The sequence below is a fragment of the Phragmites australis genome, chromosome 16 (assembly GCF_958298935.1).
Source record: "Phragmites australis chromosome 16, lpPhrAust1.1, whole genome shotgun sequence".
NCBI classification, from domain to species: domain Eukaryota; kingdom Viridiplantae; phylum Streptophyta; class Magnoliopsida; order Poales; family Poaceae; genus Phragmites; species Phragmites australis.
In genome coordinates, this window is record NC_084936.1 from 27,830,812 (window position 1) to 27,902,146 (window position 71,335).

Below are 71,335 nucleotides of genomic sequence, written 5' to 3' on the forward strand. Positions count from 1 at the left end.
ATGTTGCTTACTCCTAGCCAAGCTAGCATCTAGCAAGGGCTTGGTTCCTATCAACGACCCGTTGATCGATCCATGTCAAATCCTTGGATTAATAATGTAGGAGCCTTGACCTGTTGCTGTGTAAATATCCTGATCTGTTCGACCGTTCGTGTGTGTGTTTTCCATGAATTGCTAGCTTCCATTTCAGTCAAGAAATGCATTTGAAATGCGAATGCGCCACGGCCCATGCAGTCTGAGTCAAGAAACGCTCGCCACGATGAAACGTGGAGTAACAATAGTGAGAGAGAAGAAAAATACTAGCGGTAGTACCAGCCGAGCTCCAGCTCTTCGAGTTTCGAAGCAACAGGAGACGGCCATCGGGCATTCTGATTCATATTAAAATCATCCAGAAGGGATTCCTGTTAGGGGTTAAATCCTCTTTACAAACAGATTTTCGTTTTTTTTAATATTTTAACGATTTATCTTCATAGTTCTCGTCACGAAGTAATATCTAAGTTAATTCACTTTGAAATGGGATTCTCTTATTTCTTTTCGCGAATCCTTTAAAAAAAATTATTAAAGATAAAAAAATAAAGATAATAGAAACGGGAAATGAAAGAAATATGAACGATGATCTAAGAATTCGCGCAACAGTTTGGCCCTGTAGAATGCAGTGCCGAGCTTCAGAGCGACGCGACAAAGCTGGCCCCAGCCACTTTGATTGCGAAGGCTCGCGTCGCGGCAAGCACAACCGCCTTTTCACGCCGAGTTCGATCAGTTTCGTGGCAAGAAAAATTCGCATCTCGGGTGATGGGCTCTCAGGCGACACAAAGGTACGACCTCCCTGCCGCGTCCTTTTCGTGTACATCGCCGCCAATCCGCCATAGCTCGACCCTCTAAAAACCCAGATCGAGATGGCTGGAGCACTAGTAATATATGTGACTCCATCAGTGATGCTTCCAAGCTCGATTGGGCGAAGGGGTTTCATGGTTCGCACCACCGTTAAGTAAAGACGCGCCCGGCAGCGGTGATAGAACTTTTCACGAGGAAAGCAGCAGACCAGCAGTAGCCTGCACGATTTTGTGCCAGACATATTACGATCCAGAGGATAGAAAGTTGATCCTTCCATGAAAACAGCTACACATGTGCTGCACAACGTGGTCTCTCTCTCTCTCGCTCTCTCTCTCTCTCAGCAGCGGCAGAGTGCGTAGCTGTAAAGACCAAACACAAGAATGTAGAACAAAAGTTACAGTGGGAATAACTTCTTTTCTCAAGACATTGTGACTTTGTGAGTCTGTGGCGAGGTAACATGGCACTACTTAATAAATAATTAACAAACATAAGATTGCAAGATTGTATATTTGTGTCATAAATCAGATACATATGATTTGACTACTTATCGTGCTTAAACATGTGGAAAAGAACTTGGGAACGAAGTTCTTGAGTAGGCCTCCGGACTCTATATCCCGATAGTACGAAGAAGATAATCATGACAACGATATATCATTTCATAGCAACGAGTATACCATCAACCATATATTTGGAGATCTACCACCTACAAATCTAAGTGGTAGTATAAGTGTATCAAACGGGAGATCAATGTCATAATTTCTTCAGTGCCAAAGGTCCTCAAGTGGTTAGACGTCCTGATTATGTTCGACAAGAATGATTGTCCTGCTCGATTAGCCACCTCGGTTGTTATTTGATCATGGTTGAGCTCACCATCAATAATTACAAGGTAAATCAAGTTATTGTCGATAGTGAAAATTATCTAAATATCTTATTTCTGGATACTTTAGATACTATGCATGTGCTAGAACAAGGATTGATCCATTGAAGCATGCCTTCTACGGCGTAATCTCGAGCTCTCACTACATGAAAAAATGTCTTAAGTGACAGGTCATAACCGTCATTAGTGAGGGGTACCTAGAACAAGGATTGATCCACCGAAGCATGCCTTCTACGGTGTAATCTCAGGCTCTAACTACATAAACAATGTCTTAAGTGACGGGTCATAACCATCATTAGTGACAGATCTTAAGTGACAAATATGATATTTTATCATTTTAACCTTCTATGCCAAATGTCATAGGTGACAGGTCATAACAGTGACATATCTATTGATGACTTATTAGTGACGGATCAGAATTGTGACCTGTCACTACTAACTGAGTATTAGTGACGGGTCGTACTCTTGACCCATCACTAATAACTGATTTTGCCAAATATCGCAATTTGATAGGTGACTCGGAGTTCCTTCGATAAAACAGATATAACTTTTCCATATGAACTCTGATTTTGATATTTTTTTGACTCTACGGATATCTATAGAAAAAGTTTTATCCATTTTTTCTTGACTTTGTCAGATTCGGTAGTTTTTTCGAGATCAAATTTGGTCTAGAAGATTGAATTCTCGCCCGCTGAAGTTTCTGCACTATTTTTAGAACACATGTTTATGTCCATAGCCGTCACCCCTTATATCAAACTTGAGCAAAAATATACAATAGTTATTATTCTAGTGCTACTGAGGTAAGAAACAAATAAGAGAAAAATAAAAGAAATATTAAAAAATATTCTGTTTTGGTTCTCTCTTCTCAGCTGCATATTCAACTTGGTATTAACATCAAGGTTTTAGTTTGTTTACATCAACTCCAACTTCCAAAAGGCATCTAACTGTAATAGATGAATACTATTACCAATTATGAAAACACCTTTATGGTGATGATTCAACTACCATATCCATAACATACTTGCATTTCTTCTATGTCCACGAAACCAATATAATATCAATTACAACGAAACCAATATATTACTAAAGATATGTGAAGCATGAGTCTACTGATTACATCTTTTATACATTAAGTACTGTTGTTGAGGTGAGAAAAATAAGAGAAAAAAAATTGTAAAAAGGTCATTAGTGACGGGTCATAATTTGACCTGTCACTAATGACTGACTTAGGATAACCCATCACTGATGAGTTGTTCATTAATGATAGATCAAAATTTTACCGTCACTAATGATTGGCCTAGGATGACCCATCACTGATGAGTCATTATTAGTGATGAGCGAAAACTTGATACATCACTAATGATCGGCTAGGATGACTCGTTACTGATAAGTCATCATTAGTGACGGGTCACAACTATGATCCATCACTATTATAATTAGTGACGGGTCATATTATGACCCGTCACTAATTTTGTGTCTCTTTTATTTATTTTTCATGTAGTATCTTTGGTCGCGCCTATCAGACAAGTCTCGCATGCGGTCACTTTCAAGATGCCCAAGATTTTTTTAACAAAGGAATTTCTATTTGGCATGGCAGACTTTGAGATGGCATATAGTGGTATTATCAGTCAACCATTCTAGCCAAGTTCATGGCTGGTGCCCACTATGCGTACAAATGTGTGAAGTTGCCAGAGCCATAAGGAGTCATTACAGTGTGCAAAGATAAGTATTTGGTTCTTAAGTGCGATAAGAAAAATCTTGAGCTGGCCAAGCAAATGGCATTGTATGATATTAATTCTGTACAGAAGCAACCTAAGTACTTCAGCCCTAAGATATCTCCTAATCCCAATGATGACATTAAGACTATTCATTGGACACGACAGAGCCATCCAAGTGTCTCCAGATAGGCTCAGATCATAAATAAGAACTCGAGCTCTTCACCTTTCTTCGGGCTAACACATATGTGCTCGTGTGGAAGCTATCTGATATGCTTGAAATCCCCTATGAAGTGATCGAGCACATGCTAGCTATTCAACCTAGATAAGCAAACTCTAAGGTACGCTTTATACGAGAAGTCATTTAGCCCGAGTGGTTGGCCAATCCTGTGATAATGAAGAAGGCCAACAATAAGTGGAGAAGTTTGTGGACTTCACCGACTTAAGTAAGGCATGCTCAAATGATCCTTTTTCACTCTTGATGGTCGACCAATTGGTTGCCTCAACTTACATGTCTGAGTTGCTTAGTTTCCTAGATACATATTTGGGTTGTCACCAGAATAACATGTGTAAGGAAGATGAGAAAACTTCGTTTATCATGCCTTTTAGAGTTTGTTTCTATGTAAAAAGCTTGTTGGTTCAAATAGTGTTGATGCTACTTACCAAAGTTATGTTCAGATTACTTTTGATGATCAAATAGGAAAGAATCTTGAGGTATACATTGACGATGTAGTTGTTAAGAGCAAGATCATAGAGGATTTACTCGTTGATTTATAAGAAACCTTCAACAACCTCAAGAAACATCGAATGATGTTAAATCCTAAGAAAGCCTATCGTTGGAGTTTCTTTAGGAAGCCTACTTGGGTTCTTAGTGTCTAATCAAGGCATTGAAACAAACCCTAAGAAAATAAAAACTATAGAGGATATGCAACATCCAAACACAACAAAGAAAGTTTAAAGACTAACCGTATGCATGACAACACTGTTATTTTATTTCTCGATTAGAGGGGAATACCATTTTCAAGCTTCTAAGAAACCATGAAGGTTTCAAGTTCACCGAGCAAGAAGAGTCAACATTCCATGACCTCAAGAGGAATCTTTCTCATCCTCCAATTTTAACCTCACCTGATGTAGGGGGAGAGCTATTCCTATACATCGTAGCCATCCATAATCCGTTAGTGCAGCTCTGGTTCGGAGGCCAATGTACTACATGAGTGACCTTTTGTATGGACCCAAGGTGTGTTATCCTTAGTTAAAGGAACTTCTCTATATGGTCCTTATGACTTCCTATAAGCTTCAATATTATTTTCAATCACATAACATTACTATTGCAGGGTCTTCTCTCTTGACCAGGGGTGAAGCTATGATCTCGAGAATATCAACCCCCGGCTGACATTTGCAAAGCGTGAGACCCGTCTGGTAGGACACCCCTTTGCTTGTTGCACCAACAGCCAAATTACATTAAATACAGTCCACTCAAGGTCGTTTCCTCCCCCAAGCATCTCATTTCAGCGTGCATAGTCATAGGCTAACACAGATAGGACTACGATGTGCTCATCGTCTACGGAATTCTCGTTGGGTTCCGGTGATCTCCAGATAGACGCTTTCTTCAAGCTGCGTGTAGGTGTAGGACTAGCATGTACGTGCGTTAGGTGTGTGGGGGGTTGCGTGCGTGCGTGTGTGGGGTGAGTTCACGCGTTCATGTTCAGATAATACAGCTGTATTCAGTGGTGAAGAATAAAAAAAAAACACAAAGTTAGAGTAACATTTCCGTAGCAAAAAATGTAAACAATATTTGTTTCATAGCCGACAGATTCACCCACCCACTCACAGACTACAAACAATTTTGAGTCTCATAATCATAACGTTTCTCACTACAAAATATACCCCTTACGTACGTACACAGGGCCAGAGTATGTGCTCTCTACTAACCAAGTACAAAGTCAACGCACGTTGCTTTTCCCGAACCAAGGACCAGTCATCGGGGACTGACCATGGGTGCGTACCAGCCTTGCGTAAGCAACAGTGGTCGTAAGAACGACCAGCAACAGGGGTAAAGAGTGAACGAGCCATGCGTCACGTACATGGCCATCACGCTGTCCTTGCGGCACGATGAAACGCAAGCAATGATTGTGCTGTGCATGGCCATCATGGATTATTGGGCTCATCTGAATTCAGGGTGAAGTCAGATGAGCACGGTAGCGTGACTTCGCCCCCACTGTGAGCTGTCCGATCTGATTTCTATGACCCAGATTCCCTGGTACAATTTTTGTGCAGAGCGAAACAAATAGATTATTCTATATGAACAATCATGTCACAATAAAATCGGACCGTAGCTCTCCTCACAGATAACTGTGCGTATCTGACTTCCACTTCCCTAGCCCAACTGCAGAGGATCCTCGTCCGGCCATCATTGGCCACGTAGATTCCTGGGCCCCACAGTACCCAGCAGCCAATCTCGAGCGGCGGAAATTCTTTTATGTAACTTTTTTCTGAATTTTTTTCCAAAACTCTTCTCTTTATTTTTTCTAAAAAATTTTAAACCAAACTTTTGAAAATTCTTTTAAGTAACTTTTTCCTGATTTTTTCCAAAACTCTTTTCGTTATTTTTTTCTAAAAACTTTTAAACCAAACTTTTCTCGTGTAATTTTTTTAAAAAAATTTGAGCTAAAGTTTTCTTATACAAATCTTTTTTAAAAAAAGATAAGAAGAAAAAAATTCTAAAAAATAAAAGAGCAAGAGACTGTATGATCATGCGCGAAATAGCAGGCTCGAGATCAATGGCTCCTTATCTGTCTCCTTGCCACCCATCTATTGGGAGCCCTCTCGCGCGCCCGCGAACGCGCACACCACACGTGCCTCCGCGAGAAGCCACACGGAAGCGTGATACCGACACGACCTGGAAGAAAAGAGAAAGGGTGCTCCAGAATCACCGAGGAGAAGGGCGGCTCCATGACAAGCCGCACACGTTTGCCGATCGTAAGGTGGCAGCCAAGTACTGGCACGGAGTAATGGTGTAACCTGCCGGAAATTTATAGGGAGAGACACGCATGGTACCAGGAAGTGACGCTATGCACCGAGCACGTCACACCGAAGTCGACCAACTTTGCTTCGCAGGGGACCACCAAATGACTATCATGCAATGTTAGAACTTGGGGGTTGTTTGATCTTCGTCTCCAAAAAAGCTAAAAAATTTGACCATGTCAAAATTAGTATCACGTTAAATAGTATTTGGTTTAAAGTTAAATTAAAATTTTAGCCAGTTAAAAATTACAGTGGCTATTTTGTTAGAAGCAACTAAATTTTAGCTTGTTTTCTCAGAGGAAAGAACCAAACAACGGCCAGAAGCTTGGAGTTTAACTATTCTTCGTTCGCGAGGATACTTCAAAGTTAACTTTGAAACGGTCAGAAGCTTAAGCCCCTCTGCTAGCACGGTTTTTTTTTTGTGTGTGTGTAAGAATCCAACATTTCTTTGGGATAGCACCACATACTGAATTACTACTATCCAACAATTCTTTGGGATAGCACCACATACTGAATTACTACTACTCGTACGTGTAAAAAGTAGTGGTATACTTGCCGTGTGGCTCCAAAAAAAGTTGGATCGCAATCCTGTACCGTATCCCTGGTGACTGCTGTTGCATCAACCCTATTTCTCCCATCCATCCATCCATCCATCTATCCATGATCGATCCATCTGAACCCTGAAAGGCAAAGCCTGGGTTTGCCTGACAGGCGCGGCATCCGGCACGCCCATACCTGGAGTGGTACCAACCCCGGCACGCGCCTCTGCCGAATCGTATCGTATATATTCGCCTGCACGACCGTACCGGCGCCATGCCATCTCACCCAACCCCACCCCACCCGACCCCAACCCCGCCGCGCGCCGGGCGGGCGCAGCACGGCAGACGGCGCGCCGGCGGTCACTCTCGTCCCCGCGCTGGGGCTCGCCCGCCCCAGCCGAAGATCGAATCTATCCAGGGGCGGTGGTCCGTCCGTTCGTCCGTCTCCGCGGAACGGGACCCCCCGCGGCCGCGCTGCCCGATACGGATCCGAGATCGCTACCCCCCGCCCCCACCCCGGGGCCCGGTCACGTGCGACCCCGACCCGCCCCCCGCGCGAGCAGCGACTTGGCTAGTTGGCTGTGCGCTGTTTCGGCGGTGGGGGCGCGGGGGGACACGTAGGGGAGGCCGCGCGGGCGGCCTCGGAACGGAAGACCACACGTCCCTCGTCAGGAGTCTACAGTGGGCGCACGAGTTGTTTGGGTCGACACGGGGGGCCGTTAGACTGCTCTAGAGCTGGGTGCGTGCACGTACTAGCCGAGCAGCATGATATACCGTGTGTGTTTGGGTGTCTGAATTTTCTGTAGTATGGTTTGATGAATACGTATAATTTTTAAAAAAATATTTGTTTGTTTATATCTATTGTTACCATCTAGTACGGTGAATATAAATATATGATCTTATTTTACTCGAGAGTGAAACCTGTAGCCTGTTTGGTGGATGCAGCTTTACGTTCGTTTTACGCAGGTGTATGTATTTGTCAGTGTTACAAGTGATCACACGAATTTAGATTCAATTAAATAAATAAAAACTCAAATCAAACTATCCAGACAAGTACAACAAATCAAATACTATCTTTTTAATAAATATATTTTAAATTAATATATTTTTAATCTATTTATACGATACAGTTCTATAAAACTTACCAAACCCGCTCCATGTGTGCCAATGAAGTACACTTGATGCGTTCTACTGCGTTTGGAATCACAGTCACATAGATAATCCCTTAGGGAAAAAATCGCATAGATAATCATGTGTGCGCACTGCGCGGTGCAGAGGGTAGGAGGGAAAGCTGAACCCATGTGCCCGTCACGTGATAGCACGGCCGTTACATGCCGGCTCCATTACACCAGTTTTTTGGGTCAAGATTAGTATCAGATGAAGTGAGGTGACTCGTTAAAAAATGCAAGTGTGTGCAGAGCGGTCACGTTACATCGGATCCCCATTCATTCATGATACTTTAGCGCGAGCGTGTAAATTTTAGAAATTCGCATTTAGGTCTTTGTAGTTTTGCTAGGTGCACCAAGATAGGTCCAAAAAACAGCTTCGTTAGCAAGTATTTATAGCACGCTTTCCAATGTTTTGGGAGCTACCTAGTCTTTTGCTGCATCAAAAGTGTGAAAATAACCGCTGCTCCACGTCTGTTCGATTTGCTACATGTAAGTGTTACTTTTAAGTCTATTTAGCAGAGCTATCAAACCAATTTTTAGAGTAAAATTAGTGAAAGATTTGTCAAATGGTAGTTTGCACTTTTCAGTTATGAGTGATTCTGTATAAATGATTTTTTAAATAAAATAGATATTAAGAGCTGAAAGAAAATTAAATTTCACTAACTCACTTCCTCTATAGAATTGTTTTTTATAGAATTTATTTTAGATAATTACTTTTAACTACAAAATAATTTTTTAACTAAAGTTATTTCTCCCAAAAAATTAGATCACGAGAAACTCGGCCAAACAAGCCTTTAAGCTTCACAGTTGTACCACATGGACGGAATAATGCTGCATCTGCATTGGATGAGCTACGTGCCGTACCTTTGCTGTCGCAAACACGTCCGAGAATCGATTCTGGCCACTGACCCTAGTATCGTCATATCGACGAGGTACTTACTGATCCGGCCGTCTTGATTCTTGAAACAACCGAGCATGTGTAAAGTCATTTGGCATCTGTAAAAAGCCTGCGAATCCTTCCAAACTGCACACCCCTGACCTCTCGGAAGACCAGGCACAAATATTGACAAGTGCAGACAGCCACAGCCCACAGTGACTCACTCGGCAGGAATCCGATCCACACAACTCAGAAGAAGAAAGTATTTGAAAATTGAAGAAAATATATATCTTTTCAGAGGCGCACATGATCGACTGTTCCGCCTCTGGTGCTGGCCTAGCCATGGTTCAGGCCATGCACCAGTCAACAGACTGTTGCGAACCAAAAACCAAAAGAAACTGATCTCGAGGCAGCAGCTAGGAACGAAACCCGGTTTCCGACGAGGGCAGGTAGAAACAAGAAGGCAACACACACGCTGCTCAAGGAGCCAACGCCGCTTTAGCACCGATCGAATCGATTGGCCTGGATCCTCTCGTTTTTAACGGAATTTCTCCTCCCTTTTGATTCCCCCCATTGGGACTGCCATCGCTCATCGTCAGCGCGGGACCGTCTCGGCGACCGATGCGAACGGGTTGGTCCCTCCTCTCCTATCCTCTCGTCGCCGAGTTCAGCTTCCCCGGCCGGCCGGCCGGCATGTGATTTGCGATCAACCGCCGACGACAAAAGTGTCCACAGAAAGGTGACTGATTACAGGTTGGAGCAGCAACTTGTCTCTGCCGGCATCCGTCAGCGATTTCTCTCTCTCGCGTGTCCTGTTGTCCGGGTTAAAGATTTGCAGATTCACTTTGGAAATGCAATTCCTACTTCTACTTCTACTTCTACATTTGGGTGACTCGTTGTTTCTACAAGAAGCTTTGCTCACATTCGAGTTTTTCAGATGGACAAAAGGTTACTGTATGCATGCAGCAGTTAGACAATACAAGTAGGTAGATGCGGCACCATGATTGCTCCAGTGTAGATCTTACCAAGCTTCAATTATATCATGTTTCAGAGTGACAAACACGTGGGTTTAAGAACATCTTATGATCTGTCTGCGCTGGCATAGATAGCTTCAGCTGCACACAAAGAGAGTCTTAGGCTGGGGGCAACCTTCTCCTCTCTAGAGATCTGTACTGTGACCAAAAAAGCTTTGCATGGACGAGATGCTTTGGCGCCAAGTTAGCAAGGGCATGTTTGTGTTGGTGTCTAATCTTTTCACGTTTAAATTTAGTTATATCATAGATTTTAAGTAATTATTTGGTTGATTGTTGTAAACAAGACAATCTAATTTTGTTAGTTACTTGACTCACACGTCGTACACTCAGTTTTTTAACTTACTTCGCTACATTTATGCCTAAGAATTTATTCACCACACTTTTTTGACAAACCACGTTCCACTAAGGTTAATCGTTTAACTAAAGTTAATCGTAATAAGATTAGGCATGAACCAGACCTGCTGTCGGTTACTACCCCTGCACATGAGGAGAGCAGCGATCCAGACACAAGTCACGTCAAGTTGGGAGGCGGAAGGTGTGGCCCGCTTGGCCCATCGACCGGGAGATGAGACGGGGAACCCGTGGGCTCCAGCCGAGATATGGACGGCCCGGCCCTGCTCTGTCGCGGTAGTCCCGACGAGCAGCCGCACTGTCCGCATGCCTCGAGTTTCTTTTTTCTTTGCAAACACACATGTATCAAATTTATTTATTTTTTGAGAAAACTTGGTACAATACACTCGCACGCGCACATTCACACTATCACATATACATATTTACACAGTGATTACTAAAGACTAGAGATGTAAAATTTAAAAATTAACGAAGTTACCATAAGTGTCTCGCTATGAGTACATCATTTATTATTAGAAGAAAATTTTGACTTAACGAGATACACAAGAAGTAAATCTAAAGTTTAATCCATAGTGGGTAGGGATACAAAGCTCCACTGACCACCCAAGAAAATGCTTGGTTCTCACACATGTATAAAATTTCAACGATAGTTTAGGACAAAACACATGTTATTCTCTCTTTTTTTTCATCCCTATTTTGTTGGCATTCCACAGCAGAAATATCATTTTTTCCCCAAAGCCAGAATAATTTCATGAAGAGATTGAGATTATCCAGCTAGAGCCAAGTTGCAAGGGAGAAATGTCTTTTTGTAGCGAGGAAAAGACGGAGGAGGTCCAATTCTAGGGTGTGCCAAAAGCAAAAAAATCCCTTGGATTCCAATTCTAGGATGTGCCAAAAGCAAAAAATCCCTTGGATTCGGTAGGCGACACACAACGAGATTTCAGTCACGGAAGGTATCGCCAATGTTTCACAAATTATGGGATTCGGCTGGCTGTCTTGTTTCATTCGGTGCCACTTGCGCTCGGCTTATGCGCCAGAGTGACCAGACAGCATCGATGGAACGAACCGAAAAAGGAAAATTCGCAATCCTATGCACTGTGATTTTGTATGTTCCAATTCCATCATGGGCTGGATTCCGGCCCGTTTTATTAGATAAAACGTTTACTTTTTTTTGTCCAGCATCTGCGCAGAAGGCAAACATCTAAAACATTTCATGCTGCACTATGCTTTGAGGATTCTTATAACTAGGCACTGAATTTTTGTGGAGCGATACCGCACACAAACAGTCCTTGCAGTTGACAGAACCTGAGACGCAAGGGAAAAGATCTTGGTATTCAGAACACCAAAGATCTTCTGAATATCTGAAGATCTTGGTTGACATTCAGAGTAGAGAGGTGGCCGATGCAACTGCGACATGATGCGATCCTGTAAGAAAATCTCAGTGGCTTGATTAGAACCCGCAGTGGCAGCGATTATGGTGCAATCTCGGTGGATATTTTCAGTGTCGCACTCCTGAATGATACGGACTAAACACACGTAGATCACGAGTTCTTGATGTGAACGATGGAATGGAGCATCGCGCGGCACCATTAGCTGCTGCCGTGTCGACGTCAGACGAAGCCTCACCCGCAGAGATCCACTTCCTTTTCTTTTCATGATTTATTTTCAAAAGGGGATGAACATATGCTGATATCTTCACATCCTTTGGATGTGGATTCGACGGACGACATTTGCCGTTTGCATGTTTGCACCAAAGATTTTGCCTGCTTCTGTAAGGAATCACAGATGATCTTATTTGGCACCGACGTCTAAGCTTTCTTCCTATCTTTCGTGAGCTAGATTAATACTGCATCTTGCCAGCGAAATTCTGTTATCCTCAGCTCGCAACAAAGGCTCTGGATGCTGACAAATATTCAGGTCAGCTTGTCTAGTTGACGTTCTGCGCGCGACACAACGAACATTATATTGCGAGATCATCACATGGCAGATGACACACGTTCACGATTCGATCGACGGGTATAAACAGCTAACAACTCGATCCTGCAGATAGAAAGAACATTGCAAAGAACATTCCCTTGAACTTTGGGAGCCGGTGCTCGCTCCAAAACAAAAGGAGCGAATATGATATCTCATGATCTAGTGGTAGTACTCGACTTGCACTAAGGAAATGCTGCCCATCTTTGCTTGCTAAATTATTCTAATTCTCAGAATAACAGGTTTTAATTCTGATTCTCCTTCACATGGTGAACCTGTCTGTAATCAGCTTCCTCTTTTCCTGGAGTTGCTGAATGATTCGGTCTGCATTGGTCAGGAATCATCACCCAAGCTGGCGAAATTGCGTTGGCGCCGCAAGGATGCATCGATTCTATTCTTCGTGGTCTAGATTATTGCCACCATCGAAAAGCTTGCATTTCACTTGGGCATAATAATACATGACTGTTAATCATCTGGCTAACCATAAAGAATAGTGACTTACGCATATGCTCTAGCCACCAAACAAAGCGATAGCGCATGTAAATTACTGCCTCTTGACAGTTGACTCCATACAATGAGCGATCGATGGATGCTGCTTGCACAAGTTCCAGCTGAGATATTGTCCTATTTCTCCAATGTTCTGAAGTTGCAAAAAAAACTCGATCCCGTCATCATCATCGAAGATCTTTGGGACTAAGAGGATACTGTACTTGGCAATATTCTTCTAAGCAGCAGCAGCAGAAGCAGGCCCCGCGGTACTAACGGTCTGTTCGGAAGAGTTCAGCACTAAGAATTTTTTAAACCGCTAATTCTAACTTTAGAAATTCATGAATTTAAAATGATAGGTACACTAAGGGTGTTTAGATAAGATGTTTTATTTTTATTTTAGTCTAAAAAATAAAAACTTAAACTATTTTATCTTAACATATAAATATAAGATTTGATGTAAAGCTGGGAGCTAGAGTTAGTATAAATGCAACTCGCTGTCCAAGAACAAGTCGGCCTTGCCTTCTCTTCCACGAAATTCTCTCGCATCCGCAAGCAGTTGAAAGACCTCTCTCTCGTGCAGCCCAGTGGATTTCCGAGAGGAGGACAATATCTGATTTGCCGTAAGCTCGAAAGGCACGAGCTTTCACTTTGTCTTCCCTTTTCTCAGGCACTGCGATCAGAGCTAGAACGGCCGGGCATATCAGAAACTGAAGCAGTTCAGATCTTTGCAAAGATTTTCTCGAGTCAGACGGACATTGGTCCTCGTGTGCAAAGATAGAAAGAGGCTTGACTGCAAGACTCACCGTCAACCAGAGACGAAATCTATAGAAGTAACAGAGGCGTGCAAAGTTTTTCTCGGCCAGATGGATATTGATCCTTGAGTGCAAAGACAGAAGGTAGCCTGATTGCAAGACTCATCCGTCGAGGAGAGAGAAAAGTCGGTCTTAATGATCTGATGGGGCCGAGTGAAAGGGTCATAGCTCAATGGATAAAAGTTAATCTAATTTAAATTCAGATGTCCGATTCAACAAAAAAAAAATAGACACGTGAAATATAAATTTAAACTCAACATCTCAAATTTGGGATGTCAGTTTCAGTAAAAAAATTAGACAGTTCATGTAACACTGAAAAAACATTGACCCTGTTTAAATCATCTTGTGAAATTCTTGTGAAACGGATGGTCCTGCGTTTAATGTCTCATCTCAATCCGTAGCATGATATCTGATGAGAACTCAGTAGAATCGAAAGGTGGATATTGTGGATTCAGAAATAGGCACTCTACTGAAGAAGTAACTCAACGTTCTTTTCGGTCACCAACTGAAACGGATAAACTTGACCCCACACGCGTGCGGGCCCCTTCCGGGGTGGGGAGCGGCGACGTGGCCCAACCCTGCACCCTCGCGCCATTCCGGATGAACCGTCGCGTGACGTGGCTCCGGCGACTCTCCACGTCGCAGCAGCAGCAACAGCAACAGGCCACCAACTCGCTAGCTGCTGCCACGTGAGGAAAAGGCTGGCGCTGATCGTGACGTGGCATGCGATGATCTCTGCGGTGCCGGTGGACCGGCTCGTCGGGAACGGCCGAATGGATGGCTTCTAGCCGCCACGCGACGGACGACGTGGACCCTGCCATGTGAGAGGATGACTGTATGGTGGAGTCTCCTAATCAGCACGATGTGCCAACGCATGGACTCCCCAAGTTGAGGAACTCGTATACTTTTCTTTGTTTTTTAAAAATCAACTAGGCAAGCACAAGAAGTCCATCTGAGTATTAGTATTTATCTTTTCACCTCGTCCAGATAGGCTAAGCTAGAGATTCGAAGAACCGAGTACATATTTTAATATATGTAGGTTTAGATGATGTAGATATTTAAGATTAGATAATACATAAAAGGGAAAATTAAATCGCTAATAATCAGGAATTTATTTTTTCCATGGTGCTGATGCACTGAGCTGTGCTACTGTAGCTTCGCGCCCTGCGCCCCTGTGTATCACCTCATGACTAGTGTGACATCCTGAGTATTCAACTTTTTTAAGTACAAGTTAGACTTATATATGCACTCACGCACACTATATTCATCCATATACTGACTCACGTGGTTATATTCTTAGCACACATTTAAATAAGATTGAAGGCATAACCTCACGTAATATGAATATGTATTTTGACCAATAAACATATCTAGGTGTACATAAACTATTCCTCTCGAGATTTAATCATAAGAAAAAACAAGCAACAGTGTTGGGTCTAAAATTTAAACTCAAATGAATGGGTTCCACCCCAAGGACCTAACAAATTGAGCTCTTAGAATTCATCCTTCATCATGCACACTTGTCTATTTGTGCCATTGGTACGGTCTTTTGCACACTTGTCTATTTGTGCTATTTGACTCGTTGTTGATTCACCACCACTCTCTCACCATCGCCTCTCCCCTCTCATGTTCAACCTAACTTGCCACTTTTGTTGTCGACCTAACTCATCATTGGATACTATCTCTTGCCACACTACTCTCGATTACAGTCAATTAGTTGCTGTTACTATTGCATCTTCTTAGCCTAATTATTTTATGACTAAGTATAGTAAATTTGTCAACTGAAAAGCAAAATTACAGTAAAACAAGATCATATCGTGCTGCCATCCAGAGATTTCAATTTTTCGTTTACATGCGAAAAGACCGAAATTTGTGAAATTTTGTTAAAATTTCGGTCATTTTTTTCCTCCGCTCTGTGAGTCCCACACGCCAATGAAAAAAAATACAGAATTAAATCCCTCCGAAATTCCCAAAAAATCATCAAAATTTTGGTGAAATTTTAATCCCTGCTGCCATCAACCGTGCCCGTTTATAAACCGCAGCTCGTGGAGGAAGACCAGGCCGGCCAAGGCAACTGCCAACTGGGCGCCTTTACTCCGCCCGCGCGAGTCTCTCGCTCCCCTGTTTGCGCCCTCAGTCACCGGCGCGGCTGTTAATGGAAACGGCGCGGCGTTTCCTTCTGCCCCGCCCCCTCCGCTCCTCCTCTTCCTCTCACGTGGCCTCGTCTTTCCTCCGCTTTGCTGCCTCGCCGCTCGTCTCCTTCCCACACAGATAAAAGATCGAGCAACGTACCTAGCTGGCAGAGCCGCCTCGCGCCGCTCTTCTCCTTCGCCTCGCTCGGCGTGTTCTTGCGTTGCCATGGCGAGGTGCCGCGAGGTGGTGGAGGACGACGACGAAGACGAGTACGCCAAGTTGGTCAGGAGGATGAACCCGCCGAGGTACACGCAGTACTAGTATATACGTAGTAGTGTACGAGTACGTCGTCTGAATTTGTTTACAGTTTATGTTTTGGTGCATCCTTTTGTTTTCTTTTGGGTGATTAGTTATCTTTCAAGTCTGTGATTGTGTTGATGTTCTTTGTTTTCCTGCATGGATTTGTGAGCGCAAAGTTTCCTTACGCTCTTTGTTTTCCTTTGTCAATTTCTGCAAATTGCTATGGAAGTTGAGAGCAATGCTTCGCAGTAGCAGCAGCATGGACTGGAGTTCCATTTGGATTGGTCTATTATCATTAATTTTTCAAAAGTAATTACTAATATCAGAATCGTCATCTGCGTTGGTTTCTCTCAGCAATTTTAATTTGCACTTAAATATCTCTTGCTCTGTTCATGGAACCCATCTGTGTGAATTCTCAATCACTTTTAGGATTCGATTGGATTATTCAATCACTCCTAGGATTCGACTGGATTTTTCTCAATCATGCACGTAGGATTCGACTAGATAATGTGTGCTGCATAGTTTACTTGTGTATCCAACTAATGTAATTCTCAAATCAAATAACAGTAACGCAAACCGCTCTAATATGTGTAACGTATTGAAACCTCACCAAACTTCCCGTTCATATTTTTCATTTCGAGGAACAAATTATAGTTCATATTGCTCCGTACATGGCTGCCTTCATCTCCTTTATTCTTTGCCTTATTCCTACCACCACTGTCATGTTTTCCAAAGACAAGGAGTCCTTTTTTTAGGTTCCCTTGTCCTTTTGGCAAAGGCTTCATGGAATACTTGATTCCTATGCTGCCTATTGAATATGCTTTACTACACAACTGTCCTTCCAATCAACTTGGAAACTTGACTGTTTGCTAGTAATTGGTTCCAAAATATCTCCACTATTACTTGTTGCCAAATGCTCATCACCTACTGTGCTGTTTCTTGCAGAGTGGTGATAGACAATGACTCGTGCGACAAAGCGACCGTCATCCGGGTGAGATTGAACTTCACTTTCATGAGGACCATGCTTCTGACTGAATATTAGTAGCATCTAACTAAACGGCTCTACCTTTGTACTAGATATTTATTGATAAAGCATGGGCTTAATTTTCTTTCTTGCCAGGTTGACAGGGTCAAGAAGCATGGCATTTTACTGGAAGCAGTGCAAGTCCTTGTCGATCTCAACCTCGTCATCACGAAGGCTTACATTTCTTCTGATGGCAACTGGTTCATGGATGGTACTAACTATAAGCCTCCCAATTTTTTGAATTTGTCTTGAAGCTGATAGTAATATGTTTGGTTGCTTGATTTGTCATGATGAATTCTCTTCGTTTCTTGGTTCATGTCATGTTCAGTGTTCAATGTGACTGATCAGGACGGGAGTAAGCTGGAGAACAGGGAGATCATCGACCATATTCAGAAAGTAAGAGTGCACTTACTGATGAACTGTGATGTTGCCGCGAGATGTCTTACCTTGCTGATCTTCACCAGTGCCTGGAATCGGAAGAATACCTTGTGCCCCCGACGATCGGGCCGACCAACGGCGTTGTGCCGTCGGAAGATCAGTGCAGCACCATTGAGCTGACCGGCGTCGACCGCCCGGGCCTCCTCTCGGAGGTGTGCGCCGTGCTCGCCTCCCTGAGCTTCAACATCGTGAAGGCCGAGGTGTGGACGCACGACAGGTGCGCCGCCGCGGTGATCCAGATCACCGACGAGGCCACCGGGCTCGCCATCCGGGACGAGGGTCGGCTGTCCACGGTGCAAGAGCTTCTCTGCAACGTAATGCAGGGCCAGGGCGACGGCACGAGCAACCGCAGCAGCGGCGCCAAGAAAGGCAGCTGCACGGGCGTGTCCGTGGGCACGGTGCACGCGGAGAGGCGCCTGCACAAGCTGATGCTCGACGCCGGCGCCGGGCAGGAGGTTGGCGAGGTGACGAAGGCCAAGGCCAAGGTCGTGGTGATGGACTGCACGGAGAGGCAGTACACGGTGGTGATCCTGCGGTGCAGGGACCGGCCGAAGCTGCTGCTTGACACGCTGTGCGCGCTCACCGACCTGCAGTACGTCGTGTTCCACGGCACGGTCGACGCCGAGGGGGGGAGCAAAGAGGCCTACCAAGTATAATATATACATGTCTTAAACATCACAGACCATTGCCAAGATGACAAGATTTTGCAATGGCAGCTCATCGTCCGGCGTGCTTGCAGGAGTACTACATACGGCACGTCGACGGGCACCCGGTGCGCTCCGACGCCGAGCGGATCCGCCTCGTCCGGTGCCTCGAGGCCGCCGTCGAGAGGCGTGCATCCGATGTACGAACTCACCTTGGTGATCGCATCTTCCTTGCATCCTCTGCATGCAAATGTCAACGAGATAGTGAGTTCATGTTCGTCTTTGCAGGGGCTGGAGCTGGAGGTGAGGACGGAGGACAGGGTGGGCCTGCTGTCGGAGATCACGCGCGTGTTCCGGGAGAACAGCCTGTCCATCATCCGCGCGGCGATCTCGACCAAGGACGGCATGGCCGAGGACACGTTCTACGTGTCGGACGCGTACGGCAACCCCGTCGACGGCAGGACGGTGGACGCGGTGGGCGAGCAGCTCGGGCACGCCGTGCTGAGGGTGAAGCGCGGCAGCCACGACGCGCCCGTCAAGCCCGTGGCGGAGGGCGGCGCGGTGGCCGTCCTGGGCAGCCTGCTCAAGGGCTCGTTTCAGGGACTCAGGCTCAATCAGATCCTACTCATGATCATGAGACTCTGATATGATAAAAGTTACCAAAAAATGGCCTTGTTTATAGAAAAATGACATAGGTTAGGGAATAATGAAAGGGCTTAAGTCCCGGCATGGGACGTAGTTGTGAATATTTCGTGCAAACCTGAGACGTGCCATTAGCTCCAATATTGTACAGAAAGTAACTTGTACTTCTCCTGAGTAGTGTGGAAGCATACTGTGGTTGTCTGGTCTAGTTTTGGTTGTGGATGCTATCCTGGTTGTTATTCTGTTCGCTGGCGTCCCAGCTCCTTTCTTTTTTTCTTCTTTTTTGTTTTGGTTGTGGATGTTGCTGTTTGTTCGTATTTTTATTGGTTTTCAATAGAAGTCTAGTTATTCTCGTGTCAAAAAAAGAGAGGAGAAGTACAAGATAATTTAACAAGGCTAAATTTAGGCCATCCGCTGTGCAGCCTCCTTCGCGAGCAGCTTTTCCCTGGCCTTGGTTTTCGTCTGTGATTTGGAGCCCATGACACCACCACCCCACTTCTTCCTAACCTCATCAAACTTGTGGTTGAAGTTCGCCTGGGAGTGAATCAAGCTCCAGTTAGTCCACAAATAAATAGCACAAAATTGGATATTGAGAAACATACATTCATAACTGGCCACCTTCATAGCCTACAGGATCTTGCTGAACTCAAGCTTGTCCTCATTCTTAACAGTGGTCAGGCACAGAACAGATGCAGTTTTCTTGTGAACAATCTATAACAAAGTCTTTGTTAGCTTGTATTTTTGCCAGCCCTTTGACATTTAACAAGAAAAAAAAGGTGGAAAGGGAAATAATATCGAGCCAAGGCGTGCTTTTCCCTTGACAATGTGGTATGGGACCTCCATTTTCCTGCAAAGGGCAGGGAGTCACACAACCAGCTCAATCGGGTCAACATCATGAGCTATGACAACCAGCTGGGCCTTGCTCTGCCAAACAAAGGAAAACAATATGAATTGTAAACACAATGTCGTATAATGCCCAAAGACAACTCTATGCTCGATGAGGTAAAACACAAATAAGAATAAAATTGGTGCACAAACCTGCTCGATGAGGTAAGTCACATGGTTGAGGCCATATTTCACAACTATTGGTTTCTTTGCCTCAACAGTTTTCCCTTCATTTTCAGCCTGAACTCTCTTCAGCAGCCTCTCCTTCTTGGCAGCTTTGTCCTCAGGGCGGTATTAAAAAAGCATTTTGAACAAGTTTGTTGCTGAAACAAAAGGCCAAATGTAGGCAAGTTTAAGAAAAGCAAAAGGATTATAATGCCCAGCTTGAATTAGATCAAGTTAAGAGATGAGGACCAGCGAGGCGGTCTATTCAATCCCCATCACTTCTATTTCAAATGCCACCCCTCACTATCCGAAGTTCTAAACATACCACTCACTAAGAAACCAGTTAAAATATGCTTTGATTTATCTTGTGTGATGATTAATTAACATTTGTATGATTTTTATTGGTTAGCATATGCATAGTTATATACTGTAATGTTGATTTTGCATAACCAAAATTGAAACAAAATTGAAGTTTGTATTGTTGTCTCGGTGCAGGAAGCTTACACTCACCGAATAGTCCGATGTGAGAGTTTTTGACCTCACCGAATAGTCCGGTATGTGGTAGATATGACAATCGGAGCTTTTCAGCGTAGAGACAGAGAAAGACTAGGGAGAGTCAAGAATGATCTTAATGGTACACGTGGAGGTCAAGCAAGACAAGAGATGAATGTTGATGAAGACGGTGTGTTGATAAAGTTAAGCGAAGAGGATGCCGGTGCAAGTGACAAGGCGACCCGAGGGATCAGAAGCAGGAGAGACTTATCGACGATCAAGATCGCATGATGGAGAACACGTGTCATCATCGGAGCGCTTGCTACAGGTGAAAGAAAGTGACGGCTAGTCACGTTTTGAGAAGTGTGTTAGGGTTTCACGGTTTGATCTCAAAACCGTGGGAGGGCTGGAGGTCCACGTGGTATTATGACGAAGCTTACATCGAGGCGAAGTTAAGTCATGAAGGCGCAACGGTCGTCCAATGGATGAAGGAGAAAATAGACCAAAATACCCCTGATGTTAGGTAGAAGTGTATTACAAGAGGAGTATTTTAGTAACAGTTAAAAAACTTATGGATCAAATTTTCTTTATAAATATATGGGTATGGCTGGTTGAGAAGCCCCCTTGAGTCATCCATATGAAAACCCTGTGCTAGAGCTTTAGAGGACAGGAAGAGGATTACTTAGCCTATGTAATAGGTGAGAGTTTGAAAAGATAAATCTTTATAATCCGCTTAAAATAGGACTGATCTCTTTGAGTAATGAAGTTTAAATTTTTGCATATGCTTGAATTCCATTTCTTCTAATTTTTTTCTATTGGTTTCCTTGCAAGTTTGCAAGTTCTTGGTGTTTTGTTGTTATTTTTTGTTTTTCTTTTTGAGCTGAAATTTCAATACCTTGGCAAGTTGTTTTTCTTGATACCAGAGACATAGAACTCACATACACATACATATATGATGGGGACTTAATTTCCTTGCCTCTAAATTATTATCTTGAAAAAGTTTACTTGCCCAGTGAATTTGTCTTTGTTTCGTCTACCTTCAAAATTACGAGCTTTTAGACACAAAGACATATGGAAAGGTTTTGAATAGAACTTATGATTCATATTCTATCCGTGGAGTTATATTGCCTTCAAACTTTACATCTTCCTTTGCCTCTCTGAATTTTTTGGTTCCGCTCAAGGTTTAAAATGTATTGGGTGATTAAAAATAGAAAAAATGACATATATTTAATTTTTTTAATAAAATATCTATTCACCCTATCTCATCGACATTCTCAGTGCTACACTCACCTAATGCGGTAACGCCCCTGTGCATGCCCATATCAATTTGTATTACATTACGACAAGGAGAAATGAAAGGTGTCAAAAGAAGGAATGATTAGACAGGATATGAAGAAGGATTGGTTTGTGAGTGGTTAACCTCACTAAGATTCACCTACACAAGTTGGGAATAGAAACTTCACCGACACCTATTTATTAGCAGTCCCGCTACAGTTAACTTCCAAATTGACTAAACCAGTACCTATTTTCACACAAATTTGCAGCACCAAAAAAAAAAAAAACAATTCCTAGTCTGCAACCCGCAGTGCTACTCTATGATTGACACAATCGCCATCTTACTAAGCCAAACTTTCTCCAAGCATTATAAAGTAACTTATTTTTTCACCATATATACTTAGGATTGAAAATAATTTTAAAAATTAATCTATCACATAAGATGAATATTAGTGAATTGTCCCAGTTTTTTGGAAATTTATTTGAGGCCCTAACAATTGTTAAAAGTTATAAAAGTAGTCTTTTTTTGAGAATTTTAGTTTAAATTCTACACATGCTTTTTAGGTGAATCTAATTAAAATGGGTTGCACATGAATTATGAAACATGTAAAAAAAATTTAGGATTTTTGGAGCAACAGAAGACCATAAATTTATATAAAAAAATAGGAGGGAAAAATATTACTGTAAACAATGATTTCAATGAAACACAGTTTACTCGGCTGTTAGCTGCACAGCGTGCCAGACTGCTTAGCCTAACCGCCCGATCAGAGAGTGGTAGTCGTTTAGTTTTATAATTTTTTCTATTAAGAACCTATTTATTTAAATACTAATGTTAGAAAATATATAAAAACACTCGTTTTGTGATAGCGTTTGCGTTTGGGCCAAAAAGCTAGTCAGGGAGAATGCGATCGTGATAGACGGCTTGGGCCCGATGTATTGTACTGGGCCGGATTGAATAGTCAACTTAAAAAATAAACGTCCGTTTAAAAAAATTATAAAACCGAACTACTCTTAACAGGCTTAAAATAAAAAATATTACTTTCCATTACTCTCAAAATTCAAAATACTGTCAAAATAATTATGAAAAATCCTAAAAAAAATTGATAGTGTATAAATACTATGATCTAGCTCTCTTGGTGCCCGTCCCCCCCTAGCGCGTGACAATAGTCTAATTCTATAATTTTTTCAAATGGAGATCTATTTTTTATTTTTTAAATTCCGAAATATAAAAACAAAAGATCTCCTCACCGGACCGCCGCCGACCATCCACGTGACTCCGCCGGCGTCCAAACGGCAGGCAGCCGTCTCCTCATTTCCTCCGCCCGCGAGGTGGCAGCTCGCGAGCAGAGGGGTCGTTCTCCGGGTGGACTTGTCACTTGTACCACCAACCCGCAACCGCCGCATGCCCATTAATATTAATCACTCCGAGTTTTCCGATTTTTCAAATTGGGCCAGCAGCACCCCAACAAACGGCCACCTCAAATGGAACGGGATCCCCTTAATTATTGCTGAATTATTTTAGGAATCCAATGAGGCATTTGCGTAGAGGTCCTATGTGTTCACCATTTTTCACTAGAGTACAATCAGTAGAGAAAAAAATTAATCGTAAAACAGAAGTATGGAGAAATTTTCTTCGCCAAGGTAACGTTGGCAACTATACCTAGACATCCATATTGCTTCGGCTTTCAGCCATACAAGCCAACTCAATTGTTCAAATCGTTGTTGACTAACTTCTCACATGGTGGCATTTCTTAGAACTAAAACCCATCCACAGAGTCGATATTTCTTTGAAATAATTTGCGTGGCTATGAAGTACAATCAACAACACTATTCTAAAAAATCGTCTACATACAAATTAACCTGTAAAATCTTCCGCCATATCGACCAACCAATTTGTCACATGATTAATTAAATTCTAATTTGTCGCACTATTTTTTCCACATTGTTAAGTGAATACACGAGTAAAAGAAAAGGAGAGGTAATTAACAAGGCAAGTGCTAGGCTGCTAACCAACACAGAGATACCGTTGCAATCCAGACATGTGATGGCATAGCTTTCCAGTCGCTACACAAAGTAATATCGAGTTTGCGCAGGCCCTTGGATGCAATTTTCCCGGACCGACTCCAGAGCGCTGCGACAGCGACGAAGACACCACGGTCTCCGCGGCAGTATAACTTGACGCCCCGGTCGCTCCCCACTCCGCAGCCTACGACGGCAGAGGACACGCCGCCGCCCCCCTTCGCCAGCCAGCGAGAGCGAACCGCCGCCGCGTCGGCGCGCCCCTCCTCTCCCGCCCCAGCCGCGGTCTCGTCTCAGGTAACCCTCTCCCCCGCCATTCTTCTTCGCGATCTCGCGTCCCTCTACCCTGCGGGCGGGCTGCGGCATTTGCCCGTGCCCCGCCCCCCGGATCTGGCCTCCGAGCCCGTCTTCGTCAGTGATCTCGTCGGACGGTTTTGGTTATGGATTACGGCGCAGAAATTGCGTTGTTGTCCTGCGTGGATCTAGGGGTAGGACTGGAGAGCTGCGGAAATGAGGGGCTTGCCTCGTCGCCGGGGGTGAGGTCGACGGCCGTGGGAAACAGTAAACCAGGCCTCCTTCCAAGTTCCACCGCAGTATCCTTTAGTCGAGACTCGAGAGGCGTTCCCTTCTTCTCTTCCGCGCACTCTACTTGTACTGGTAGTGGTACTGGACCGAGGGAACTTCCACTTTGCCGTGTTATGGTCAATCAAATCCAATTTCTATCCTGCTCGATTCAGTTAGTTGCGGATTTGTTTGATGCGTGGTTTGATAGGTTCCATCCAAGGTGCGGGTGCAGTTTTCCAAATTTTTGGGGTCCCCTTGAGTGTGCTAGTCATCCTAATATAAACAGTTCTGGCCTAAGGCTTGAGGAGATCTAATACTTGTGGAATGTAGTCTAGTGAGAGCTCACCAGCATCCAAATTGTGTTGGATTGGATTATCTTATGTCATTGGGTGTGCTTTTGTGATTTGACTAGCTTCAGGTATTAATCCATCTGGTGGAACTATATAACTGTAGCTTCCAACTCCATTGCTCATGAGTTTTGCGCTGCTGTTTTACTTGTTTGTTGTTGCATCGAATGGTTGACTACAGCTGTACCATCTATTTACAGAAAATGCTCCAAACAACTATCAGGAGGGACTGAAGTTTCTTCATGTTGTTCTTATCCCCTTTTCTGTCAATTTGCTATGCAGGGTGTGAATATGTCAGCAAGTGCTTTGAAAGATATCAATATTTCTCAATCAGCGGACCTAGAGAAAGGAAAAGATAATTCTGTGAAATCGTGCATCAGCAAGCCTGTGTTGAATGGCAAAAAATGTGCCAACAAGGAAGAAAATGCTTCGCTTGCTTGCCCTGATGCTGTGACTAATGGAAATGAGGTTGGAAGTGTAGATGTAGAGTACATTGATTCTGAGAATCTACTAGATCTCGCAGATGTTGACGCAAGCCTCAGTGTATGGCACAATTTTTCTTATTGATGATCTTTTGTTGGACGATTGACTTCCTTCTAGGTTGTACTCAAAGCTGATATTTATCATTTTCTATTTTTTTTTCCGACAGACTTTGGTTAAAAGGTTGGATTCTAAGGACTGGGTTATGACATGTGAAGCTCTTAACAATGTTCGTCAGTTGGCAATATATCACAAGGAAAGATTGCAGGAGCTGCTGTAAGTTGTTCCCCAGCATATGCACTAGAAATGGTTTTTTCTTTTGGATAATCCTGTTCATATATTTTGCACCTCTTATCCATGTTAATGCTTTAAAATTGTACGGTGTCACTTCTATTAATTATAACTATATGAATTGTAGGGGACCTCTAGTTCCTCTTATTGTGAAATCTGTCAAGAATCCAAGGAGTGCTGTCTGCAAAACAGCACTAATGACATGTGCTGACATCTTTAAGGCCTATGGTGACCTAATGGTTGACTCAATTGATCTGCTGGTCTGTGTTGCTTTACTCAGATGTGCTATTCAGAATTACTGTATTGATTATAAAGTCTCTCAAAGCATCTTTTCTGTTGAATGTGTGCGCAGCTGGTGCAACTGTTTCTAAAAGCTTCACAAGATAAGCGCTTTGTTTGTGAAGCTGCCGAGTCAGCTCTTGTATCGATGACAAGTTGGATCTCCCCTTTGGTGCTGTTACCGAGAATGCAGCCCTACCTCAAGAACAGGAATCCAAGAATTCGAGCAAAAGCGTCAGTGTGCTTCAGCAAGAGTGTACCTCGCCTTGTAAGTGAACGTCTCACCTGAAAATGTGTTTAGGATCACAGCTTATGTAGCACCATTTCCTATTGCCAAATCTTAATTCAATACATCTTGTAGTTTGCTTATCTGATGCCCCAAGTGCTCAATTAGACAGAGATCAATAGTTTCTGTTTTGGAGATGTAGATATATATTTTGAACGTTGAACGTCCCCATGTCATAAGGCGGAAATAGCTAGTCGATGTGTTAGGGATTTGATGGGTTGAGAATATTAAGATGGCAGATACATAAGCTGTAGGCTGTATGTTCAAAGGGCTTCACACCTTCAGCTGTATTTTCCTGTCATATTCCATAGTGCAACAGTAAATGGAGGTTGAATATATTAATTTTGCGTATTGTGGATCTGCATGCAGTAACCCCTCTTTGTTGTCTTGCATGTGAGGTACATTGTTACTTAGTTTGTTTTGCAAAAACAATGTTTCCTTTTGTCCAGGATGCGGAGGGAATCAAAGAATACGGATTGGATAAGCTCATCCAGATCGCAGCAACCCAACTTAGTGACCAGCTTCCCGAATCAAGGGAGGCTGCTCGCAACCTAGCATTGGAGCTGCAAGCGTTCTATGAGAAGTCTGAGGCCTCAACTTCTGGTGAAAATGATGGCAAACTTTCTGCCACACTAGATGCTGAATCATGGGAGGCCTTCTGCCAATCAAAGCTTTCCCAGTTGAGCGCCCAATCAATCCTTCGTGTCACCTCTACTCCAAAAGAGGGTGTTACTGTGGGAGTCACCTCTACTCCAAAAGAGGGCGTGGCTGTGGGAGTCACCTCTACCCCAAAAGAGGACGTGGCTGTGGGTTGCTAGCATAAGGAGTTAGTAGATGCAATGGTATTGCGATTTTTCCGTCCTATTCCCTTTTTGCTGTACATGCTTATGGTTGGTCCTTAGTTACACCCAGTCGGGAATTCGTTGATCATCGGTTTGAGAGTTCAGGTATGACCCGTGGTGTTAATATTGGTGCAAAATATATCCGATATAGTCGACTGTATAATCATTTGGTCGTTACATGGTATTGGTTGGTCAGGTGAATGTAGAATTTCTTCCACGGTTCGCATATTATGCAGTCCCTGTTTTGTCCTCCTGCTGTTCTTTATATTATTTACGAAGTGGCTTTTTTGTGTTTCTCATGTTGCAGAACTTAATGTTTCATTTCTATTCCTTGCAATTACCATATTGCATATTTCTGCTGTTGCTTTCGCTGTGATATTTATATGCCAAACCCTGGTATCTGTTGCCGGGCTGACACCTGGTTTATTTAGGTCGCTCGCAATGTCGAATTTGCTTGATTTGCTACTATCTTATTACTCGCATACAAGTATCTGGATGTTAATTGCTTCGCTTCTGTGCAGCATCTTACCACGATGGGCTTGTTTGGAAAGCGACAATTGTTCTCGTAATTTTTAGGGTTTATATTAAATCTGTATTGGATCCTAGCTCTCTCTATCCAAGCATTTTTTTTTCGATACAGGAAAACCCTATTTCCATTATAGCATAACGGAATTTTAGTTCTTACAGAAAGGCCTTTTCAGCAAGGAATTTAGTCTGTATCCAAACATGCCCGAACGGTTATGGGATGTTGTTCATCCCTCGTTACTCCCAGTTCTTGAGCTCTTCAAAGACGAGGAAAACTTGAATAGGAAATATTCATCACTACTGACAAGCTTGTAAATGAACTTAGCTGCCTATGACAACAAACTTTGCCTTGCCCTTTTCCTCCGATCTATAAACAAGCAAACTGTCTCTTGCCATAAGACTTTCGCAGTTTGGTCAAATGTAGGCCGTGCAAGACCAAGGGTTTGGCAATGTAGCTGAAAACACTCTCATTTTCATAATGATTCTTGTAAAATTCATGTGTATTTCCATTTTTTAGATTAATTTCATTTGCAGCTAATCGTTTCCAAATGTGCCTCAAGACGCTCTTCTCTAATCGAGGGGATAAACTGGAAAGCGGGAAAGTCAGGGGGGCGATCTGTGGAAGAAGGTTTTTTCTCCTATCATTCTCTTCCTGCCGGCGCCGCAACATCTGCTACCTCCTTCCGCTGAATTTTCTAATCGACAGCGTCCCCATCCTCTTCTTCCTCCGCCCTTTGCTGGTACTGGATTATGCGACTTGGATTAGGCTCGATTTCTTTTTGTTGTTGGGGAATAGCCTAGCTTAAATAGACGGATTGATCCAGGAGGTGAGTTTGTTCTAGGGACCCTCTCTATGCCGTGAGCCTGTGACTGAGCAACCGAATTCGAATATTTTCTCGCTTCATTTTATTCGTAGATTTGTTTACTGTGTGGTACACTACTAACAGTGGCAGATACATGACTAAAATTGATATATGATGGAGTAGTTGGTTTATGTTACTTCTTTCAGTAAAAATATATGACATTTTAAATAAGATACGGTCTCTAATATGTATATTTGATCACTGTTTTTTTTAATATATGTATAGAATATAAGAAAATTATAAGACTATAAAAATATTTTTGAAGACAAATCTACACATATGATTTCTATATTTCTCAGATAATCATTTTAAAAGTTTGATCGGATATTGTTCAAAAACGTCAAATATTTATAACCGGATAGAGTGCTAAGAGTATTAGTGTATTTATATCCAAAGTAAAGATATCTATACTATATAAAACACAAATTAGTTTTTGTGACATCTCTTCCCACACCTTTATCGTATCTAATAAAAATCTCTAAAATTTGAATAATGTACCTACTTTTGCTATCCACTTTCGTCATTCGGCATCATCGTTTCGTTACCGACTACAGATATGTGACATATATTACTAATAAAAATAAATAAATAAATTAGGAGCGGAATTAACGGATAGTTTTCTCTTTTTTATCCCATCTAAAATTGAAATATGATATCTCTCCACGTATTTATTCGACTATAGTCTCATTATATGAATATATATTCATACTTTTCTATCTTAAATTTGTGAAAGATACTAGCTCGTTTAATATTTATATTTTGATTGCAATACGGACTTACCTTATGCCTGTTTATGTGCAAATAAAGATCTCGGTCTCGGCTTCTGCCTCGTGCACGCGTCGCCCGTCACCGTGAGAGATCGCCGGGGCGAGGCGAGCCTTCGTCTACCGCAGCTCCTCCATCGACGGCAACAGTACGACAGCGCTCCCTTTCTATCCCCTATCATGTTAATTGAGGTGGCAGGCGGCGCAACCCCCCTGCCCCCCGGATCTACCACCCGGCGAGCTCTGGCGGCCGTCGATGGATCCGCCCTCATGTTGAAGGCAGAGGTCAGAGCTCGCCGGGGTGGTAGATCCGCCCCTGGCTACTAACCAAATCTAATCCATCAATCCGTGGTTCGATTAGGTTCTTTGTGTTCAGAGGGGAAGAAACAATTACCGAGGGTGCGGGTGCAGTTTATCTTCCGAAAATTTTCGGGGTTCAACTGAGCCCTCATGCCCCCACGTTGATTCCGCCACTGCTTCAACATGAGGCTCAACAAGGTGGAAGTGAACTTGAAAAGGCTGCTTGAGGCGGCTCCTCGGCAGCAGAATCAGGCTAAGCTTGTCCATGTAAGCGTCACTGATACGAATTTCTTAGGTAGTTGAATGTGCATCATGCTTTGTGTCTGTTCAATGTCTAACAGGCTGAGCAGACATTATTCTATAAGATCATTCATTGAAAAAACAGATGGGAGACATATAACCTAATATGAGGATTTTTTTTATCTTGTAAGCACGGTTACAAAAAAATGGGTGATGTAATAGTACGGGCTTTATTGTGTTTTCGTTCATGGATTTCTCTTTGATCTTTATCATTGAATGGATTGCGCGCTAGCACTGACAGCCTCCAATGTAGTATGTAACCACAGCCAGGGAGCTGTTGGAGCAGCTAGGAGCAGAAACTACACCAGAAGGGTTATCGAGGTATGTTATGTGAACATATAGCATCGCAATGCTGTGCACAGTCTGCCATCTGCGAGACTGCGACCCAGCTAATGTTTGTCAACGATCCATAACTTTAGCCAAAAAGAACAGCATGCTTTTCAACTTGATAAATGCATGGCTTCCTTTCAGATATATTTAAAACTTTTTCTGAGTTTGGGTACTCTTTCTGTAAGGATGCACTCTTTCCTGCATCATAGAACTCTAATAAGGGGATTCACAATTTCTGGGCTATTGGTTGTTTTTTCATGAACCTGGTTCAGAGGTCTTAGTGATTGGTGTAGCAAAACAAGCATATACTTATGTTAAAACTTTTCATACACTGCTAATATATATTTTTTCCGTGATCGGAAGAACATGTTCATTGACAATTCTTTTTCTTGATTCAGCATTTCAAAGGCTAAATTTTCTGAGTATTCAGAAAAGATTGAAGCACTGGCTGCAAGACTTGCTGCTTCAGTGGTATTTTTTCATTGCGTTGATTAGTTTTTTCCATTCTAATATGCTTAACGCATCTGCTAGCACTTCATAGAAATCAATGTGACCACAACATATGATGTCATCAACTTATTTATTTGATGCTTTATCTCATATAGCTTTTAGATACACTTCTTATTACTGTATTCCTGTCGATGCAGCCAGAAAATGAGAAGTCAATTGATGAAAGCAGAGAAGAAGAAAGCACTTATGAAAAAGAAAAGGTAGAAAGTCCAATATCTTTATCATCAGGACTGCGAAGGAGATCAACGTGCGTTAAATTTGGTCCCTTTTTATTTGTTTTTTACCATTACAGCTCATAAACTAAAAGATGTAAATATGTAATTAAATAGAGCTAATGTAGAGGTTGGACCAAGCCGTCATGAGAGAAAAGGAGATATTGGAGCACCTATCAGATTGGATGCAGAAGCTGAGTCTCACATTGAGAAGCATAGGTATACCATTTGTATATTTTTGCAAAGATTCTTTCCTATCCCATCCTCTAGCTTAATGCCCTCGATGTTCTTATCCACATTTTCTTTATTGTGCACGAGCAACCAATTTACAGGCCCATTTTGCTGTTTTGGAAGCTATAATCTGTGCAGTGTTTAAATATTAGCTCCCTTTTTCTCCTAATGTTTTAAGACCTTAGCATTGAAACTTTTGGCTTGCACAACATCATCAAATGAATATACCTGCTATTCTCTTACTGTGTCGGATCTTCTAAGTACATAGGAAGCTGCAAGAAGATTTGACTGATGAAATGGTTGAGCTAGCACGCCAACTGAAGGAAAGTAGTCTTATGATGAACCAGTCTGTGCAACAGACAGAGAAGGTATGCTTATTTCGTTTAGTCCTTTACAGCTTTATGTTGTTTTTACATAAGGTTTTATGTGGATAAAGTTGTTCTGTTGATACTGCAATCATGATCTCCTGTTGGATGCTTATTGAGAAAGTTCACTTATTTGCTGATGCAGATTCTTGATTCCACCGAGAGAGCTGTGGAGCATAGCTTGGCGAGCACGGGGCGGGCAACTTCGCGAGCAGCTGAGGTCTACTCGCTGACTTCCAAGACGACGTGCTTCCAGTGGCTGCTCATCTTTGTGATGGCTTGCATGTTCGTTATGGTGGTCCTGCTTATACGGATCACCTGAGACCACAGCGGTCACTCACATTCTTGTAATCACAATTGTGTTCCGGTTCTACCATGGACATAAATCTCCAGTCCAGGACTGCTAACCTCACGACAAGATCGATGATGGATAGTACTGAAAACAAGAGATCTTTCATGAACTCTTCGCGGTCCCGTATTTTGTCAACCAAGTGCTGCAGTGCCTGCCTGCTGAATGGTAGCAGCTTCAGCTTGTAGTTGGTAACTGCTCATGGATGGCCAGCGCATTGATGCTTGGTGAGTGCGGCAATGCCCTGAAGAAACTCTCCGAAGACACTGATACAAATAGTCATGGACCGACAGTTTTGTGTTAGTTAATGTTAACGTTTGGTCCCGTGGTGTGCATGGTGTGAAGGAGTGTTTTGCTTTGGTCTTGAAATGTAACCCAGAATTGGAATTGAAATCAGGCACCTGAGGCGCTCGCTTCGGACGGTGGGCAATCGGAACTCCGACCGCGCGCGGCATACACTACTGTTCCATGTACAGTATTACGAACGAGACTGTTCAAAACGTTTACAGGTCATCATGTCATAGAATGTGAGCTAGGTAGCCCACATGTATCTCACGCACACCATGAAACCTTTGCATGCCAATCTTAAAACTTATGAAGCCTAGACTAATTAAGCCACATGTATCTCACAACCCCTTTCCTACAAATTAATTTAGATCTTCAGGGAGCAAATAGATTGTATATATTAGTATGCAGTCTTCTGTTCACGTCTTGCCAGCTGACGCTGCAATGTCTCGTCTCTGATACCCTGGCCTGTATTTCAACTCTAGCGGTTTTCGGATCCTGATGGTTGTTACTTGGAAATCTTTTTTCTAAATATTTTTTTTATTAATATTATAAATTTAGGCTCCTGTTTGAAAATTCTATATAAATAGACTCTTGTTGCCCATCCAACGAGTGATTAAAAGATTTTGGCCCATTTTTCAGGTGACATTTGCAAAGATCGCCAAAAAAATTGTGTTCCTTTGCTCTTAACCTTCGAAACACCATCCAAATAGTCACAAAAACTGCTAAAAAAATAGCAGTGTAGAGAATGCTACCTTAAAGTTCTCTACAAAATTTTAGTCTAAATAATGTTGTGCATAATGAGAAGAAAAAAAGACGAGTTTTTATGCTCGGTGTTGCTAGTTGTAGTATGTCCGTCATAAGGTGTGCTCGGAGCTGGTCGTCATAGTAGGACTCGAGGAGCAGGTAGACGGGGTGGGCCATCCTGTTCAAGCATGTTAGACAATTGTTAGCAATGTTCATGTACATATGAAATAATTTAATGGAATGGTAATTCAATGACAAGTATACAATATTATAAATAAAAAGTATGAAATGCATAAGTATACCAAGTATGACATGAAACCATGAAAATAACAATAACAAATCCGAGCATGCCTAATTTTACTTGTGTATTACTTTTTCTGTTCTGTCTAGATTTCCCTTTTTTCTTACACGTCAGTGTGGGGTCCGACATCAGGCCAGCGAGCACGATTGGCCCCCAACACTGATGTTGGTGTGGCGCTCGTGGGCTCCAGTTCTTTCAAAAGTTGCATTATATATATAGCGTTTTAGTATAATTATTCATTACTGATTACATGAGTCAGAAGTGGTAATTAACTATACCACTCTGAACATTATTGTTGAAAATTATTACACCACTGCTGAACATTGCATTATATTTCCACTAAATATATACATAGAATATGAAACAAACACCATAACCGCTGAACTATAATAAAACAGTTATAAGATTAGACGTTACACTTAGGAAAAACAACTCTACAATGAGTGTAGGCACACGAGTTATCTTGTCCGTTCATCTCTCCCATCAGATATCTATATATTTATTGATTTTTTATTTATCTTTTTTAATGTAAATTTCAATATAAATAAACATACTTATAACCCATACACGTGCAACACATAAACTCTAGTGAAATTTTCCGTTCCTTCCTAGCTACCCATCTTTCATGACCAGCCGGCAACACATGTACCATGACCAGAACACCGATCACGTCAACCCACGGTCACCTGCCTGCCGTGGATCGCCACCGCCATTGCCCGGTGCCCTCTCACGATGCCGCCGCCGCACCCGACCCCCGTCCTCTCCTCAGCCATCTCCCGCTCGATAGCCTCCACGACGCGCGCGAACGCGCCGGCGTCGCACGGCAGCTCGAGCGGCCCGTCCGCCGCGTAGCAGTACGGCCCACGCGCCTCCTCGGCCTCCTCCAGCAGCGCCCTGAACAGGCGGTGGTTGACGCACTCCGTCCGGACCACGAACCGCTCCCTCGCCGCGCCCACGTACACCGCCAGGCAGCCCTCCGGCGGCTCGCGGCCGCGGGCCTTCTTGGACGAGAGGCACCGGTCCAGCAGGGCCCTCATGGCCAGCCCCTTCCTGATCCCTCTCTCCTTCATCCACGCAGAAGCTTTGCTTGCTATGAAAACAGTAGAGTGATCAGTGGTGAGTAGCCGCACTGAACTAGTGAAGGTTGCTAAGGGTGCTGGCCGATCTCTTCAGGCTCCATCACGGCCTTGACTTTATCTGCCATTTTTGCCTTTGGTGTCATTGTGAAGGCGTTTCTTGGTGCAGCTTTGTTGGTGACATCAAGAGAGATAGAGTAATGTATTGAGAGGGTGAGCAAGGTTGGTACTGTGTTGAAGTCAGGGACTGAAGAGTGATGCACTGCACCATATATATACTGCGTTATGTGGGTCTTGACTCTTGTATTGTGTGATAGTTTTAAGATTAGGAGCAGATGATGAGATACTTGGTCGGTCTGCTCCATCGTTAAATATGTGATCGAGTAGATACTTTGCACCTCGAGTCCTTGCATTGCCCTCATATTGCCAAACGGTTAATCTGACAACTTGGATCTAAGATTGTAATAGTTAATGATCGGTGAACCGTCGATCTTACAAATACATAATGAATATAGGAGATAGTCCCTCTTGCTAAATCAAGCACCAAAAGACAAAGATTTATACAAATTTTAGCCTTTCAAAAGATAATAACCCTACATTCTACGTTCTTGTATTGATCTTCAAGATAAATTACAAGTGAATCGTGACTAGTCTAGATGTGATCTACAGCTAGCCGTCCTCTGGCCCCCATATATATACGGGGGTTATCATGTAGCATCCAAACTCTTTTTCGAGTAGGATTATACCATCTTTAAATTTAAGGATAAACTTACTTATTTAAAATTCTGGAACCTCTGGGTAGTTTTTATACATATAAGACTCTTTTTTCAGATACAGTCATATATTTTGAAAATCTAGAAAACTCATAAGGATTCATATATGAATAGGATAGTCATATAAGATAGTTATATACTACTTATTATCAGTAATACTATCCTGACACGCATGAATGTTATTAATACTATCCTGACACGCATGAATGTTATTGATATGTAACTGACGATAGCCTGTCCTTGATGGACTAGATTGAAATATGGCTGAATTGAGGTACGGAGCTGAAAAGTTCTTAGCTACTGCAAAACCAGAGGTCTAATACTCTACTGGGGCAGGAGTCCGTCACCCAATTGTCAAGCCAGGTGCACCAATGGCTTAATGTCAATAATGCATTTGATCTATGCATGCTAACATCACATGATTGGCTGCAAGTTGACTTGGAGCTGTTCATAGGTGTGCTCAGCAAGTTCAAGTGAGACTCTGCAACCAAACCTCTTTACTCTAATACCTTAGCTTCAAGATGAGCTTTGCAGTTTGTCAGATTGCATATTGATTTAACTTGTCTGCCAGATTCTGAGGCCGTGCACAATCGACGTCTAGTGCCCAAGGGTTTTAACACCTGGATCCATGCATGTCTAGATCCAGCATGATTAGTTGACAATTGCTGCGTTGAATTATCTGGCGCTCGACCGATGGTAGAATACCGAACACCCAAATTCTATTGGCCACACCTTATTAGAACTGTTCATTTTTATTGAGATTCATAATAAAGAGTTATGTAAAAAATATTATAAAGTGAATGAGATAATTAACTATAGATAAGTATTAGATGTGAAAGATGGACGGTTAAGATGTGATACGAGTGCACAAGAGTATGTGTAGTTGTATTTCCGGTAGGATTTCAAAAGAGAAGAAGGCAGACTTGATGGCATCGATCGAGTAGAGGATTGCCCACACGACATTGTCTGGATCAGATTAGACAATGCGATTTACCGAGTCGTTTTTGGTGCGTTGTCTACTCCACTTTCAATTATTCAGAGAAAATCGTGCCATGGTTGAAACTTTATCGCTGTAAATCAGTGATGTTTACAGCGGCAGATGTATCAGCCATTCCTTTGCCTTTGCCTATTGACCTTGACAAAGCAGCTTGCCGGTTGCTGGCATTTTTCTATATTTTTGAATCAAAAAATTACAAATATATGAGTCTGTTCGGAGATTTTGCAATTCTATACCCCTATCGTCTATGTTTAAACAATAAAAATAAAAATAGAGCATTCTAATGCTTTAAAAATTGAAAACACTATCGGAATAATCATGATTTCTTTTAAAAAAAACTTATGGTGTATACAATGCTATAATCTAGCTCTCTAAATTTTTTTAATGCAAGCATACTTGTATAATGAGGTTTAAAAAAAGATAAATTTCAGTATCCCTAAAATTTATCTTTTTTATTTCTCATTTTACAGATTATATTTTTGTCTGAATTTTTTGAAGAGCTAGATGATATCATCCTCTACACCAATTTTTTTAGAATTTTTCATGATAATTTCAATATTTTTCTGAATTTTAAGAGTATTAGAACTTTATATTTTTATTTTTTAAAACTTTCTCCCGGCGGCATCTAGGAGTATAGAGTTACAAAATTTTAAAATAGATTACAATTTTCGGATTTAGAAAATATAAAAATAAAAAAGGCCGTTGCTCGCCTGCGCGGGCAATTGGTGACGAGATGGGCCGGTTACGGGCTGGTAAGTGGCAACTGGAGGCCCAATCCTACAGCCCACCCTCTGACCTGCCAAAGCCCACATTTGCCTCGCAATCTCCCCTGCCTCCACCACCGCCTCCACAAAAGCTCTCCCGCGCGCTGCGCCCAGGTGGCCGACCGGCGCCGGACTACGGGAGCTCGACCACCCCCACCCGCGGCCGCGATGGATTCTGCCGCAGCCCCAGCGTCTTTCCTCGGTTGGGATCTCAAACGGTGACTCCTCCCTCTGCTATCTGCCCCTCTCCCTCTTCTCAGTGCAGTGGCGACCTTGTGCCGTTGGTCGTCGAATTTGCAATCTTGCATGTCACAGTAGCTTATTCTTGGTTTGTTAGTGTGCTTCGTTAGCTTTCTTGTTCAGAAATTAGCGGTAACGTTCTCTGTTCACTGCTGGCTGCCGTGATAGTGCAGCAGTGTGCTACCTCGTGTTATTCCCACATGCTTGCCCTGTGTTCGACGGATTGCCTTAAAGAAGCTAGTGTTATTTTTGGGCATAACATTTCTCTCTACGCTTAAAAAAAAGTCTAATACCTAATCCAGTGTTCATAATGTACCTATTGAAGATCTTTTAATGCAACTTGAAGCGAAATAGCAGGGGCATCTGATCATGGCGGATTCTATGATAAAGCTATATATTGTAAGGTGAGCACTCATTGGACCCGATACTGGTCTCTCTTTCAGAAGGAGCGAGCGAAGGAAAAGATGAAAGTGGCATGGCGCACCTTGGAAACGACTGTTATAGAGATCTTCGCTAAGCATGGGTGGATATCTACTAATAGGCTTTGTGCTTAAGTTTGATTTCCATCATGTTTACTTTTAAAAGTTTGAACTATTTGTTGGATTCTCATTTACAGCTATGGCTGGACTTTATAGTAATGGATGGTTGAGTGCATATCTTATGCAGAGGCTGGAATAAAGACATTCTTTTTTTCTAAAAAGATCACTTCTGCCAGTGATAGTTTGGATTCGTGATAGTTGAGATGGCAACTAGGTATTCTTTGAATAATCAATCACAGTGCTAAGGTATGCAGCATTTATTTGGGACTCATGATGGTCCACTAGTTTTTGCTGATTCCTTGTCAAGAAGGAATTAATGCAGTATTTCTGTTCATAAAACAAACTGCCAAAAATTAGATGTTTTTTTAATATCCGGTGAAACAGTGAGTTGGTATTCGACTTTATGTTATGAAACCATGTGTGTTCAATTTTCATGAATGATCGTTGCTAAAAGTACTTAAAAACTTGTGGTAACTGTTTGTTCATCGCTTTTGCAAGCCCAGCCAACCAAGAAATCTGTTACTTTCCAGATTGTTCCTTCACCACCTTGCTCTTCTGAGAATTGAGATGCTATTTACCGTTGTGTCAGAAATTTGCAATGATTTGATGCAAATGCTACCCTTCTTGCTCCCCTTGCAATTTTGCTTCTGTTGTTAACAATTCCTGCGTAGGATGCAGTACTAACCTTTTGTTTGGCAGTAACTTTGAAGTTGATTATGAGTCAGCCATCCATTGTCTATAAAACGTTAGCTGTTGAAAAGGAGGTAATAGTATACTTTTTAACAAAGAAATCATCTTCCTTCGTCAACTCATCATGTTCTATATTTTTCCATAACTTGCGCGGTGGCTTTGTATTGCAATTGCAGCCTGACAAGGTCAAGAGGGATATGACTGTTTCTGGTAGCAACCTTGTCGTGTTAGTATTTCCATTCTGACATTTCTAACAGCTTTCTTTGCATTTTTATGTGATGTTGTAAGATTGAAGTCCTCTGATTTGTGAATTTAGGCACTTCAAAGCGGTAGAGGCCCGGTTTCTGCGAGCATCGTTCAGCGCATCTGCAGATCTTATGGTGCTCATGACAAAGCTTGTCGAAGAATATGGTGTGATGAAGGAAGGGCAATCTTGATGAACGATGATGTGAATATGTGATGCACAACCTGTGAGCATTCAGACCGCCTGCATCTTTGGATTTGCTCTATGTTTGTTAGCTAGAACTAGAACCTGCTAGATACAATATACCAAAAGCTATGATGCTTAAGCACTATTTGGAATGCCAATTCTTTTTTGCATATTCATATGAAAATTCAACATTCCCGTAAAAAGGATATATATATATTCCAGGCAGGCATGATGCATCCACCAATTTTTTGAAACCAGCATCTTCATAACATAATGTTATTCATACACACACATGGTGAGTCTAAAATGCGCATACGCGCATAGCAGCCTCGCGCTGCCCACAAGCCGGGTGAAGGCACACGCTGAAAAACATAGTTATAACATGGTAGCCACTCTAGTTACGACAACATAGTTACAACATGGTAGACACTAGTTATGATAATATATTGTTGAGTGAGTACTAATTACAACATGGTAGATACTCTAGTTACAACATGGTGGACACTCTAGTTACAACATAGTAGATAATCTAGTTGTGACATACATGATTGAGTGTGGACTAGTTAGAACATGTTGAACAATATAGTTACAACATGATAGACAACCCAGTTATGATATGCATGATCGAGTGCGGACTAGTTACAACATGATAGACACTCTAGTTACAACATGCTGAAAAATATAGTTACAATATTGCTGATTGCAACATGGTCACAATTAATTATAATCAATCAGCCTGGACAGGTAAGTTGTAATCTCGCTATGCATATAGTTGTAATCGCTCTATGTCTATAGATGCAATAGGTAGTTGCAATCACTCTATACTTATAGTTATAATCCATCTATGCACGTAGTTGCAACTGGTCACAATCACTGCTCACGAGGTGGGAACCTGCTCGGTCATCCAGTGGGCCCGCGTTGTAGGTGGGTGGAAGCAGGTGGGGCTGGTGTGCGCGTCAGAGCCTGATTGGCTGCTCGGTTAGGCACGCACGGCCTGTGCGCATTCTGCAAGTACGCTGCGAGTACCTGTAGAATAGATATACACTATATATATATATATAGTGTATATATATACACATATACACCTAGAATAATTATTCTACACCCCATCCGGCTCAGCCCACCCACGTCACAATAGCAAACCTGCCCGAGCGCACCAGAATGCACCATGTGCCCCCCCCCCGCTGTGCCTGCGCTCGCTCGCCGACGCTCGGCTCCTGCGCTCACTCGCCCACGCCCGCGCGCCTGCGAGCGTGTGCCACATGGCACAATAGCCATGCCTCACGCCTGCGCTCACATGGCGCGCTAGCCGCGCCTCGCGCGCCTGCCCGCCTAGTAGGTATCAGTAGTTTCCAGTACTGCTGACACTACTAAACAAACTACTGAATACTACTGACACTACTGGACTACTGAACTATTGAACACTGTCGAGCACTACAAAAACCTATTCTACACCCCTAGGTGTAGGGGATAGTTGTTCCAGTACCCTCAATAGTTTAGTGTTTAGTAGTCCCAAGTCCATAGTACTGACACTATTGAATAAACTACTGGTAACTACTGACAACTACTAACACTACTGAACAATTTTACTACGACTTGAAACTACTGACAACTACTGACACTACTAGACAAAAACTACTAACACTACTGATACTACTGGTAATTACTGACACAAACTACTAAACAAATGTACTACGGCATGAAACTACTGACACAAACTACTGAACAATTTTACTATAAATTGGAACTACTAAATTCTGAATTACTGACACAAACTACTAAATAATTTTACTATGATTTGGAATTACTGAATATTGAACTACTGATGACTACTGATACTAATGAATAGTTTTTCTATGACTTGAAACTACTGGGTTTTGATGGTTCGTTGTGGGATGATGGGTCTAGGACCTTTAGGTTTAATCCGTAGCTCACTCCAATTATTCCGTCATCTGTTAAGTTCGAACCGTTCATAGGACATTAAGCTGTTGCAACCATGTGATTTGTGATGTTCCTCTGAAAAGAAAGAAAGAAAGAAAACGTTGGGTTCCATTAGCTGTAAGACCTTGTAATGGTGCAAAATATAGTTTTTTCTAGACATAATGTTGCAGCTGCTGCATGATATTTTTTTCTCTCGGTATTTTAGGGTAATTTATTGTTTCCTTGCTGATAAAGGTAATCTAGGGATCGCTTCACCATGCTGCAGATAAACTCAATCGAGTAAACATGTGCTGACGTACCCTTGTTGATGTTTCAGTGCATTACACTGGCATGCACCTCGATGGAACAAAGTTTGACTGAGGGGGTGTTTGTTTGGGCTTCTAGTTAGCTTCTAGCCTCCAAAAACTAAAAGCCTAAACAAACACCGCTACTTTTGAATCCACACTCGCAGAAGTAAAAGCACACAGAAGCAATCATCGCAATGTATTTTGAGAAAGCAGCCTGACGAGTGCTTCTACGGGCTTCTGCGGGTTGAGATATGAACCTCCCCATCAAGTTCCAGCTTATTTACCCGCCTCTGCCATCGCTTATAATGGTCAGCCGGTACGTTTTTTTTTGGCTCCCCTCATCGAACTCGACTCGGGAGCTCTCGGCAGGAGAGGCGACAAGGGCGGCTAGGGTTTCGCCTTCTCCCTCCGACGAGCTCTTGGCCCGCCGACGAGCTCTTGGCCCCACAGCCCCACGGCGAGCCGTCCTCCCTCCGGCGGGCGCTGGCAGCCGGCCCACGTCCACCAGCTCCACGGCCAGCTCCTCGTCTCCGGCCGCCTCGGTGGCTTGTCGACCTTTGCGCTCGTGCTGCTGCGCGCCACCTGTCGCGTCCGAGCGTCCCCTCGGCCGTCCACCCTCCGGCGGGCGCCCTTCCTCCAGCGAGATCTGTTCCTCCGACGAGTAGTCCTCCCTCCGACGAGCCCTCGGTCTTCCTCCGCCGAGACCTCCTCCGTCCGACAAGCTTCGAGGTAACAGATCGGCCGCCCCCTAACTGATTGGTTGGATCAAGATCGGCCGCCCCCTAACAGATCGGCCGAGACCTTCCAGAACTGATTGGTTGGATCAAGATTCATCCATTCTCTTGCAAAAGGTGCCACCTTTGATTAATTTTTCAGTAATTTGTATGGTCATCTGTAATGGATGTTGTCAACCAAGATTTCAGCCTTTGGTTCTGTTCTAGCTACGGATAATTGTATGGTCATCTGCAATGGATAATTGTACTATCTCACGCTATATTGTTCTCCTAATTAGCTAATTGTACATATATCGCTCAATTATATGTGCTGACAGTATATTGTTCTCCTAATTAGCTAATTGTACATATTTGTCAAGAAGGTATATTACTCAATTTTTATGCTGATTCGATATCCTTTTCCTTTCTATTTGTTTGCAATAGACATGTTACTTTAGGTGTATGTCAATGGCAAGTTGGCCGATAGTGCTATTGATATACAAGGAGTAGATGGATCTAGTCAGATCTGACTCTGTGTCATTGTCCCCTATTGATCTTAGTTTTTTAAAAGTTTTTTCACAATCCGGTGTTCATTTAGTCTGCTTGCTGATCTGAGCTAGCTGGTGTGTCTTGAACTTCCTGATTATTCCAGGTTCTAGATTATGTTGCACTGACAGACAGACTCTATGTTTTACATGAACTAGTACACGTATACATTGGCATAATGGCATGTTCCGAAAATTTTGTAGCTTGTTGTTCCTTCATATTTGTAAAGATTGGGAAGATGTGTATACTGAACATGCCATGTATACATTGGCATAATGGCATGTTCAGTGCTGAGATTTCCTAAAGAAATTTCTAGAATAATCAAATAGAACTCTGTGTACTGGACAAGTCACATAATCTCTAGAATAATTTGTAGAATTATGAGTGACAAATATATTTCATTCTGGATGCCTGTCATTGACTCATTGTTTAATTCCTGCCATGTTTTTATTCAGTGAGATTGTTCCATGTTCAATTTATTCTTCACCTTGAGAGCTATGATCAGGGAGTGTTTGTGTGAGGATAAGGTTAAACAATGAAGCTTTTTACTGGCTGTCTCTTGGTTTCTGCCTCTTGAGCTATCTGTTTATCCCCTTGGTTTGTGCGCACTCGTTCTTTTTTGTGGAGTGTTATTTATAGCTCTAGTTCAGTAGTGCATTCTGAAAGCCGAGGTTTCCATGGTGGTAGATAGATACATTACACAACATTTTACTGCTACTTGACTTGCTGGATCCGATTGGTAGCGCACCATGTTCTGATTTAAAATCAGCAGAGAAGCCTGTGATTACAGTATGGTTAGATAAACTCTCAACACTAATAGCAAAAAACTACCCCCACTTTCACACTCAGCTCAGTAAAGCGTTGCTCCTTGAAAATGCTTGTTTGGAGTATGGAGCTGAAAAGAAAGATAAAAGAAAGCACTCAGGCCAAGAGCCCAGACAAGAGAAATTTCAGAAATACACCATCCGAAGTAATCAACCTAAAAAAAACACGGCACACACCAGCAAGGCATCCACGAATGTCAATTGCATCCTAATAACAGTTTACAAAACCTAAACAAATCCACTCCAAACATTGGGCATAAGAGACATTTCAGCTCAAAAGCTATCATCCACAACATCCAAAAGCAGGGTTGCTAAACAGGTCACTGCTTCTACAGAAGCAGCTTCTGGAGAAACAGCCCCTCCAGCATAGAAGCCAAAAGCAAGCTTCTCTAGAAGCAGAAGCCCAAACAAACAGGCCATGAAGCCGTGACCGTGGAACACCCAATGCAACTCTGCAGTTTGATGTTGAGCTGCTTTCTTGAACCAGTGTCAAAGATATTTGCAAAGATGGTGGCATATTCAAGAAGATACTGAAAGAGGGAGAGAAATGGGAGAACCCTAAGGATTTTTTTTTTCTAACTGAATCTTTTCTCATCATACGAGTTGCCCTTGTTTGATCATGTAGCTTACTGTCTGCATTCGTGTAGTGAAATATGAGTCTCGGCTTGAGGATGGTACTGTTGTATCTAAGTCTGAGGGAGTCTACTGTTAAATATGGAGATTCTCTCTTCCTCGCTTTCTTTACATGGCCTGCTGATAGTGTTGACCTCTATCAATTGTTTGCTAATGAACTATGTTTAGGATGCTCTCGTTACCATTCCTCCTGAATATGCACTCAGTTCAACTGAGTCGAAGCAGGACCTTTGCTGTAGTTCCACCTAACACAGTGATCTACGAAGTTGAGCTTGTATCATTTGTGAAGGTGCGTGCCTGATTGTGAGGAATATGCTGTACATGATTCAATCGCTGAGTGGTGAGTGCAGTTATGAAATTGAGCATTATTTTCTTGTCACACAGGATAAGGAGTCATGGGACTTGAACAATGAAGAAAAGATTGAGGCTGCTGGTAAGAAGAAAGAAGAAGGGAATGCAGTGTTCAAATTGGGTAAATATGCTAGAGCTTCCAAGCGTTATAAGAAGGTCTGGCAATTATCTCTCTCTCCCTCTCTCTCTGGTGCTACCTGTTGAGAATAAACACCATATGATCAATTACCAATAGTAATGTCTATTGGAAAGAGGTGTCTTCCTAATAGACATGTTCTTTCATTATGTCCATTCAACTTATATAAATATGTAAACACTCTATGAATGAAAACAAGTCTTTCATTTGCTACTCAATTCTCTGAGTTCAATCTCTCGATCTCTCTCCATACTTAATACGTTATCAGCACGACGCTCTACGGAGTTCGACTAAGACAGAGAAGCGAAGAGCAGCGGAAAAACAGAAGATCACAAACACTGTGAACAAGCCATCGGTGAAGAAGAACAGTGGCACGACAGCCTCAACATAGCGGAGATCGGAGGCATGAAGTCCTCTACACAACGACCCTCTGCTCCACTGGTGGCATCTCTAAGATCTTCCAATTGGCGGCAACGCAGTCCACGACCTGGTATGCTCGTCGTCTTGCCTCCTTATCACTGGCAGTGCACACTAGCGGCGCCTACTCCATGGCATCGACCGCTTGCACCGCACACCCAGACTGTGACGGCCGCTCGCACCACACACACTGGTAGTGGCGATTCACCCCTTTCGACGGCGCTTGCCCGAGCCGGCCGCGGACCGGCAGAAGATGGCCTTAGCCCGGTGACAGCTGGTGAATCTGAGGAACGGCAACGCCTCACGAGTCGGGAGATGGCAGGCGGATGCGGTCCGCCCATGTCACCGGCCGTGTCTTCCTCCGACAATGGCCACCCCATTTTGGCCACGCCCGCGCCCATTCAGCGGCGCCTCACCCTCACGGCAAATCCGTCCTCAGGCGGCAACCATCTCCCATGTGCATCGGCCTATCCGGTGACCCCATCGGCGACGCGGCTCCTCGAGCCATGGCGGCACTCCTTCGGGGTGCTCGACCCTTGGCCGGTGCTCGGTAGTGACAAGGCCGACATGCCTGGCCACTGGAGGTGGCACCAGAGGCGCCCCTCTGGCCCTCATGCCCGGCAACGCTCAAGCCCTAGCGGCCGGTGGCGCCTGAGCCCCACCTTCCACGGCAACGGCGACTCCCACCAGGGGAAATCCCTCCGACCCCCCCCCCTGCGCGCCTCCACAATGGCGGCAGTGCGCGTCGGACACGCCTCACGGGCGGCGATCTGCGGCTGGTCAGGCCCCTCCAGCGGTGGCAGTGGTGGAAATCCCGCACCAAACAACCACTGGCCACATCCACTGTCTACTCGATTGGGGATAAGGCCAAATGGCAAATTTACAGAAAAGCCCTCCTATTTTCTGTTATTTGTAAAGCCAGGAATAATCAAGAATAATAGTTCATTTTTATTTACATTTTAGCCCCTGTATTTCTTGGAAAATACATAACCAGCTAAAGATAGTGATACATATTCTGTTATTTACAATGTAATCCTCTGACTATTCAAATATTTAACTATGATCAATTTACCTCATGTAAATATATATTCCAGACCCTCAGGTCTTCAGGAATTGCATAGGTGACATATACAATTGCATGTATTACATGCTATTTGCATTTAAGCCCTCAGGCTATGTGCAAACTACGATGTCCTTAATTTACTTTCTGTAAAATTATGCTCTAGGCCGTCAGGTCTTTGAGAATAACATCGTATTATGCATTTACATCATGTAAATACGCATTCCAGACCCTTTGTTATCTGGAATCCTGCAATGTTCAATGTATTTGCTATTAAGCAATCCCTATAACATGCAGTTGAATTAACGACTGTGTTAATTTTGTAATTGAGATTTTTTTTTTTGCAGAATTACATATTAATTCACCTTAATTAATCCCAAAGAGCTTTTATACCCACAAGTGCTTAATTCAAGCAGAATTAAAATGCAAATTATATGATTACCTCATCTACTTGATATAACACAATGTTCCAAATCTTTGCATATTGGCCATACATAAGGTAGTACTCAAATACTACAATGGGATCTACACTATGTCCAACACATAGTGACTATCCTCAATGTACGTACCTAATATCAAATTTGGAACAAAGATCTACACCGTTTCAGGTGATTACCTTAATTCATATCTCATATTGGCCATCCACAAAGTAGTACCTAAGTACTATTGTGTGATCTACACTATATTTAGCACACAGTGACTATCCTCAATGTGCGTACTCAATGTCATATCTCTTATTTTCCCCACCGGGATTTTTAAAGGAGGCATCAAAGACATATCTATTGTTCTCTAAACTCACTTTATGTATTTTTCCTTTTAAAGGTTTTCTCATATGAGTTTACAAAGAGACAATAATCAATATATGTTGTATCATTTCTCTTTATTTTCCCACTTGGTTTTAAAGGAGTTTTAGTTCTCTTAGCTCACCAAAATGAGTTTTTTCCTATTCAGATTTTCTCATATGAGCTTACAATGAGACAATGACCAATATGTGCCATATCATTTTCTCCTTACATTTTCTCATTGGGTTTTAAAAGAGTTTTAATGGCATATCAACATACTATTTTCTCCTCATATTTTTCCCACAGGGTTTTAGAGAAGTTTTTAACAAGAAGTTTACAACTAGAATAATTGATCAAAGGGGAGTGTTGAGAATAAACACCATATAATTAATTACCAATAGACATATCCTTTCATTATGTCCATTCAACTTGTATAAATATGTAAAGACTCTATGAATGAAAACAAGTCTTTCATTTGCTACTCAATTCTCTGAGTTCAATCTCTCGATCTCTCTCCATACTTAATACTACCAATACCACTAGATTATCATTTGATGCTTCTGTATGACTTGCCTACTTTGCCTGATTGACTGACCGGGACATCTATTAAATCCCAGGCTGCAAAGCATATTGAGTATGACAGTTCATTCAGTGAAGATGAGAAGAAGCAATCCAAGCAACTTAAGATCAGCTGCAACTTGAACAATGCTGCCTGCAAACTAAAGTTGAAAGACTACAAGCAAGCTGAGAAGCTTTGCACCAAGGTACCTGCCTCTATTCCTGGAATGACCCATTTGGTATTCCTGGTAAAACACGCTGACAATGAGGGTGTTTCTTGCCAGGTTCTGGAACTTGACAGCCAAAACGTCAAGGCTCTATACCAGGAGGGTGCAAGCTTACATTCAACTTGCTGACCTGGAGTTAGCAGAAGCCGATATTAAGAAGGCACTGGAAATCGACCCTGATAACAGGTTAAAGTTTATAAAATGGACTCTGTAGGTGTGTCAATTAGCTCCACAAGTACCTTGAATTTGATTCTGACAATGTTGATGGTAATCTCAGGGATGTGAAATTGGAATACAAGATCCTGAAGGAGAAGATCAAGGAGTTCAACAAGAAGAATGCAAAGTCCTATAGCAATATGTTCGCTAAGATGACCAACTGGCTGAAGACTGCCTCTCTAGATCTATATCTTTCATTGTGAACAGAACAGTCTACTTCAGAGTGACAGAGACTTATCTAACCAATCAATTTGTTTCTAATAACAGAAAGCTTGAAGTGCTAGCAAAGGATCAAAACCTGCCGTTCGTGCTGCCTAATGACTTTTCCGTTGCGTCACATTTAGCTTGTGGACTACTGTATAATCAAGTAGTGTGCACGGGTGCTTGGAGTTGTTAGAACTGTGATGAGGAACATTTACTTCTAGGATTATTGGCTACAAATTTTCCAGTTGAGATCATCGCATGTTAAATATTTTACTGAATGCCTTTCTGGTTGCTCATTGATCTGAATGTTACGTTGATGTGAACCAGTGCATTCGTTCAATCTCCTGCGCATTTCCAGACACCAAATATTTTTTTCTTTTCTTTTTCTTTTTTCTTATTATAAAGATGTGATGTATTTACTCGTGGATTTATATGAATTAATCATGAATATGAAAAAATAGTAGTTACAATGCAAAATTAGTTACACAACATATTTTCTCTAATTTGAATTTTCATTTTTATTTTTATTTTATAAAATTATATATATATATATATATATATATATATATATATATATATATATATATATATATATATATATATATATATATATATATATATATATATATATATATATATATATATATATATATATATATATATATATATATATATATATGATGAATCCCAAATCCTATTTTTAAAGTTTACCGAATCGGATACACGTACCCGAGTCGGACTCCAACACTCGTACCTGTGTCCATATAACACTCTACGTCTACACGTACAATGAGAATAGCATGACTCTTACTAAAATCAACCATGCAACCATGCTTACTAAACAACTCAATCATGTACTCATAATGCATCAGTAGAGGCGTAATACCATAATCTTCACTCATGGAGACCAAGTACCTTTGACCAATATTAACATATCCTTCATAAGCACAAGCTAGCAAGGCAACAAGAATGTGGAATCGGGAACCCATTTTCTTCATTGCAAGATGTGGGCTGCTCTGTACAAAAACGTTGTTGCAGTACACCAGGAACTGACCATGGGAAACCATTGTTGGAACCTCCTTTTCTTCTATAAAAGAACTCATACAGATGATTGCTACGCCTATACTCGCTTTTAACCTCTATAAAAAAAATAGGGCCCACACATTCATTTAATAATATAAGTCAAGGATGCTACGTTAGGGCGACTCCAGTGGAGTTGGCAAAAGCCGATCGTCAACACAGTGCCATCCTTTTGCTGTTGCTTTTGTCGATCCGCCGGTTGGAACCACGCTCCTTTTGCCGATCCGCCATTGAAGTAATACAGTGATAGGGGCGGGGCTGAGGTACGTCAAATTTGCCAGCCTCTCTCTTCTTCTCTATCACTGTTTACAGAGAGTGACTCTGAATTTGAAAGGATGAGGAGATTAATGGAAGATAGAAAATAGAGTAGCTACTAGAGATAAAAAAATATAGAGTACTATAATAGTATGAGGGGATGCTGTAATATTATTATAAGGGATCGATTTTTAAAATATCTGTTAGAGATGATCTTAAAACTGCTATAAACGTTTAAAAATGAACTCCTTCCTTCAGCAAAGGGCAAAGAGGACCACATCTTCACTCAATGTCATCTGGAGGCAAGTACGAAAGCCTGGGCATATTATCTAGGAGAGAGAGAGAGATTTGACTTGAGCGCCTTGTACAATTAAAAAATATGCGTAGCAAACGAGCCTCGCTCAGCTGATGCTGCTTCGCCCACCGACCACCCGCCGTCTCCTCCGGTCTTGAAAGCACCGCCTCCATCTTGCATAGCACGAGCTCGAAATGTGAAAGGCACCACGTAGGACACAGGATTCTCCAGCTTTTGAGCATCGAGACAATTCTCCTCCAGATAACCTTCATATTGCACCAGATTGCATTATGAAAACAGAGACTATTTCTTAGCTTCCAGATAGCCCACAAAGCTGCATCACTTGTCATATTAACTACAGTAAACTTCTTGTTATCTAACCACAAAGTAGCAACAGACTCATAACTAGTACCTAACTACAAATCAACTACTTTAAAGTTAGAAATCCACCTGAAAGAAGCCACAACACACTCAAAAAACAAATGATTCACTAATTCTTTTTTACAGCAAAAAAGACAAGAAGCACCATCTAGCTTCATCCTCTTTTCTACATTGTCTCGAGTCAAAGTTTTATTCTTAGACAACAGCCATAAGAAAAAGTGTACTCTGGGGGGCAAAAAAAATTTCAAACTACCAGTGTATACACAGGCACGATTCCTCTAAAGTTAAGCACTTTATATAACGACTGCGAAGAATAAACACCTGAAGAATGAAGCTGCCAGATTAGGGCATCTTCTTGATCAGATAAACTAATTGTGGAAGCAATTTGATACACTTCCTCCCATTTTCTCATGAGACTCTCATTGACACACCTCCTAAAAGTGCATTTAAGATCTATTCCATCTCAAAGCTCTGCTACAGTACTAGACTTCTCATTGACAATGAAATATAAATCCCAAAACTGTATAGCAAGACTAGAAGAACCTAACCAATTGTCCTCCCAAAATTTCACACTTCTACCATTACCAATAACCCATCTATATCCCATTTTAGCTACTTTTGCGGCCCATAACACACTTTTCCAAAACTAAGACACACCAACATCATTACAGGAGAAGATATTAGGATTAGATGTATTATATTTGAACTCTATGACATGTTTCCACAACTTGCTATTATCACTAATAAACCTTCTAATCTAGGATCCTAACAAACATATATTTAAATCCCTTAGATCAGGAACTCCTAAACCCCCATGTTCCTTCCTAATACAAACACTCGGCCAATTGGCCAGATGGAAATTGCTCCTATTATCACCAAAGTTCCATAAACAATGAGCCATGTGAGTATTAATCATATTGATAGCCCACTTTGGAAACTTGATAAAAGACAAGAGGTAAATAGGAATGCTAGCTAAACAAGGTTTAATAAGCACTAATCTACCACTATAGGAGAGTAATTTTCCTCTCCAACCAGCTATTCTTTTAAGAATCTTATCTACTAGAGGTTGGATATCCTCCTTTCTTAATTTGTCAAAATATAAAGGTACTCCTAGATACTTCATAAGCAAGGATCCAACTGGACAACCAACGATATGAGAGATCCTATGGACCTGCTCATCATCTAAATGCATGGGAATAAACTCACTCTTATTAAAATTTATTATCATCCTTGAAATTTTCTCAAAACAAACAAGGACACACTTCAAATTTCTAAGATGACATTCATTTGAGGAGGAGAAAATTATGGTATCATCAGCATACTGTAAAGAAATCACTCCTCCATTATTAAAATCAGAGAGCAAACCCCTAATCAAATTACCTTTAGTAGCCTTAATTAACATCCTCGTTAGGACATCCCCTACCAAATTAAAGAAGAGAGGGGATAAAGGATCCCCTACCTCAAGCCTTTGCCTGTTTTAAAGAAGCTACTATCCTCACCATTTATGGTAACACAGACAGATCCCCTACAACCACTTGTTTGATCCAGTTAATCCAAATGGCCCTAAAACCTCTAGATTCTAAAATCTCAAACAAAAAGTCCAAAGTAACTCTATCGTAGGCTTTCTCATAGTCTAACTTAAGAATAACCCCAGGTTCTTGACTTCTATGAATGCTATGCACTATCTCATGTGCTACTACAACACTTTCTAAGATGTACCTACCCTGAATGAAAGCACCGTACTGATGTAAAATAAGCCTTTGACAAATCTTTCTTAGTCTTATAGTTAAAATCTTAGAGAAAATCTTAAAACTACAATTTAATAAACTGATAGGTCTGAATTTCCTCATACATCTAGCATCCTCCTCTTTTGGCACTAAAGTGAGCCGAGCAAAATTGAGCCTATATAAATCTAGTTTACCTTGTTGGAAATCAGAAAACATATTCATTAAGTCTCCTTTGACTATATCCTAGTGTTGGGGATCATCTCCTGCTGTCCCCGTACCCGAAGGCAACTGCAAAGTTAGTTGGAGATGCTGCGGGACAACTGCTGTGTTGGTTGCATCTTCCATAACTGAATTGGCGTATGCGAAGACTGATCTGCCTCGACTGTCGGGCGAAGCTCCAATTCGCGTCCCGCGCCCTTCGCTCGGTGCGAAGATAAGACCAGGCCTTCGCCAGGAGGCGGCGAAGGCAGCTCGTTAAGAGGTCGGATGGAGAGGGCTTCGATACCCTTCGGTTGGAAAAACAGCTGGACAGTGGGCCCAATTGTCATGGGCACTGTTGTAATTATAGGATCATGCTTATTTGTACTATATTGCCCCCGAATATTTCGGGAATGTAGCAGGTTAGAGGGTAATATGTGTAAATCGGGTCCATGATCTCCGGGTACGGGCTATAAATAGAGCCACAGTGTAAACATGAAGGATAATCGAGACTGTTCTACTTCCAGTACACGTCACCGTAAGGAGCCTTCGTTAGTTCCACCCCCGAAGGCCCATTTTGTCTGGGACTTCGATCCCAACACCTAGAACTTCTGATAAAAAAGAAAAGGGAGTCCACCAGGACCAGGTGCTCCATCAGAATAATAACTAAAAACTGCTTCTTTAACTTCCTCCTCTGAAATAAGAGCCTGGAGGCTCTCATTCTCTAAACTAGTGATTAAGTCATCTTTAGACCAAAAATCATTACATAATTTTACCTCTCCTCTATCCTCAAAACTAAACAAACTTTTGTAAAAATCAACTGCAATACCTAACATACTACTTGTATCTTCCACAGGCCCATGAGGACCATCTAGGATAGCTATATTCTTCTTCCTATTCCTTTGGTTAGCCACAGCCTAGAAATAAACCGTGTTTCTATCTCCCTCCACAATAGTTCTATCTCTGGATTTCTGCCTAGCCTTAATTTCATCTAAAGCCCACAAATACTCTAGCTCTCTAGCTATCTCGTTCATCCTACTTCTCTCTCTGAAAGAGGTCTACTTTCAGAGTCTATATCTAACAAATTATATTCCTCTGAAATATCTTTCTTATGTTTATTCAGAATAGCCACCTCATTAGCAGCCCAGCCCCTAGCAAATCTCCTAAAAGTTCTAATCCTAAAATTCCAAATATCTATAGCTTTAATCTCTGAACACGGCACAGACCAAGCTTTAAAGACTACCTCCTTGAAGTCCTCTCTTTCTAACTACTATTTCTCAAATCTAAAATTCTTTTTACCATACGACATATTGTTACCAGTTTCAATAATTAAAGGAGTATGATCACTATGTTCCTTAGGATAGGCTCGAAGGGGAAGGCTACATCCGATCATTTGTGACCAAAATCCTATCTAATCTAGCTAAGATCAAATTATGCTGATTATTAGACCAGGTAAAACATCTATTAGAAGGACTTAATTTTAAAAGAGCCCATTTATTGATCCAGTCATTGAAGCTATCAGCCCACTTCTGATTAATCCTAACATTACTCTTATCACTATTAAACCTAGCTAGGTTAAAATCTCCACCTAACATAGTAGGGCCCTGCCAAAATCCCATGACTTGATGAAGTTCATCAATAAATTCCTGCTTCCCTTCCTCATAAGAAAAACCATAAACTACCGCTAGTTTCCAATCAAAATTTGTCTTCTTATCCTGAACCATTATACTTAGAGAGTACTTAAACTTTTCTCTAACAATTATATTAAAAAGGTCAGCTCTAAAACCAACTAGAATTCCTCCTACAGTACCAACTGCAGGAAGACAACTCCAATTAAAAGATGATATCCTGTTAAAGAACTAAGGTAACATATTAATTTATTTGAAACAATGCCAGCATCTCTTGTTTCCGGTGAGCGTCCGAGCCCGGCGGGCAGGGTGCTCAACGGCCCCTCTGCCAACCGAGCAAGCTCGCACTTCCCAAAAGTGTACACATATATATTCACAAGTAGGGAAGTCTAAATTATTTTCATTCCAAAAAAGCCTAAACTACATCCTGTTTTTATTATGAACAAAGATTTCATGTGGATTTTGCTTTTTTTTTTCCAGGAATGTTGAATTTTCATATGAATATGCAAAAACATTCCGCATTACAAGTAGGGCTTACGCATCACAGGCTTTTGGTATTAGCATTTGTTTGAATATAGCAGGCAACATGACAATTATAAAGCAAATCCACAGACACAGACGATCTGAATGATCACAGGTTGTGGCATCACATCGTCGTTCATCAAGGATGCCCTTCCTTGGTCACACCATATTCTTCAACAAGCTTCGTCATGAGCACCATAAGATCTACAAATGTGCTGAATGATGCTCCCAGAAACCTCTATCACCCTCCTCCGATTTCTTTGTCACACCTCTATCGCTTCGAAGTGCCTAAATTCACAAATCAGAGGACTTCATTCTTAAAACATCACGCGGCTATATAAAGAAAGCTGTTTGAAAATATCAGAATCTTTCTCTCTCTCTCTCTCTCTCTCTCTCTCTCTCTCTCTCTCTCTCTCTATATATATATATATATATATATATATATATATAAAATTATCTCTACTACTTAAAACGTTTCTACTGAATTTGTTCATCCGCCCGCCCCTTCGTCCGTCCACCCGCATCTTTCGTCTGCCCAAACCATTGTCCGTCTGCCTTCCGCCCGCACCTGCACGTCATCCGTCCGATCGCGCGTCCTCCCGTCTGCACGTATCGTCAGCGCCCTATCAACATGGAATTCAACACGCCTCAATTCCTGTTCGCTCGATCCACGCCGCCACAACTCTCTCCCAGATCCACGTTGCGCTCCTTGCTCGCTTGATCTACTTCGCCACAACACCTCCTCCCCTTCCAGCGCCCCCACCTCACCCCGCACCCCATTTACGCCGCCTCCATGTCCTCCCCTTCCAGCGCCCGCCTCGCAGTTGGGGGCGAGCGTGGGCTCGCGACCGGCGTATGGTGCCAGGTGCAGTCGGGCGACATGGACGGACGCTACATGCAGCGGTGCGTGGAGCTGGCGCGCAAGGCGGCCGGCCACACCAGCCCCAACCCCATAGTCGGCTGCGTCATCATTCGCGACGGGCGTGTCATCAGAGAGGGTTTCCACCTGAAGGCCGGCGGTGGGGAGATGGTGGATGAGGATCGGATGACGGCGAGTGGGTCTTGTACCTCCCAGCGGTAGATCCGATCCGACTTCTCCACGGTGAGTTGCCCTCCCATCGCGCCGTTGCCCTTAGATCCACGGCCTCCTCGTCCCGAGTAGTCGTCTGATCCTCACGGCGTCAAATTTGGCGCAAGGAGGAGAGAGCAATGGTGACCAAGATGAGCGTGGGCACCCTGGAGGAGGCAGATCTGAAGGGAAAGAGGGTGTTACTGCCAGCCGACCTCGTGCCGCTCGATGAAGCCCAGAAGAACACCGGCTACACCCGCAATGTGGTTATGGAAGCTACAATGAGGTTGAAATTCAGAGATGGTTGTGTTCTCAAGTGCAAGCTGATTCTATGCTTCACGCAGCAGGTATATACCTGACTTCACATTGGTTATTTATCAGGAAAACTTGGTCCATTTCCGGAATTCGAGGTAGCCTTGTGTGTTTTATCTCTACTTGTGATAAACAGTCAGGTCTTTTGCACATGTTTGATGAAACCATCAGTTTTCTTAAATACGGCAAGAGGTGGTCTCGGCACAACTGACTGTGTAGTTTTGTTCTATTCTACCTGTACAAACCAGTGAAAGTGTAAGGTAAATGACAGAGGCTTGGTTTTACTCTGCTACTTCAAGATTTTCGGTTTCAGGGTCTCGTTGCCATTATTTTGTTTTGCAGTCGACAAGAAAAATAGTTGGATATGGTGCAGTGATATCACACAATCATGCTTCCTTTTCTTTTCTCTGCTTTTTCTATTCAATTTTTCTCTGGATATTGTGAGGGCTGGTAGGAACCTGTTCCACTGCTTACCGAGGCATTCAAGGGGTCAAGCAAATCAGAGTGATCTGCTGGGGATCCAGGTTCAAAAGAACACCAACTTTATTGTCTACCTACTTACTCTTTTTTCATATTGTTTTGGCAAAATTTGGTTATCTATTCTTGTGTATGGTCGATGTGTTGCTGTTACATATCTACCTATTGATCGTGTACTGTGGAACTGTTCTCGAATCAACAAATCGATGTGGTTATATGTCGTGGACAAAACCAATTTCACATAGAAGTCTCATGATATTTGGGTTCAGGACAAGAGAATCGCTTGTATTTGCTTGTGCGTGTGAGCTCTGTTGGGGCTATGATGCTGCAGGTTCTTGGGCCAATAAAATGTATGGTTTCAGTTAACTTTTCTTTTTTGTCTAGCATTTATTGTAAGGATAAAACATGCGACTAATATTTTTTGTGTACTATGAGGCTAATTTAATTGCTTGCGTTTTCAGTGTCTGCCGTCAAACCTGAAGGGACATCATATCTAAGTATTCTCTAGCTCAACAATCATCTGGTGGGAACTCACACCATCAGATGAGCACCAATATGAGGTTAGTATTATGATGGGGCTGTTATTCAGAAGGCTGGTATGAGAAGCTGAAGAAATATAGTCTTTTATGCAGAAAATGTAAAATTTATCATTTTGATTTGCCTTCTCTTGCAATTTTGTACATTATTTTGGTTTTCAATTGAGTTGTTATTGAACGTTTGGAATTTTCATGTGCACGGGATTGCCAATGTGAGAAGCGAAGAACAAGGAAACAAGGGCATGAAAATGATATGTCCAAGTGCGGCTCCAGAACGGCGCATCTAAATTCATACTTGATGCAGTCTTTGTTTTTTGTGCCTTGATCTGGTATGTGACAAGGTTTATTTGACCAATGATAAAGTACGCATGGTGTTTAGTTATAACAGCATAATGGGAATTTGGTGATAAACTGAGACATGGCGAAATTGATAAATTTGGTGTGGATTTAGTTCAGATTTGCACTTTTGTTTTGTAACCACTTAGCAATAGAAGTTAAGTTGAGTAGTTTCTATACTGTACGTGCTTAAAAAGTACGAAGAAATATATAATTAATTGGCACAGGGTGTTTCTATCCATTCATTCAATTAGTTGAAGGGAGTAATAATTATATTCGTGTACGTGAATTAGTGTGGGTTCTGAACCAACTGTAAAAACATTTTCTTTAGTAGTGTGTTTTTTGTTAGGCTCGTGGTGTTTTGTATTAGAAATTTAACTAAAGTCAACGTTTTTGTTAATTTTTCGTAGAATCTGACGCATGTTCCTAGCTTAGTGAGAAGTGTGTTTGACAGGTAGACTTACGTGCTGGATTACAATGAGCTATAAAAATTTCAGAATGCATCTTTTTTCCTGAAACATGCATTGTAAAAATATTTGGCTCCCGTAAAAAAGATTATACTTCTATTAGAGTGGTAGCGAGTAGTGCAGCAGCTCTGGTTAGATACGGATGTGCTATGATTTTGAGACTAAGGTGGTCCATTTTAATTTTGAGAATAAGTTTATTCTTTTTAGGTCTTTTATATAAGTTAGCCTGCAACTTTTCATGTGATTACCTAACGGTTCAGATGACACTTTCCCTAAGAGCTGCATATTGGCATATTGTGATAGTAATAATTGACGATTAGAATATAGGATGCATTTAGCACAGGTTTTAATTACGTTGAATGAGAATGGTAACTGTCGGTGACATGGGAACTAGGGGTCCCCAAGTCCCGAGATCAGAACAGCAATGTACCACGTGACGCCCTCCCTGGGGGGTTATCTCCCCGAGGTCCGAGAAGACCAAGTTCCGAGAGTGGGTGCTCGGGGTCATAAACAGTGGTCCCCGAATAACCGAGTTTCCCGATGACCCGAGAAGACCAAGTACTGGGAAGAGGGTGCTCGGGGCTATGAACAGTGGTTCCCGAGTACCCGAATTCCCCGATGATCCAAGAAGGCCGAGTTTCGGGAGAGGGTGCTCGGGGTCATGAACAGTGGTCCCCGAGCACCTAAGTTCCCCGATGACAAGAAAAGTCAAGTTCCGGGAGAGAGTGCTTGGAGCCATAAATAGTGGCCCCCGAGCACTCGAGTTTTCCGAGGACCCGAGCAGTCAAATTTTGGGAGAGAGTGCTCGGGGCCGTGAACAGTGGTCCCCGAGCACTCGGTTCCCCGAGGACCAAAAGAGGGCATATCCAGGAGAGAGTGCTCGGGGCTGTGAACAGTAATCTCCGAGCACTCACAGTTCCCCGAGGGCCTGAGAAGTCCTTCGCCGATGGTCCCCACAGAGGCTCAGCGGTGAGGTGTCAACTGATGAGAGGCTCGATGCTGCATTTAAGAGGGCGCGTGGCCTGTCACTTCCAACTACTCCCACACACCGGCTGTCAGTCCCTGCCACGGCCTGGCAGGGAGGCGTGGGGACATTTAATGCATGGGTCCCATCGCGCGTCATCCGGCGAACCTCGGGATAATGTCGCAGAGCTCGAGGCACACCGCTGCCGCCCCTGCTGTGTCAGGCCTTCTCTGATCGGGCGGGCACGCGGGGCTGCTCGGTGGCTGCCCGGTGGGCCCTCCCCGCAGCACTCGCCGAAAAGCCAAATGATGACGAACAAGACCGGACGGGGGCGCGTTTTCAACCCTCCCCGTCACCTCGAGCAGCAGCCCATGATGGTTGCTTTCCATTTATGGCGCCTTGGAACTTGCGCCATCCTTTCTGGGCACGCTACCGCCTCGACGGGTATATAAGCAGGGCGGGCTCCCCGGAGAAGAGAAGAGGGAACACACGTCGACGAGTCTCGGAGAGTTTCTGAAGACACAGAAGACAGAGGCTTGGATCAACCGAAGAACAAGAAGCACGAAGCTCTAGACTTAGACAAATATTCTTGTAACACAGCAAATCCTACGAGAGACATTCTCAGAGCATTTATAGCATACACACAGGAGTAGGGTGTTACGCTCAGTGCGGCCCAAACCTGTCTAAAAATCCCCTGAGCATTTACTTCCCCCTGCATCCGATCATTCCACCCCACCTGCATCTCATTTACTCCTATTTATTTCACCTACGAAGCGGGTTCAGAATCATCCCCTGGCCGAATCTCAAAGGGATCCCTCCGGATCCCCGCTTGAGGAGTTCACCCTCCGACAGTAACCATGCTGAATATGTGCACGCATTTTATAGTGGCATAGACACTACCTGTATTGTTCATTGTTGGCTCACATACGCTGATTGTGCCATGCATAAGTGATTCCCTTCATTGAGAAAAAAAATATTTGATTATATAGGTTGTGTTGGAAGCTGCTAGGCTGGAATTCATTCATATATGTGTATGTCACTGGCAAGCTATTCCTGTTTCCTTATCTATCTACATGTCTCTTGTTTTGGTTTTACATGACAGTGATCAGATATGATAGGTTAGCACTTGGGTGCAACTTACAACAAAGATAAATGCCTACCATACTAGCTCCAATACTGAAGGTTGTTCGAACTAAGTGCCATCTCTTATGAGATATCAATGATGACTATACTTTTTTTAATTGGAGTGATTTGCATATGCCAATACTGGAGCTGGTCGGAGCTAATGTTATCAAGTTGGTGAAGATGTTCATAAGGTAATGTATTAGTTCTTAATTTTTTTTAGACATTACTGATTGCACTGATTTTCTTAGACATTCATCTCTTATATTTTGATAGTAAGACTATGCATGGTATCCAAGACTATTGTGCAAATGTATGACCAGACTTGTGAATTTCAATTATGTCTTGTTTGAGCAATGGAGTACTCAGAGTTGTGATGAACTGAGTATTGAATATGCAGCACTTAAGTTTTAATTTCACTTATGATGAATATGTGTTGTGACTTGATATGCTACTAATCATTGTAGCTCCTTAATTTGTTGTATTCACACTGATGTTCCTTAATTCATCTTTTATACTATGCTAATCAATATATGTTTTTTTTACTTATTTCTATCCAAGATTGATTCGTAATATTTTTTTAGTTCTACATCTAAGATTCTAGCTAGCTGGATCAAAATTTGATTTCGTTAGTGATGTTATTTGGCTTGCTCATCACCCGTTGCAATATTATTGATCTTATTTTATTAGTAATGTATAGATTCAGGGGATTGATTCAGTAGGGCCACTAGGTGTGCCCGGGCACACCCAAAGAAACGATATTTAAACTTATCATATATGTAGTTTGGTCAATTCTTTTGATAAAATATTGTGATGTGAATAGCATCAAAACTAGCTATTCTTGTGAAAAGTTTTTGGCTTGCGTTGCAACATTATCAAATTTATTTGTTAGACACGTGGATTCCACGTACACGTTTGCTATCAATCTTAACTTTTGACTAAGTGATCTTAAAATTTATGTAGCTTTCATCATCCTTTTTTTTTTTGACATTCAAGGGTTACTTACAACAATAAACCAATTTATATATGCAACCATTGGTCACGATTTCGTGGTTTTCTACCATAATAATTAAAACTGTTTCACTCTTATTCCCAGAGAGAAATAGGATGTGATTGAATTTCTATGGAACAAGAACACTGGTCAAAGAATCACTCTTTAGATCCATGTATATATTTGATATCATCTTATATAAATTTTATTTTCATTGTAACACACAGACACTCAACTAATATATATATATATATTATATTATATACTAATATAAAACATCAGTTTCGTCTGCCACCCCTCCTCAGATCCGCGTTTCGCTCCCGTTCTACACTTCACCCCACTTTCGTGCGCCGACATGTGGGTCCGGTCTCGTCCTTGCTCCCCTCCACACGTCCAACTCGTCTCTCGTTTCCAACCGCACAATCCCACACCGCCCGCCTGCACAACTCCTCCCCTCCCCGCCGCCATCGCTCCTCCCCACTACCACGTCCCCTTGCCCACTCCAACCGATGCACCATGGCCGGGCGCCTCCTCATCATCGCTTCCCCCTCCGCACTTCTACAGGACCTGGCCGTAGATGTCGAGCACCGCGGTGGCCACGCCCCTCCGTTGGAGTTCGTGGCCAAGCAACAACGGATCGGAGCACTACTGATCTGTTCACCTCGACCCTGCCGGCGGCAGATGTGACCGTCCACGACCTTGCCAGCACCGGATCCAGCGGCCCCGATTGACGAGGGAAACTCGGCCATGGCTCACCGGTGTGTGACCACCCCATTTTGCGTGTCCGCTGCAAGGCAAGGTGAGAGACGATGTCGGGGCCATGACTGCTGGCACAGACACCAATATGGAGGAGAGGATGGTGGTGCCATCGCCTGCACGGAAGGCAACGAGTAGGCCTCCGCTGTCTTCGCCTTGATGCAACTCCCAACTCCATATCCGCAAAATAATGCTCGCACGTCTCTTGTCTCCCTAGTCTGGCTGTGGTGTGGACATCCTCCCCATCAGCATCGGTGAGATATTCCCCTTCCCCTCTCTGATTCAACTTTTTTCTCTCTGCAATTTGTCTATGCTGCTTTTATGAATTTGGCAAATTTGTGCTCAGCTCCAAGCCTGACCTACGTTGCAATTCTTGCTGAACTCATGCTCTACTTTGAAGCCTAACATTCTTCTCTGCTTCTGTTGCTACTGCTGCAGCCTGGGGACTACCTGCTGCTGTGGGGGAGTAAGGAGTACCTACTCTACAATTTCCCGGATAAGCTTGAGTGGTTGTGTGATTGTAGGTGTCCAAAACCTTGCACGCCACTAGATGATTTACCACTCGTAAGCAATGCTGGTCCATGGCTACCTAACTCCAGACAATGCCGTGCAGGAGGATGACTACCCTGCTCTCATCTTGCTGCACGGGTAAGATTTCTCTGTTTCTCGTTGGAGCAGATTTAGTGGTCTTAAAGATAAATGTGTTTTCAGGTTCCATTTCTAGGGCCTGATTGCATTAATTATGCATTTTCTTTTATGTATCTACTTCTGGATTTAGGATGTATCTTAATGTGATTGCCACTTACGCATTAGATTTGTTTATTCTTCTATCAGAAATTTGAACTGATCAGGGCAATTGTTTGTATTTTCTTTACTTTTCATGAAGCTAGATGAATTATTATTGTATGGAGCTGAAGCTGGAAGCTTTGCTTGAGTATTAGGTAATTTCGTGGATCTGATTTTGTGATGTGAGGGATCAGTAAGCTCAGGTGAGAGCCAGCGGCAATGCTTGCATTACTTTCAAGAGTCAAGTTATATAGCTGTTCTTTGATTTACCACGGTAGATGGCGATTGGCACTTGAAAGATGAGAAGTGCTTCCAATTCCTCATGGTGAGAACTGCGGTCTGTTATATGTTGGTTCCCAATGCTTTGTTACTCATGGGTAAAACAAAAACATTTGTTCTTCCTGTAACATTGTGTTCAGTTTATCACCATGGGCTGATAAACCAAAGTGCCGAAAATGATTCGCACATAAATTGTTAGTTCATCATTGTAGATTTCTCATTCTTTATTTTATTGCCACACCTAAATTTAGTGTGCCGAAAATGGAATGCACATTGTCGGAGGATGAACTCCTCAAGCGGGGATCCGGAGGGACCCCCTTTGCGATTCGGTCGGGGGGATGATTCTGAACCCGCTTCGTAGGTGAAATAAATGGGAGTAAATGAGATGCAGGTGGGGTGGAATGATCGGATGTAGGTGGAAGTAAATGTTTAGGGGATTTTTAGACATGTTCGGACCGCAATAAGCGTAACACCCTACTCCTGTGTGTATGCTATAAATGCTCTGAGAACGTCTCTCTGAGGATCTACTGGGTTACAAGAATATTTGTCTAAGTCTAGAGCTTCGTGCTCCCGTCGTCGTTGACAATCGGAGTTCGTCCGATGTGCTCTGGTCGATCTCCGTCTTCTGTGTCTTGTGTGTTGTGTATCAGATTCAGGCCCTTCTTCTCCGGGGAGCCCGCCCTTCTTTTATACCCGTCGGGGCGGTAGCGTGCCCAGAGAGGATGGCACAAGTTCCAAGGCACCATAAATGGAAAGCAACCATCATGGGCTGTAGCTCGAGGTGACGGGGAGGGTTGAAAACGCGCCCCCGTCCGGTCTTGTTCATCATCATTCTGCTTTTCGGCGAGTACTGCGGGGAGGGCCCACCGGGCAGCCACCGAGCAGCCCTGCGTGCCCGCCAGGTCAGAGCAGGCCTGACGCAGCAGGGCGGCAGGCGTTGCGCCTCGAGCCCTGCGACGTTATCCTGAGGCGCGCTGGATGATGCGCGATGAGATCCGTGCATTAAATGTCCCCACGCCTCCCTGCCAGACCGTGGCAGGGACTGACAGCAGGCGTGGGGGGAGTGGTTGGAAATGATAGGCCACGCGCCCTCTTAAATGCAGCATCGAGTCTCTCACCAGTTGACACCTCACCGCTGAGCCCTTGTGGGGACCACCGGCGAAGGACTTCTTAGGCCCTCAGGGAACTGTGAGTGCTCGGGGGCCACTGTTCACAGCCTCAAGCACTCTCTCCCGGATACGCCCTCTCTTGGTCCTCGAGGAACCGGGTGCTCACGGACCACTGTTCATGGCCCCGAGCACTCTCTCCCGGAACTTGACTGCTCGGGTCCTCGGGGAACTCGAGTGCTCAGGGGCCACTGTTCACGGCCCCGAGCACTCTTTCTCGGAACTGACTTTTCTTGTCATCGGGGAACTCGGGTGCTCGGGGACCACTGTTCATGACCCCGAGCACTCTCTCCTGGAACTCAGCCTTCTCGGGTCATCAGGGAACTCGAGTACTCGGGGACCACTGTTCATGGCTCCGAGCACCATCTACCAGAACTTAGTCTTCTCGGTTCATCGGGGAACTCGAGTACTCGGGGAACACTGTTCATGGCCCCGAGCACCCTCTCCCGGAACTTGGTCTTCTCGGTCCTCGGGGAGATAACCCTCGAGGGAGGGCGCCACGTGGCACTCTGCTGTTCTGGTCTCGGGACTCAAGACCCCTGGTTCCCATGTCACCGACACACATAAATTGTTAGTTCATCATTGTAGTTTGTGCCAGAAATGGAATACACATAAATCAGGTAGTAGTACTTTGTGTTAACTCAGTCTTTCCTATTTCGTGTACAAGGATTTGATAAGTACAATGTTTCTTATATAGTATAGCCAAAGTTTCATTGCTCCGTTCAGTAATGGATACAACCTACTTTTGGAGGTGTTAGTATAGCAGGAATGAAGTATGTTTCTTCTGCAGTTTATGAAAGCTCTGCATACTCACTGTGTTTAAGTTAGCTAATGCAACTTTTTTTCATGATGTGGATACTGTTTTCAAAGTTTAATTTATAATCAGTACTACAATCTTTTATGCAGGTTATAAGAAGTTCTTTTGGTAGATGTAGAAGAATATTTATTTTGTTTTTTTAGTAGCCAATCACTTGCAATATTCATATTAAAAAACTCCCTGAATCTTTTAGTTCTTTATGTGCTTTTGTTTTGCACTTTTAAATTTTAACTGTCACACTATTGCTTCCACTGACACTTTATCAGTTCTCTGTTTATGCCGATTTTCTTTTAAATTTGCAGGCACCGAATACTTTCAATTTAGCATTTTTTTCTCCTATTTATCTTGTAATCACGACCCTTACAAAAACACTCATTTACTTAATTAGGTTAGAGTTACTATATATATAGTATGGGCCGAGCTTGTAACTTATTCTCAGTGTTACACGGATACGGGTGTGGGTGTCGGAGTCCGACTCAGGTGCTGGTGTTAGATTCGGCAAACTCTAAAAAAACAGGATTCAGAGATTCGTCAAATTAGAGAAAATATGTTGTGCAACTAATTTTGCATTAACTACTATTTTTTTTCATATTCATGACTAATCCACATAAATTCACAAGCAAATGCATCACATCTTTATAATAAAAAAAGAAAAAGAAAAAGAAATGAAATGAAAAAAAACAAAGAAACAATTTACCCTACCTAAACACCCCTGAGTCCTCACTCACCTCTCGCCCCACAACCGACGCCTCTCCTCTCCTCCCCTCCGCCTCCCCCTCTCCCCTGCCACCTCCTCCCCCTCGCCCCCACCACCCCTCCTCCCCCTTGCCCCCACCGCCACCTCAGCTTCCCCCCCCCACCGCCGCCTCCTCTTCTCCCTCGCTACTCAGATCTGGGCGGCAGCCGGTGCGCGACGACGTGCTTGGCGCCGACGTGGCTTCTCGCTACAGGTACGTCTCCTCCTCTCCCAATCTTGGGCATGGCCGCGCGCGTCGAATGCGTGTCGCATCTCATCCGACGCAAGTAGACACAATGATACCCGTTGACACGGAATTTTTTTTTGACACGCGTGTCCTTGTAAAACTGCTTATTCTGCATAATAGAAAGTTGAGGACTGGGTTGGTCAAACCGTAAGTAGTACTGCTACGGATTATGCCACATGTCCGAAAGTATTATCATTTTTCAAATCATACCTCATTCTGTTGAATTGTGTTAACAAATTTCTTATACATCCTATTTCATAAAAGAGTAGCTCAGAAAGCTTAACGACAAGGACTCAATTTTTTATGCCACCTCAAAATTCCTAAGCGATGTGCCTAATCCGCTCATAATGTTATTTCTAACTAATGCCAGCACTAAGGTAGCATCCAGTTCCCTTAGAACTTATATGTTCTTACCCTTTATTTATTTATCCAGTAGCTCATTTGAACTGATCTCTCTTATTCTGGCATATTTTGGTTTACAGATTTTGGTAAGACACAATTTAAACTTAGCACATTTTCTTTTTTTATTTTATTTCTGGGTCGTTGCCTTATATAACCACATTTTTATATGCTAGCTGTAACAACATTCTCACTTTTTTTTTTTTGATCTCATGACTCTTTATGCGATCGGAAAGTGAATGAGATTTGAAAATAGGCGGATGGCTTGAGGATAAGGTAAGGTGTTTCCCTGAGCAGTAGGCTGCAGATCTCCCCTTTTTTGGGGGAAATCCGGTGGCCCTTTTGGTGTGTTAATTCTTTCGACGGGGTGGCCTTGCCTGGGTACTTTTCAGCTCTGCAAAGTTCACCTGCCTTGGTGATGGTACACTTTATCTATGTAGGTCCTAGAAGGGACCATATACTTTATCAAAATCCTGCAAATCATGGATGAATCTTAGTAGTGTAATAATTCTGACAGTTTTCATTGAGGAGATTTCATCTGCCATTTTTTCATTGTACAAATTTCTTTAGCTTAGGTCAGAAGTCAAAGATGATTTGTCATATCCCATCTGTATGTTCTGCAACAGTTTAACACTAGAAAGATGGCGTTGCCGCGCCGGCTAACCCCTTGCCGGTAAATTGTATATTTCTGGATTTACATGTGATGGTCGATGTGATGATGCTTAGGCCATGTCCAGTTGCTACCGTAAACTACTATGTCGGTATCACTGTGCCGCTTTTGCCAGCCACGTGCTACAGTACTACAGGTAGGAGAGAGGTACTCTAAATTTGTTGTCTCATCCTCCATCCCTCAACACTATTCACAGAGAATGACTGTGAGCCCGAAGAGAGGAGCAGAGTAATCGAATATACAAAATAGAGTATCTGCTGGAGATAAAAAAAAAGATGATATTATAATAGTGATAGTAGATGCTGTAATAGTGTTATAGGGATAACATTTTAAAGTATTTGCTGGAGATGGCTAGATAATTCATGTCTAGAAGATGTGTGACGTTGCAACTTTATTACCCCCAAAATCCTCTCACAATCATAAACACATTGTGATGTACTCCCTCCAGTCCGAAAACAGCGTTGTTTTGGACATCGACACGATCTTCAAAATGCAACTTTGACTACTACTTTTTTTAAATATATTGATAAAACATAGTAAAAATATACTAATATAAAAGTACTTTTCGAGACAAATCTATCCGTATCATTTTCAAGTATCCAAACTCAATATATAAAAAGTAATTTGTAACTAAAGTTTAAAATAGTTGATCGCATACAATTCAAAACGACACTTATTTTAAACTGGAGGGAGTATAATAGAGATAAAACACATTGCTCCCAATATTCCATATTCTCGTTATTCTAGAAGAACAATGAGGTGAATGCCTCTAAAATGTTGTGAAGCCTACGTATATTTTTTGTGAAGATGTTTTGAGAGCGTCCTACACCGACTTTATCAGGAAGGAATTAGAGCTTGAACATCTGATTGTCCATCAGACATAGACCTGGACATTCGGTTTTTTCGGTTTGCACGGTTTGGTTTTTTCGGTGTATGAATTTTTCAATTTTTTAAGAATGCAAACCGGAAACCTCCTGAGAAGTGGATATAGCGCCTTTCTCTTTGAGTCATTGAGTCATATTAGATTTAGATGCCGGGCTTCATGGAGACAATGCAAAAGAGCTGGGAAAAACCAGTCCAAACAGAGGACCCAATGTTGACGATGTACGTCAAGATGTTGCGTCTGCGGAAGGACTTAAGACGAAGGAAACAAAGGATGATTTGGGACACACGGCTGGATGTGGCAGTTGCTCAAGACGTGATATTGAGGTTAGATCAGGCGGAGGAAAGGCGTGCCCTTTCTTTAGAGAGAAGGAATTCAGGAAGTTCCTCAAGAGCAAGGCGCTTGGACTGGCGGCACAAGAGAAGACACGGCTCAGACAGCATGCCCGGCTGACTTGGATTAGGAAAAAGGATGTAAACTGTAAATTCTTCCAACTAAAGGCCAATGCAAGGAAGAGAAAGAACTTCATTCAAAGTCTCCAAAATGCAAATGGTACGATAACCCTGCATGAGGAAAAAGCAGAGGAACTACATTCATACTTTAAAGAACACATTGGCACCGCCATGCAGAGAGAATTGGCTCTAAATTGGGAGGCTCTTGAGTACCAGCAATTGGACCTCGATGACCTAGAAGAGACATTCGAGTGAAGAAGAGGTCCTTGCAATTATCAAATTGATTCCACCAGAAAAGTCATCGGGGCCGGATTCTTTTATTGGCCTATTCTATAAGAAGTGATGGGCTATAATTAAAAATGACCTACTGGCTGCTCTTCGTGCTTTTCATGACTTAAGATGCGCCAACCTACACTGCCTTAATGATGCAAATATTCTACTGGTGCCTAAGTGAGTGGATGAGACAAGAGTTACTGAGTACAAACCGATAAGTCTCATTAATATCTTCACAAAAATCATCTCAAAATTGTTGGCAAATAGGCTTGCGCCAAGACTGAATGGAATCATCTCGCAAGGACAAAGTGCCTTCATAAAAAAGAAGTGCATCCATGACAACTTTGTATACGTACAGTGTGCCATACGTGAGCTACAAAAGAAAAAGGATATTGTCAATGTTTGTGAAGCTGGACATATCAAAGGCTTTCGATTTGATAAGTTGGGCCTACCTATTTGAGGTTATGGCAGCGCTTGGTTTTGGTCAGAGATGGCGCGACTAGATAGCTCAATTGCTTGCCTCTTCCTCTTCCCGTGTCCTTCTAAATGGGGGGAGCCAGGGCAACCTTCCAACCAGGGACTGAGACAGGGAGATCCGCTCTTTTCTATGTTGTTTATCATGGCAATTGATCCCTTGCAGTGTTTGCTACAGCTTGCATAGACGCACCCTGAAGCTAGTGTTGCCAGAAAAGGCAAAGCTACGCGGCAAGTTATACGCTGATGACGAGGATATTTTCACAAATCCGGATCAACATGAGATTAAAGCAATCAATGAAATCCTCAAGGCTTTTGGAAAATGCTCGGGATTGCTCACGAATCTGGCAAAGACAGAAATATTCCCGATTAGGTGCCAAGGGATTAACCTTGCTGAAATGCTTGCTGAATTCCCAGAGGAAATTAGATCTTTCCCATGCAAGTACCTTGGACCCCCCTACACACAAGAAAATTGACCTTCAACCTTTGTTGGATAAGTTAGGATGAAGGTTACCTGGATGGAAAGGTTGGCTATTCTCCCTAGCTGGCAAGGAAACATTGGTCAAAACAGTGCTCTCCTCACAACCAACGTACCACCTCACCGTCTTCCCTCTATAAAAATAGCTCGCTAAGAGAATTGACCGAATCAAACAGACTTTTCTTTGGAAAGGGGAGGAGCCAGAAAAAAGTTACTAGAGCTCACTCACTAGTTAACTATAGCAGCATAGCTAGGCCAAAAGACCTTGGAGGACTTGGGATCTTGGACATTGAATGGTTCGCAAGAGCATTGTGAATTCGATGGCTGTGGTACCAATGGATAGACAAGGATAGACCTTGGGCTAGGATGACGGTGTCATGCGATGCAATCGACAGAGATCTCTTCATGGAATGGCACCAAGAGTAATTGCACCGGACCTATACAGGCTAGCCAGGCAAAAGTTTAGAATGGTGCATAAAGAGCTGCAAAATGATAATTGGATCCGTAACCTAAGAGCTCTTACAACCCAAGAGGAACTCTCCCAATTCGTTGAACTCTGGAATGCCCTGTAGCGAGCTCATCTTCACCTAGCAGCTGAAGATCACATCACATGGAAATGGACACCGGATGACATGTACAACACAAAGAGCGCTTACAATATTCAGTTTAGTGGGACGGTGAAACGTTACAACATGATACCAATCTGGACAGCCAAGACTGAGCCGAAGTACAAAACGTTTGCATGGTTACTTATTCAGGGGAAAATATTAACTGCTGAAAACTTGGCAAAAAAAAAAGGCTGGTCTCATGATCAACACTGCAAGTTGTGCAAAGCGGCAAATGAAAGCACAAAACACTTAGCCAAGGACTGCATCTTCACACTGGCAAGTATGGCTTTATGTGGTGCAATGGTACGGGTGGACTAATGTGCCGTCTCTATCGGACTACCCCAATTTATGACAATGGTGGCGCCAAGCAAGACGAAAGATCAACAAAGAGACCCGAAGAGATTTCAATGGTGGAGTGATTTACTTTTGGTGGAATGTATGGAAAGGGAGAAACATACGAATTTTTCAGGCCCAAATCCTAGACCTGGAGTTGGTTGCAAGGATGACGAAGGAAGATATTGATCAACGGCACCTCGCATGGAGCTTGGGCAACACGGGGGACATGAGTAGTTGCTTTCTTTTGTATCATTACAGGGTACTGAGTTGGCTATCTAGGCTGTGTTGCTGGAGTGCGGGGGCTTTCACCCCTTTTGTATGTGTTTTGTTGAGAACTCTCGCTGGCCGTCCCGGTCGAGGGACCTAACTTCTTTTCTTTCTCTCCTCCTTTTAATACACCATGTCAATTCTCTTGCTGACAGTTAAAAAAAAGAATGTGCAGTGGATCGATGAATCATGCGGCCTGGAATCTGCCGGTGCATGCATATGCACATCATTTCTCTTCTCAGCAATGTGCAATGGATTGTTGAATCATGCGGCCTGGAAGAGTGCACTCGAACCAGTGACCTCTTAGCTCGCACGATACGTCATTGCCATCCCATCACAAAAGTACTAATGATAATAATAGGATATGTTTTCCTTTTGATTCTTGTTTTCTGAAACTTTATTATGATTATTTGGGTATTTAAATGAGCTTAAATTAAAAAGTTTTCAACTACAAAGTAGTATATCTCGTTGAGGGCTACACTTTTCATATAAAGTTTATCCTCATTCAACTTCGTATGAAAAAGTTATGAATTTTTTTTATGATAAGCAAGTGCTTGTGATTTTAGGACATTCCTCAAAAAACCCGATTGAGAAGGACGCTAATCGAGAATATGCTCGATAAGGGACATTGTTCCTTATCTGCTCAAGTAGTCGGCCCTCTGGTTGGGTCCTCGACCACGGTGATCTGTTCATCGACCATGGTGGTCGGTCGATCTGCTTGTGGCAACCGATCATGATGACTTCATCGCTCTACATGACATGTACCTGCTCGGTGGTCTACACCGGAATTCAGAATACATCAACAAAACAAAAATTGAGAAGTTGGAAGTTTAGTCATATGCAAGAGTTTTCATGATTATTTGGGCATCTAAATGACCTGAAATTAAAAAGTTTTTAGCTGCAAAGTTGTAGATCTCGTCGAGGGCTACAATTTCCATATAAAGTTTGTCCACATCCGACTTCGTATGAAAAATTTATAATTTTTTTAAGATAAATTGTTATCCATTATCACTGCCGGTTGAAACTGGCAGTGACAGTCAAGTTTCACTGCCGGTTTATAAGAAGGACCGGCAGTGATAGTTAATTATCACTGCCGATTCTTTTCGAATGGACTTTTAATGTCGGTCCTTGATACGAACCGGTAGTGATACTCCATCACTATCGGTTCATAAGGCACTGGTAGTGATAAGTCGGCATATAAGGCATATTTTGTAGTAGTGTGAACATCAAATTCATGACTTTCACTTGCGATTTAGGTTAAGCCTCGATCGATTGCATTTTTCATTTGCACCGCGCCAAGGAAAGTAGTGGCCGGGAGCGGTGTGCCTCCGCGCCTACCCCGCACCACGCACTCATGTGCTCTGCACGCGCGTGCCTGGCCGTTCGCTCTGCACCGTGGTGCGGTGCGGACGGCGACAGAGTGGGTGGTGCATGTCGGGTGCCACCGAGGCACCTACTCGGTCGCTCCATCCACTGTTGGTTCGGGAGTCAACGCGCAGAGGCAAATTGTAGACCAGATCGAGGAAGGGAAATTTCATAGGGTTATACGGACGCAATACTTATCAGGATCATTCATTTGAGTTAAGATTTGTGCTGGAGAGGTAGGTGAGAAAATCATAGGATAGGTGAGAGAATCAACGGATGGATAAGTATCAGGTGATATGGATAGACGGCCGAGATAGGTCATGCGTACGCAACACATTATAGAGTTGCATTCCCCACCAGATGGATCATCATCCTATGGCCTATACTACTGCACATTTTTGCTGCCCTTTCGAGGGGAAATGAAACTCTGCATGCCCTTGCGCACGCAATATCTATCTTGATCGTCCATCTCTCCTAACTGATACTGCATGCAAGGTCTATCTTGATCGTCCATCTCTCCCAACTGATACTCATTTATCGGTTGATTCTCTCACGTATCTTATGATTTTTTCACCTAACACTTCAATATAAATAAACAATTCTAATAAATCATACATCCGTATGTCCTACAATAGAATTTTCTCCTCCCTCTTTCAAGGTAGAGTAGACGCAGGGAAATCTTGTTGTGCTGCATGCGCA

General features: G+C 42.7%; 5 protein-coding genes, 1 long non-coding RNA gene and 3 pseudogenes across 10 annotated transcripts in view; 7 read left to right on the forward strand and 2 right to left on the reverse strand.

The window, feature by feature from the left end:
- Positions 1 to 206, forward strand: part of LOC133894807 (ACT domain-containing protein ACR4-like) — a 2,836-nt gene extending 2,630 nt beyond the window's left edge. Inside the window, exon 7 of the mRNA XM_062334977.1 lies at positions 1 to 206. This exon is cut by the window's left edge and continues 403 nt beyond it. The gene's annotated coding sequence lies outside the window, so the exon portion shown is untranslated.
- Positions 207 to 15,756: 15,550 nt separating this feature from the next.
- On the forward strand, positions 15,757 to 19,129 carry LOC133896063 (ACT domain-containing protein ACR6-like; annotated as a pseudogene).
- A 137-nt stretch (positions 19,130 to 19,266) lies between these two features.
- LOC133895200 (large ribosomal subunit protein eL8y-like) lies at positions 19,267 to 23,094 on the reverse strand (annotated as a pseudogene).
- Positions 23,095 to 23,838: 744 nt separating this feature from the next.
- On the forward strand, positions 23,839 to 27,107 carry LOC133895466 (uncharacterized). The gene is made up of 6 exons (XM_062335798.1): positions 23,839 to 24,006; positions 24,903 to 25,163; positions 25,270 to 25,376; positions 25,519 to 25,651; positions 25,744 to 25,938; positions 26,406 to 27,107. The coding sequence occupies exons 2-6, from the start codon at positions 24,912 to 24,914 to the stop codon at positions 26,772 to 26,774; spliced, it is 1,056 nt and encodes a 351-aa protein (XP_062191782.1). The 5' UTR covers positions 23,839 to 24,006; positions 24,903 to 24,911; the 3' UTR covers positions 26,775 to 27,107.
- A 1,850-nt stretch (positions 27,108 to 28,957) lies between these two features.
- On the forward strand, positions 28,958 to 31,659 carry LOC133895467 (uncharacterized). The gene is made up of 8 exons (XM_062335799.1): positions 28,958 to 29,099; positions 29,312 to 29,517; positions 29,804 to 29,871; positions 30,279 to 30,351; positions 30,528 to 30,637; positions 30,720 to 30,821; positions 31,102 to 31,201; positions 31,344 to 31,659. Exons 2-8 carry the CDS (start codon positions 29,434 to 29,436, stop codon positions 31,518 to 31,520), a joined length of 714 nt encoding a protein of 237 aa, XP_062191783.1. The 5' UTR covers positions 28,958 to 29,099; positions 29,312 to 29,433; the 3' UTR covers positions 31,521 to 31,659.
- Positions 31,660 to 33,459: 1,800 nt separating this feature from the next.
- On the reverse strand, positions 33,460 to 34,181 carry LOC133896315 (auxin-responsive protein SAUR23-like). Its single transcript, XM_062336894.1, has one exon. The coding sequence runs from the start codon at positions 33,948 to 33,950 to the stop codon at positions 33,552 to 33,554; it is 399 nt and encodes a 132-aa protein (XP_062192878.1). The 5' UTR covers positions 33,951 to 34,181; the 3' UTR covers positions 33,460 to 33,551.
- A 2,386-nt stretch (positions 34,182 to 36,567) lies between these two features.
- Positions 36,568 to 42,072, forward strand: LOC133896473 (uncharacterized). The gene is made up of 5 exons (XR_009905765.1): positions 36,568 to 36,708; positions 37,174 to 38,033; positions 38,136 to 38,185; positions 38,276 to 38,429; positions 40,647 to 42,072. It is a non-coding gene; the product is annotated as an uncharacterized LOC133896473 (long non-coding RNA).
- Positions 42,073 to 42,765: 693 nt separating this feature from the next.
- On the forward strand, positions 42,766 to 47,539 carry LOC133895201 (70 kDa peptidyl-prolyl isomerase-like; annotated as a pseudogene).
- Positions 47,540 to 54,046: 6,507 nt separating this feature from the next.
- On the forward strand, positions 54,047 to 56,199 carry LOC133894787 (phosphoglycerate kinase 3, cytosolic-like). Of its 5 annotated transcripts, none has more exons than XR_009905527.1 (3): positions 54,047 to 55,275; positions 55,498 to 55,578; positions 55,690 to 56,199. XR_009905527.1 is itself a non-coding variant. In XM_062334949.1 (2 exons), exons 1-2 carry the CDS (start codon positions 54,580 to 54,582, stop codon positions 55,723 to 55,725), a joined length of 243 nt encoding a protein of 80 aa, XP_062190933.1. In that variant the 5' UTR covers positions 54,047 to 54,579; the 3' UTR covers positions 55,726 to 56,199. The 5 variants fall into 5 exon arrangements, 1 of the variants encoding a protein (XP_062190933.1); XR_009905525.1 differs by having other exon boundaries at positions 54,066 to 54,786; positions 54,888 to 55,578; XR_009905526.1 differs by having other exon boundaries at positions 54,067 to 55,011; positions 55,094 to 55,578.
- Positions 56,200 to 71,335: the final 15,136 nt, after the last annotated feature.

Bases quoted from the DNA above. Each gene is read 5' to 3' on its own strand.
- LOC133895466 (XM_062335798.1), top strand. From the start codon at position 24,912: ATGTCAGCAAGTGCTTTGAAAGATATCAATATTTCTCAATCAGCGGAC. The intron at 25,164-25,269 runs GTATGGCACAAT...TTTTTCCGACAG, and splicing joins ATGTTGACGCAAGCCTCAGT to ACTTTGGTTAAAAGGTTGGA. The intron at 25,652-25,743 runs GTCTGTGTTGCT...ATGTGTGCGCAG, and splicing joins TTGACTCAATTGATCTGCTG to CTGGTGCAACTGTTTCTAAA.
- LOC133895467 (XM_062335799.1), top strand. From the start codon at position 29,434: ATGAGGCTCAACAAGGTGGAAGTGAACTTGAAAAGGCTGCTTGAGGCG. The intron at 29,872-30,278 runs GTATGTTATGTG...TTCTTGATTCAG, and splicing joins ACACCAGAAGGGTTATCGAG to CATTTCAAAGGCTAAATTTT. The intron at 30,822-31,101 runs GTATACCATTTG...CTAAGTACATAG, and splicing joins TCTCACATTGAGAAGCATAG to GAAGCTGCAAGAAGATTTGA.
- LOC133896315 (XM_062336894.1), bottom strand. From the start codon at position 33,950: ATGAAGGAGAGAGGGATCAGGAAGGGGCTGGCCATGAGGGCCCTGCTG.
- LOC133894787 (XM_062334949.1), top strand. From the start codon at position 54,580: ATGGTGACCAAGATGAGCGTGGGCACCCTGGAGGAGGCAGATCTGAAG. The intron at 54,787-55,689 runs GTATATACCTGA...TTGCGTTTTCAG, and splicing joins TTCTATGCTTCACGCAGCAG to TGTCTGCCGTCAAACCTGAA.